The 72089-nt window shown below is 35.0% G+C and overlaps 4 protein-coding genes and 1 pseudogene across 14 annotated transcripts in view; 2 read left to right on the top strand and 3 right to left on the bottom strand.

Annotated features, from left to right (window-relative positions):
• The first annotated feature begins 4038 nt into the window (after positions 1-4038).
• LOC127151011 (ribosomal protein S7, mitochondrial-like) lies at positions 4039-18914 on the top strand (annotated as a pseudogene).
• Positions 18915-44080: 25166 nt separating this feature from the next.
• On the bottom strand, positions 44081-45958 carry LOC103498089 (glutaredoxin-C6). The gene is made up of 4 exons (XM_008460562.3): positions 45695-45958; positions 45513-45601; positions 44762-44860; positions 44081-44361 (listed from the first exon to the last, which is right to left on the bottom strand). The coding sequence occupies exons 1-4, from the start codon at positions 45748-45750 to the stop codon at positions 44282-44284; spliced, it is 324 nt and encodes a 107-aa protein (XP_008458784.1). The 5' UTR covers positions 45751-45958; the 3' UTR covers positions 44081-44281.
• Positions 45959-47827: 1869 nt separating this feature from the next.
• LOC103498090 (isocitrate dehydrogenase [NADP]) lies at positions 47828-55546 on the bottom strand. 2 transcript variants are annotated; one of them, XM_008460563.3, is made up of 16 exons: positions 55183-55545; positions 54910-54953; positions 54712-54821; positions 52578-52615; positions 52389-52466; positions 51477-51530; positions 51179-51280; positions 50973-51061; positions 50777-50880; positions 50599-50667; positions 50400-50515; positions 50111-50145; positions 49882-50024; positions 49448-49570; positions 49235-49370; positions 47828-48178 (listed from the first exon to the last, which is right to left on the bottom strand). In XM_008460563.3, the coding sequence occupies exons 1-15, from the start codon at positions 55415-55417 to the stop codon at positions 49271-49273; spliced, it is 1440 nt and encodes a 479-aa protein (XP_008458785.1). In that variant the 5' UTR covers positions 55418-55545; the 3' UTR covers positions 47828-48178; positions 49235-49270. The 2 variants fall into 2 exon arrangements, with proteins under 2 accessions (XP_008458785.1, XP_050945599.1); XM_051089642.1 differs by lacking the exon at positions 47828-48178 and having other exon boundaries at positions 49049-49370; positions 55183-55546.
• Positions 55547-59351: 3805 nt separating this feature from the next.
• Positions 59352-68677, bottom strand: LOC103498091 (DExH-box ATP-dependent RNA helicase DExH17). Of its 8 annotated transcripts, none has more exons than XM_051089644.1 (29): positions 68465-68677; positions 68225-68360; positions 67694-67792; positions 66837-67017; positions 66309-66470; positions 65732-65969; positions 65590-65626; positions 65444-65490; positions 65213-65250; positions 65081-65102; positions 64755-64967; positions 64468-64624; positions 64302-64353; positions 63997-64068; positions 63843-63892; positions 63531-63648; positions 63365-63428; positions 63168-63251; positions 62960-63088; positions 62675-62871; positions 62407-62595; positions 62054-62305; positions 61940-61989; positions 61720-61737; positions 61352-61434; positions 61059-61269; positions 60551-60588; positions 60113-60448; positions 59352-59886 (listed from the first exon to the last, which is right to left on the bottom strand). In XM_051089644.1, the coding sequence occupies exons 3-29, from the start codon at positions 67759-67761 to the stop codon at positions 59480-59482; spliced, it is 3513 nt and encodes a 1170-aa protein (XP_050945601.1). In that variant the 5' UTR covers positions 67762-67792; positions 68225-68360; positions 68465-68677; the 3' UTR covers positions 59352-59479. The 8 variants fall into 8 exon arrangements, with proteins under 8 accessions (XP_050945601.1, XP_050945602.1, XP_050945603.1 ...); XM_051089645.1 differs by adding an exon at positions 67887-67947 and having other exon boundaries at positions 68225-68677; XM_051089646.1 differs by having other exon boundaries at positions 62960-63085; positions 68225-68676.
• An 867-nt stretch (positions 68678-69544) lies between these two features.
• LOC103498094 (chaperone protein dnaJ C76, chloroplastic-like) overlaps positions 69545-72089 on the top strand; it is a 5158-nt gene continuing 2613 nt past the window's right edge. The window contains exons 1-4 of one of the 3 annotated variants that reach the window (XM_008460570.3): positions 69545-69814; positions 69923-70054; positions 70373-70529; positions 70605-70797. In XM_008460570.3, coding sequence (XP_008458792.1) covers positions 69714-69814; positions 69923-70054; positions 70373-70529; positions 70605-70797 — 583 coding nt within the window. In that variant the 5' untranslated portion in view covers positions 69545-69713. Of the gene's footprint in view, positions 69815-69916; positions 70055-70357; positions 70530-70604; positions 70798-72089 lie in introns of those variants that run through there. The other 2 variants (XM_008460569.3, XM_008460572.3) reach the window with 2 other exon arrangements.

Raw genomic sequence — 72089 nt, forward strand, 5'->3', positions numbered from 1 at the left:
AAATCTCTTTTATTTCCTTCTTTCTCTCCCACTTTCTCTTCCTTTAATTCTTTTCTTTATTTCCTTTTTTTTTAATTTCTCTTTTTCTTAACTTAAGAAATCTTTCTTCTTTCTTTTTTCTTTTTCTTTTAGTAGGTAAAATCCAAAATGAAATAGGAAAGACTTGAGTTTAAAAAGGCTAGAAATTGTCGATGAAGATCTTTTTGTCCTTTCCTTTTTCGCTGAATATCTTGCCTTTTTTATGGTAATCTACCACGACGGCCCTTCTAAAATCGGGATCATCGTCTAGCCAATCCTCATCTTTTTGTAAGGGTATCTACCCGCTCCAAGTCACTTGTAATGGTTGTGATCTTCTTGTCTTTGAAAGGTGAACAGGCTTCCTGGTTGAACTAGAGAAAGGGGTGACGTCTTCTCATCTTTGGTTATGTGTCGACAGAGGGGTTTTCACACTTTCCTAAATCTTGTCTTCCCTCGTATTCTCTTAAGACCTTTATAATCAGTTTACTGGCAGTATATCTGAAGGCCTTCTCCTTTTGTATAGAAAGAAAGCCTACCGTAATCTGGAATGTTTAGACCATAAAAAGATAGAGGTTACTAGTAATCCTTCAGTTTCTTTTCTCTCAAACTCTCTCTTATGTTTTGAGACCTACTCAAATCAATCCTATCCTAATCTCTGATTTATGGTCCTACTACGCCTCCTACGTCTTAGGTCCTACTAAATTTTTAATATGGATTTCTCAAATTCTTTGAGTCTTAACAGAATAAGGGATAAGCACTTCGATTTCAACTCCTAATGAAGCCTCTCCTTTTATTCTGGAGTCGAATTATTTCTAATTTTAAGGGCTATAATGAAGGAGTTTCACTTCTCCCCTCTCCTTGCAGTCGAGTTATTTCATAACCTCTGGAAAGATTCATATGGATTCTGACTCCTTCTATGCCTTCGAACTGCTCTTCTTTACATATTAGTTATTCTGAATATCTAATTATTCACCTTGCATTTTTGGAATTTTAGCTAATATGGAAACTCGTCTGGAGTAGCTTAATTAAGACCTCGATCATTCTTTGAGCCTTCGGATTTCTCAAATTCTTTGATCCTCTTTCCTTCGATCATTCTTTGAACCCGTAGTTAGAAGTCATGAAATGGAATGAACCTAGAGATCAAACAAGAATGAAAGAATTCCTAATTGGAGGAGCAAAGAATTTACGAATAAAGTGAAAGTAGAAAGGGGAAAAGAAAAAAGCTAGGGATAGAGAAAGTGGAAGTGGTTATTAGTCTGCTAGTCAGTGGGAGCCCACTGAGTGGTATAAGTCAGTGATGGCTTTCTCTTTCTTTTTACTCCTATAGTGAAAATGGAGTAGTTTGGCATTCTTCCGAGTTCTCTTGTTATGACTGGCTCATTATCAAAATCAAAGAAGTAATGGAATGAAGAATATGGATCCCTCTTGTCTACCTCCGACACTTTGAGTGACACTAAGAATTCTCCTTCTTCCACCTTTTCATACTAATCTAGGGAAAGAGACCTCTTTCGATTCTATACGTTGTTAGGATAGTCGAACTCAGTGGATAGGTCAGATCATGAATTCCACTCAAAATTCCACCTTCTTCTTGCTTCCTTTCCTTGGAGGCCTTATAGATCCAATGTGTCGGGAGGAGTTTGTCCCTAATCTAGATAAGGAATTTCCTTGCATATTCATTCTTTCATTCTCAATCATTCATTTCTTTGAATTTCTTTGAATAAAAGCTAGTTTCCACAAAAAGGGCTACTACTTACTGATTTTTCTGAAACAATAAAGAAGATTTCATTGATCCTCGCCCACAACAGAGATCTTTTAACGAACCACCCTGATCCTGTAGCTCTATATCCTTAATGGTTAGTGGAGAACAAGTCAAATCACATTATTGAAGAGAAGATTAGTAAATCAATGTAACCTACAAACAAGAAAAGAAAGCTTCTATTATTATGCCTCCATCTAACCTTTCTTCTGATCTTCTCTCTCTCCCTATCAGTCTTTTATCTTAGATAAACTTATACAACTCCATATAATTTGCCTTTACACCTCCCCAACTCAGAAATCCCTTTCTTCAAGAAAAGATGCGCATCAACTAAGACGAGTAGATAAACAATGGGATAAATAAAGAAGTTGCCACTTGCCTTGGTCAAGAGAGATTGATCATTCCTAAGCGTAACTAAAATTGGGACAAAAGGATTCGAACCTCCTTTGATAGTGCCCTCACCACCAGGCCACGCCCCATGACTAATATTTAGAAGGTAGGCATTTCTCTCTTCATCCTGGTTTGAACATCGATAAATGGTTTCAAAGCTTGAGATAACAGGAAAGTCATAGATCTACAAACAAGAAGAAGTGAATATATCCTTACCAATGAAATAGAGTGAAGTTGATTTATTGTAGAGTTTACGAGGTTAGTCCTACCCTCAAGAGCATACTCATCCTATCACTCATCATCTGACTTGGTGTAGGAAATGAGAAGAATCTAGCTCGACTCGATATCGATTAGGAAGCTCCCCCGAGTAGAAGAGTGATCAGTGGAATAAAATATATAAGAGGAAAGAGATTAATTAACAAGTCAATAAACGAGGCTCAAATATCAGAGAGAAAGTTGGCCTCGATAAACAAGCCTCAAAGAATGTTCGTCCAAAATCACATTCAAAGTAGGGCCTTTACCTTCGTCACCACTAAAAGAGGCAAATTTCTAGGTCTTGAAAAGGGAAAACAGAGAGAGTTTCCTAAAATAAAAAGAAAGCCTACTGTATTTTTTTCCCTTCCTAAAAAAGTGTTGTGATGTAACTCCTACTGAACCTCTGTTTGAGGACTGAATCCCTCTCCCTCTGGTCTAAACTTCTCTCAACTCCTACGAAGCCTCTCCCTGGCTTTCTTTTTGCTTCGCACAGTCACTTTCTAATAATATAGTTTTTCAGTGAAATAGAATCAAAGCACCCAACTCTCATGCAAAAACCTCAAAAGGCTGACAAAGGGATAAGTTCTTCACAATATCGGGCAAATACCCTTCTTGCATGCCCTGTCAATTCCATTCTATGAGTATCTAAACTCACTCCATGATCAAATACGAGTAGAACCTATTCTTTTTCTACGGGATAATCTTTCTTATATTGCTACCTCTTTCGAGATATGTAAGAGGATAGAAATAGGCTAAGGCTCATTTAAGTTTGTGGGATTTCCTTCTTGTACAATCACGAGGTTAAGCGAGGGTCAACTCTGCATCCTTAAGTTAATAGGTAGGACCATTCCAAAGGACTCTGAAATCCATATTCACTTTCTTTCTTTTAAGGCTTCTTTCTGTTTCTCTTGGTATTCAGAGTACACCCCTTAAGAAATTCCCACTGTGTTCCAAGTCTGATGATTGATGTTGTACGGATTCTTAAAAGACCTTCCCACTTGGTCAAGCCACAATCCTTCTTCAACATCAAATTCCTTTAGACTGATGACTTCACTTATCAAGGGAATTCCTCTTTCAGTGACGGATACTCATACTTAGGGAAAGAGATGCTTGTCATACTGATGACATTCAACAATAGGCAAGACTTCAAAGAGAATGAGAACTACTCTTGAATTGAAAGAATAAGATATAAATCCTTGCATTAATGTTCTTTGAATCGAAAGACTCGCCGTCGGCTAAGTCAACCTTTTAAGTATGTAATCTTCTGGTTCTTTAGCCTTGAGGAAAAGGGAGTACGAAAGGGAAAGATTGAACGAGTCTACTATAAGCCCAAACAACTTTGACTTAGCTAGATTGTGAGAAGGAAATCCAAGGACAGCAATTTATAGAAGAAGCTTGGAAAGTCCAAGCAAGGCTTAGAGGCAAAGTTTAAGCTGAGAGCAGATGGAGCCATTGTCAGAACTCTAAAGAAGACTTATTAGTGGCCTGGGATGAAGCAAGAGATAGCCAAATATGTTGATAAATGTTTGGTTTGTTAACAAGTTAAACCAATGAAACAGAGGCTAGGAGGACTTTTTAATCCTTTGCTAGTGCCGAAATGGAAATGAAAGCACATTACTATGGATTTTCTATTTGGATTACCCCGTACTTCTTGTGGACATGATGGTATATGGGTGATAGTAGACAAACTCACCAAGACTCCGCGATTTATACCTGTTAGAGTGACGTCTACATTGGATCAGTTAGCCAGATTATACGTCGACAAGATTGTAAGTCAATATGGAGTGTCGATATGCATAGTTTTAGATAGAGATCCGAAGTTTACTTCTAAGTTTTTGCCTAGTATGTAGAAAGCATTATGCACAAAATTAAGGTTTAGCACAACTTTTCATCCTCAGATAGATGGTCAGTCAAAGAGGACCATCCAAACCTCAGAAGACATGTTGAGAGCATGTGTCCTTCAGTTAAAAGGAAGTTGGGATACCCACTTATCACTTATGGAATTTGCTTACAACAATAGCTATCAGTCTAGAACTCTTGTGTGCTGGAACAAAGTACGTGAACGGAAGTTAGTTGGTCTTGAGCTGGTGCAAATCACGACAAACAGTATTAAATTAATTAAAGAGAACTTAAAAGTAGTGCAAGATCGAGAGACTTGGAATTCTAGGTTCAAGATCAAGTTTTCTTAAAGTTGTCTCCGTGGAGAGGTGCCCTTCGTTTTGGAAGGAAGGGTAAGCTGAGACCTAGATATATCGGACCTTACCAGATAATAGAATGAGTTGGGCCAGTAGCTTATCGACTTGAATTTCTAGCAGAACTCGCTCGAATACATGATGTTTTTCATGTGTCCATGTTAAGGAAATATATACCAGATCCATCACATGTGTTGCAAAGGCAACTAGTTAAGTTGAGGGAAGATTTGAATTACAATGAAGAAGCAATTCAGATCCTCGACAGAAAAGAACAAGTTTTAAGGAATAAGGAGATTCCACTCGTAAAGGTTTTATGGAGACATCAGGGAGTGGAGGAGGCAACTTGGAAACTAGAAGATCAGATGAAGAAGAGATACTCGACACTTTTCAATTAGGGACTTCTAAATTTTGAGGATAAAATTTTCTAAAGGGGAGGTAAGTTGTAAACTCCAGTCTTTCCTATTTCATTTTAGATTTTAGCTAATGAAAAAAATATTTATTAAGTTAAGAAAAAGGAAAATTAAAAAAATTAAATAAAAAAATTAAAGGAAGAGAAAGAAAAAAATAAAAAAGAAGTTTTTTTTCTTAAAATTATTCATTTCTCCAACTTCATCATTTCTTTTCCCATTTTCATCGTCTCCTCTCAAGGGAAAGTAAAACACATGCACCAACAGTTGAGCAAGGAAGAAGAAGGAAGGTTTTTGTGAAATTAAGGTTAAAAAGGAAGAAGAGAACCTTGGAAAACTGAATGCTATGGCAAAAGTATGATAAACACAGACCACCTCTAGTGTTCTGATTGGTTTGAGCTACACAAAAAGAATTAAGAGGTGAGGTTTAAATTTACTAAAAGCTAATTTATTTTTTAACAAATTTTATGAAGAAAGCTTGAGCAAATTCTGATGTTCATTAGGTGAATTTTGACAAAGAAGATAATGCAGGTTGTTTTCACGCGACATCAAGAGATCTCTGTTTCTTTTAGTATTTCACGGTGTACCGCTGGAGTTAGGATCTCTACTTTGTATGGTTAGAAAGCTTATTTAATTTACTACAACTGCACTTTCTATCTTATTTGGTATGGTGTAACTCAGGTGTGGTTGTGGGTTAGTTATTTCAGAGCTACACTTAATGTATGTTATGTGTTATCTAGGTTTTGTTGTCATGTGTTGCATGTAAAGTAATTGTGTATGAGATTAGCTTTTTTATCAAAATCAAGAGTTCAGCAGAGTCAACAGATATTGTTTTATGATGAACGACCTCAGTCTACATCACGCTGTCTTCCGGACTAAGCTAGCAAGTGATTCAAGAAGGGTTGTGACATTTCAATTGGCACATCAAGGGGGACAGAGGAAGGTAAGGAGAGTAGTCACAACTTAGCCTCTAGTTGATTATTCCTTAAACTTCTACATGAACCAAAAAGTCATTTAGTTTCTAGATGCACCCGATTGGGGAAGAAGTCGCTAGTCTACTAGATTAAAGAGGTTATAGAATATCTCGACAGAGAGGTTCAAGGCACGAGAGGCATCCGCTTAGTCTTTTGCTCTTGCATTATTTATTGCAATAAGAATGGGAGGCTTTTTCTAGTCTTTCAGTTGCATAGGTCCCACCCATCTGAATGGTGAGGTATTCATAACTTATGGAAGCACCCGATACCATTTACCGAATTTCATCTGAAAAGCATAGGCTAACTGAACCTTATCATCCTTAGAGCTAAACCATTAAGAAAATGGAGATTCAACCTCTCCAAAGGAGTCTCATTCCTTTAATGAACTCCACAGTTCACACTTCCAAACGAAACCAAGATGCAACCGAGTAAATGAATCTGTTTTCAGCAGTTCGGGTTGAATAAGAAAATTATTTGCCGTTGAAGAAGGAAATTCGGTAAGCTCTTTCATGCGATCTAGAAAAGTGGAAAGTTGGACAACTTGAAATTTGATTTACATGAGATCATAAGATAAATGGAATCAACAACGAGTTCATAAGTTAACTCGTCGAATTGCTTATAGAACTAAATACTTATTCTTAAGGCTAAAATAGTAGGTTCAATGAAGATTTCAAAGCCTAGGCGTCAAAGTTCTTTGATATAGAGATAAATCGCATTGCCTAATGTCTTCTTATTAACTTTCTTATAGAAAGAGCCAGAAAGAGAAAGCTATTTATTGTCTGAGTTTCAAGTTCAATTTCTCATTCCACTTATTCGCCAACCGCATAGTGCTTTCTTGACTTTCTTTCTTTCTCCCTGCTTCTGATTATTAGAATATCTAAGGGCTTTCTCATTCAACTCTTTTCAACTCTCATATTACATTGAGCCTTGTTCGAAAATTCTTTGCTCCTCTTCTCTTTTGATAAGGAGACCTCTCAACTCATCTGAAGCTTTCTTTTTTTGAAATCAGATTCTTTGAGCCTCGCACAAAAGAGAGAGAAATTTTAGAGAAGAAGGGAGATTTAAAGTGAAAAGCCTTGTGCTCATCACATGCTGACTCATATTCTTTTTGTGAGAGATGATAGGTAATTGAATTTATTCTATATATAAGCTAATAGCTTTCCTTAGAAAAGTGGAAGGGTCAAAGAATTTGAGAGGGGTAAGGACCGCTACATGGGAAACTAGGGTGGAATAAAAGATATTCTTTTTATCTGATATCATCAAGCCCTAATTCACTAGTGGGTCAAATCTCGATGAGATTTGTTGAAGGCAAAGTTTTTGGAAGACAGATCATTAGAAGTAAAGGAGGAGGCCCCTTGTTCCATTTCTTCCAAGTGACTCAGCCTCATACCTTCGAAAGAAGAGCAGCAACCCAGTGCAGTTAGATTTAAACTCATAAGCCACTCAATATAATTCATTTTATTCTTTTTTCCATAAGTGTAGTTAGAATGATCAGGATCAAAGGCTCCATTTCGATATCATAGCCCACATAGCGATTATCAGCAGCTTGACTCTGTAGAAAAGGAAGAAGTACGAATCGGCATTAGTATATCCCGTAATTAGGTTTTTGTGTCTAACTCCAAAATGAGTGAAGGAGTTCATCGATCGAAAAAACTTTTTTAGCCTCTTCTTCTTTAAAGAAGCCTAGTAGCAGTAGTAGGTGTAAGAGCATGAGTTAAATTTCCCTATCCATAAGGTTATGAGCTAAGAAGAAGAGGAAGGCGGAATAGTGGAGGACTACTGAACTCAAAAGTTCTACCAGTTTCAATCGGAGACCGCGTAGTGGGCCTGGCCGTCTAGGATGAGAGTGAATATGAGAGATAGGATATCTTATTTGAGGGTGCACGGTATGAGATCATTCCTTTCCATCTTCTATCGGATAGAATGGGATCAACTGGAGAGGTCGAGTGGCCCTATAAAGAGGAATTTCGACTCTACTCCTCGGACTGAAGGAAGGAAGGGAGGATGATTTCAGGTTTTTTGATGTCTTTATACTTTATCTTTCATATTTTTACCGCTCCGTAGGCCTCAGAATCTTTCTTTACATGAGGCTGATCAGCCATCCAAGGACTGATACCTTTTCATTAGAGAAGAGTTTTGGTATAGAAAGTCTCAAATTCAGGATCTTACATGGATTTCAATCAAAAGGAAGTCGCACGTTCAGGGCCAGACCAATCTAAAAGCACTTATAAGGTACAAATAAGATCAAGAAATGTAAGCAGATAACTCGAGAACCTAACCATTGAATAAGTTTAGGTTAAAAGGACAGAATCTATTTGCACCATCTCTATCCCCATCCTTAACCTACCGGTATTTTCTAAGTCGGTAATCATAGGGCATAGCTGAGCAACGGTCAATACACCTACAACTCACATCATATTCAATGCGTTCAATGTCCAATTATTCAATGGTTTCAGAGGATGAATCAAAAAGACCAAAAGCGAAGGCGTAAAGAATTTTCGATGAATAGATAAAGAGAAAAAGCAATTGGTCTCAAGAATTCGATTGCATTATCAAGTCACAATGAAGGGATGAAAACCCTTTACAGCGGAAAAAATACAAAAACTCAATTTTAATTGGAACCTTAAAAATACCAATACATTGGCACTTTGAAAAAAATACAGAGAAAAAAAAACTTACGCTCGTTGACGACTCTGAATCTACCAATCACCAAATTTTGGGGCACCACCACTTGGAAACCTTCCTATTCTCTGATTGAGATGGTTTGTGGGAACCAAAATTGGAATAAGGGAATGAAGAGACTTTTTTTTTTCAGAGAGAATGGATAGACTTCTTCGCATAACTCACTCCTGTAATTTTTTTTGTTATGCAAAAAAAAGTTCCCTCTGAAGAAGAGGGAAGTTAAAGAGAATAACTGGGAACGTAGGAAAACCACCCACGTTCCTTATTAATTTAATAAATTAATATTAAATTAATATATATTAAAGTAATTAATTACTTAATTATATAAATTAATTAATTAATTAATTAAATCATATTTAATTAATATTTCATTTAAATCATATTTAAATGAATATCTCTCACATAACCTATAGTTTTAATTTAATTAATTTAATTAAATCAAATTTAATTAAATCAAATTAAACTAAACTATTAATTAATTCTCCAATTAATTAATTTCTAAATTAAATATCTTATATTTAATTTAATCCATAATTTGAATCATATTCAAATATAAATTTCTCTCATAACTTATAGTTTTAATATGTATCATATACACATTAAATTTTAGCTTATAGTTTTAATATGAATCTAATTCACATTAAACTAATATTTGAACTTATTCAAATATTTTATTCTCTCATAATTTAATTTTGAATCATATCCAAAATTAAATTTATATAATAAAGTCTAATTAAAATATAAACTTTATATTATAATGTATCAATATACATTATATTAATTCCCAAAGTAAATTTGAACAATTCAAATTACAACCAATATAAATAAATCTCATTACTCTTTATGAGCTAGGAAGAGGACCTAATGGACCTACAGATCAGAAGCTACAACGATATGAGATTAATTGGCTAAACTCATTAACCACATTAATCAATATTCGTTAACTGTGTGTATACTCCACTAAAGACTCACAGTTGAACTCTTCTCATTGTAAATATATTTCTGTGTCCACGAATATAGACCAATACCAGTAAGTTAGTCCTTCACAAGTGTTCGTAACTCCAGCTGGGTCAAATTACCGTTTTACCCCTAGGTTACCTCTAGTCCTTAAATACATGTGCTCCTCTAATGAACAACCTGTTTATGGTCCAACCACTAAACAGAAACCCCTCTCGTGCCATAGAGAGGGTAGGGCCCTTTGTTCAAGTCCCGGAGACACCATTTAAGGGAACACTTATCTACTTACCCTAAAGGTGGGAAAGAGTGAATTTCATCTTGTGTGATTATGTTCCAGCTCTCAACTCGGTCTTGTCCCCAAAATGATAAGAATATTGAGTCGACAATCTGGCCACTCTCACTCGTGCAAATCAAAGGACAATCCTCGCAAACAGGAGTTCATAATACACTCAGGATTAAGACTAAGTTACCTAGGTCATCCTAATGAAATAGCAATCCAACTAGTTAACGGAGTTACATCTAATGATTACTATTTCGTGGTCCAGTCTTATGCAAACTCATTGCATAGGATACCCTCACTCGCATGTCACATACATGAACGCATTTGATCAATGTGTCTGTATCAAATACAAAGTGAGCCGTATCCATAGTGTTAACAGGATAAGGTACCCAACCTTAACCCTATACTATAGACCCTTTAAGCTGATCTTGAACATTGATCCCTGTATGTCTCTACATACTGTTCAAGACTCATCAAACAGCTTAGGATGTTAGTTTATTGGATTTAGGTTATTAAGACAAAACTAATAAAATAATCAATAACACTTATTGAAATTAAATAATAAAACACTTTATTAATGACGGTCAATTGATTATATTTACTATCTACGAGTTTTAGGACATAAAACCCAACACACAATTGAAGAGATCGATGAAAATGAAACCTATTAGTGGAGAGCAAGAAAATTCCATAGACCATTAAGACTAAGGAGTCAAATCTCGGGACTAAATGAAAGACGTTCGAACTCCACTTATTAGATCCTTCCAGAACTCGTGGTGGGTATACCATGAAGTTAGAAAGGGTGTACTCATAAACCAAGACAAATAGGCTTTCACAAGGACATCGGACCAAGCGGTCCCTCCGTATCATCAAGAATATAGAATCAAGAATTTCAGTCTTTGGTAAAGGCTTCATACCTCTTATTCAACTCAATTTTTGAAGACCTCATAGCATTTTTGGGACAGGCTATCATTTCTTTATTCTTTTTTCTTTGGAGAGGTCTCAGCCTCCTCCGAATCTCGAAGTGACCTCTCATTCTCATATTCATTCTTCCTCACATTCAGAAAAATGGAATACTTATCCATATGCTTTGGTACACCGTGATCTGATATATATAGAATCTCTCTTTTCTATATAGATATAAATAGATATGATCCTTTGGAATGAAATCAAAATATTTGGAAAGGAATGAGAGTTGCAGATCTTCAAGGTCTACAAAGAAGAGGATTAAATCGAAAAGAGAGAAGAAAAGAATGAAGAAAAGGAAAGAAATTTTCATTATCTACATAGAACTCAAAAATCTAATCAATTCAGAAAGAAATATTCCCAAACTATAAGGGTTCTGACTTGCACTGCTTTGAAGGATAAGGAGCAAAGAATCAATCTCCTATAGAGCCTTCCAAACCTCACTCAAGTTCAATGAGCTTTGAACCTTTCTTTATCAATGAGTTTCTCAATTCCTTGCCTTTCAGTCGAGCCTCTCCTTCTTAGTCGAGCTACTTCGCACCTTTTAGGTTTATATGGATTTTAGACTCCTTCTACACATCTGGACCCTTAATAATTGCCTAAATGACCAAGGCTTTTTACGTAAATTAATCAATAAGGCTATTGACAAAGATTCAACTCCTCAAAGCTAAGCAAGAAGGAAGAAGAACTTCTCCAGTCGATGTGGTCAGAGGCCTCGTGGCAACTCCTCTCCCGAATTCTTTGAATTACTACTTCTTATAAAGGTCTTCAAGGTAAAGTGCTGATCTACACCATCAACCCGAGGACATATTTTGATTTGAGACCTTTTCTTGATCTATCCTTGCTTAAGGGGTTAGCCACCTCTACCCAACCCACTCTTAAACTAAAAGAACAAAGGGAAAAAGTCCTCTTCCAATAAGGAATAGAGAGAGAATACTTATTTCAAATGATAAGCATAGACCTTCCCGATCCGTGTGCGATCAGATATCTTCGAAAACTCTCTATCCAGGCTTCCTTTTCCTTATACTTTATCAAAATCAATCGTTTATTCGTGCCTCTCCTTTACAGTCTAAATATGATAACCTCTTCTACCTCAATGAACAAGGAGGGAAGGGTCTTCCAGTTACGAGCCCTTGTTCATTGATCTCTTTCTAAAAGATATGAACAAAGATAGAAACAAGAAAATAGACGTTACTTTGCTCCTCTTTTTAGTGGTGATGTGTAAGCACCCTATTTGGGAATCAAGCATCTAATTTCTACTTTTGCAAGAACTGACTCAACTACTTCTTCTTCCAATACTACTGCTACTTCTGCAACTACCAAAAGAACTCAATCCGGGTGAGCTTCCTCACCATCGACTTAATTTACAAAGCAACTTCTAACCTCGCACCTCGAAAGTATGAGATCTCACATCAATCGGAATCCAATCCATCGGGGAAGTTAGTCTTGAGCAAGAGTCATCACAAGGATCGGCAGTCGGAGCAAAGAATGCAATTTGCTTATAGTGGGCTAAGATTGAATAAGATCAGTTAGCATCTCGAATTCAAGTCCACTGCCCAAGGTACCTCTAACGAAAAAGAGGGACTTAGATTGAAAATGGAAGAAGATCAGCGAACTCTTTTAGGAATGATAGGATCATCATCAGACTGAGGGAGAGGAAGATATCTCTTTTTCAATATGTTTCAGAAGAGGTTATAAGTAGTTGTTCAAGGCTCAAATCAAAAAATAAAGAATTGAGCTTTCTTCTTCTTGAATAAGAGTTATTGTAGTTGTAGTAGCGAGACAGCTATGTCAAAGTAAGCTAGAATAGAGAAGATGAAGATCAAGTCGAGTTCGGGTCGACTAGCGAGACCACATTGAAAATTAGTAGTAGGAAGAGGCATTCTCTCTTGAATAAGTGACTAGTGTAGAGAGATTAGTCTCGACCAAATAACCCGTTGAGGAAGAAGGAAGAGATTCTCTTTCAAGCTAGGGAAAAGACAAATGGGAATTGTTATTAACACAGTTAGAATGAAAGGAGTCTGTCTGCTTCAAGCTCCCAAGGGGAATGAGAAAACCGTTTTCTAGTGTTTCCAGAATTCATTCTTTTTTCTACGATAAGGAAAACTTTCCAGCTAGAGTCGACGACCGAAGTCATCCCATATAGCAGGGGATCTCATTCATTTTCCGTTCCAAGATCCTTGGAAGTTCTTATTATTCCAGTTGCTTCGCTTCTATCCTTTCCAATACTTTCGATATCACGCGAGTCTGACGGTTAAGGAGTGGGACAATGGTTTAGGTTGAAATCAGTCAAGGAATCTATATATCAGAATAGAAGTCTCAGTGAAGGTTGGGAGAGGTGGGACCTGTCTGAGAAAGCAAAATGAACCATAATCGTGGAAGAAGCAGTTCTTCGTTTTCCTTTATCCAAACCGTATAAGGTTGAAGTTGTTGGGGAAAGAAGGAAGAAAAGCGATTATGAATAGAATCTATGAACGAGAAGGAAAAATTGAAAGAGATCAAAGGAAAGCAGACTGCCATCTCTCCATCTCTTATCCAATAGAATCCATCCTAAAAGAAAAGTGTGATCCCAAAGAGTATGAGTCAGCTCCACCTCCTAAGATTAAGTCTCGACCCTAGCAAAGGGAGAAGAAGAGAAAGGGTTTGGGGGCTCAGTCCCAGTTATGGCAAAGGGGCATTTCATTCATTCCCTCGGTTGGTTGGAGCCAGGGGCACATTCAGAGTAATTACCTCTTTCAAACATTATTCTATGGAAATTCAGGCATTCTATCTTTTGAGGTGTGGAAAATGAGATGGATAGTCACGGGCACGAGGTTCGAAAGCTACGATTTATGCTTGTGACGGATGGGGTTCATTCCAAACCTTCTTTCGAAATCCTAGCAAAAAGAGAGGGGAAGAACTAATCCTATCAAAGCACTCTCTGCACAGAGTGGACAATACTATTGAAGGTGTCTTTAGAAAAAAAGAAAGCTCCATATGAGTTGACAGCTTCGACAATAAGACAAAATTGTATGATGGTTGGATCAATCCTTGGCTCTTATTCGTAGTGGAGAGAGGAGGGGAGGGTGGTAGTACGATCCTACCTCTTTTTTCGTAAAGAAGATCGAGTGATTCTTTGCAAGTCAACGGCGAGGGCATTAGAGATCTTCCCTTGAGAAAGAGAGAATTCAGAGTTCGTCCTATCTCTCTCCCTTGTAAAGACGATCAAGCCTATGAATATCATACCTTTTCCCATTCGGTTAGGAATATCATAGCAAAGCAGCCCATCCTAATCAGACTATGAAACTTTCAAGAGAGAGAGATTCCACTGACCCTAGCTTCCGAGAATCCAATCCTTTTATATCCCCAAATAAGCCATTGATTGGGTAGAATCTCTTCAGAATGCACTTTTGACTACTTTCTTCAGTTTCTTTTCCCTTGGACAAAGTGGATAGTCGGACCTCTGAACTCCACTCTCCCTATGACTATATTGTTATTCATTCGAAACTCATGAAAGAACCTCTGATGTAGGAAAGGATAATATCTCTTTTTGCGGACTCTAAGCCTCCATAGGACCAATTCAAGAAAACTCTACGGCCTATAATTAAAGACATAAGAAAACCTTTTCCTTGAACTTCTCACTTCCAAATAGTAGGTTTACTAAGCCTCAATGAACAAAAGTCTTGTCTGATTTTTTTGCCTTTTCTGTGCGTTCTAGCAAAGATGAAAAAATGCAAGTAACGGCGCGAAGTAAAGAGACAGTGAAGGATTCCTTAGATAGAATTTGAGAAAAATAAGGGGTTGATTTTGAAGTCAATAAACAACTTTAATCATGAAATCAGAAAAGTCTGAGAAATAGTCAAAACACTACTTCTTGAATGGAATAAAAAGCTGCTTAGTCCGGCTAGAAACTGAAAGCTTATCTTCTTTCATTGCTTAACACATGCATTCTTTCATTCTTAAATCAGTTCTCCCAGATGTAGGGGGTCAATTGAAATGAAGTTTAAGAATGAATAAGAGTGAGCATCAAGAAAGATAAAAAGATGGAAATCAAAGGTTTCAGAAAGGGCTAACAATACAAGAGTAGGGCGCATGGGTGCTGCTAGATCGTATCGGAGTGGCACATCAAGTAGGAGGAGCTGAGTTTACGAGAAAGAGTCAGAAAGTCAATGAACAAGGCTCGACTAAAAGAAGAGTGATAAGGGCTAAGTTAAAGATTCCACATATCCGAAGGTTATGAAATAACTCGACTGTAAGAAGAGGATTTGTCCGTTAGGAGTTGAAAGCAAAGTCATTATCCCTTATTCTTAGAATGAGCCCTTAAATTAGGATTCTGGAATGCTAGCTTTCTTTGACAGAGGACTCTCCAATCTACCTTATTCACTTTTCATACCAAAAAGAGAATTCAAACAACGCGAAGCGGTGGGAACTCATAAGCCAACAGCGGATGATGCTCATTCTCCCACTCCATTGCCTGGCCCTTTATCATAAAAGAATGCAGTTCCCTCCTTTCAATATGTCCCAAAAGTTTGAGATCTAGCGTTCGCTTACATATGATAAGAACTTCTCCATAAAATGCATGAACTGGCATGAATCATATTTCATTGATCCTTCGGCTACTTTCATCCTAACTATCAAAGAAGACTATTTATCTTATATATGTCTAGCCTCTTTTATCCATGAGTTCCAGAGGTCTCGACTTTAAGGAGATGAGGCTCAAAGAATGGTCGAGAGGTCTGTTAGGAGTCTGAAAGCGAAGGTTCGACTGAAAGGAGTCCAAGATTCAAGCTAAATCAATGAACAAAGGTTAGAGAAGCAACTGGAAAGGAGTGCAAAAAAAAATCATTAGATTTTGAAATCAAAAGGTCTCGACTAAAAGGAGAGTGAGGCTTGACTAAAAGAAGAGTGAGGGAGGAGGCTATGAAATAGCTCGACTGAATCAACGAACAAGGGTTGAGACAAGAGTGCAACTAAGGTTCAAAGAATTTGAGCTTTTCATTCCACTCAAAAAAGTATGAAGGAGGGACGGAAATAGCTCAACCATAGGAAGAGGGATGTAGAACCACTCAAACTTATGCTCTGCTTCATAAACACGTCCAGAGAATTCGAGCCTAGGTGGTTTAAGCAGCCTAGAAGTAGAAAGAAAGCATATCCAAATCTCTGCTCAAATTCTTTAAGCCTTTATCAATGAGCTTTGATCTTTCTCCTAAGAAAAAAGCCTAAACTCCTTTGGAGGGTTGGGTAAACTTGAACCCCATTCATCAGCCAGCCACCTATTTCATTCTTAGATTCCAAAGATGAATAACGAAGTCAGCTCTCTGAGTGCCAGAACGGGGTTGGCTGACGTCCCAGTTTCGAGGTATTTAGCGTAGGTTCACGAGTGGAAGGAAAAGTTTCTATTTACATCAAAGAGACGATGGGAATGCGGGTGCCCATGCATCCCGTGTGAAAGAAGAAGAAAGTAGCAAATTCTTTCCACATCAATCTCTAAACTCATTTCAGAGGTGCATGGTTAAAAGTCTAAAGCAATTAACCGTAAAGTAGTTCAAAGAAAATCACTCTTTCAGACTAAACTCCCGAATTTAGACAAAAGATCCCAGTAGAGAAGGGTCATAGCGGAAGTAGTAGCTCTTTTTGAGGTTGTTGTCGTTGGGGAAGTTTCAGTTACACTTCTTCTATCAATTCCTTTCCATACATCCATCTCTTTTGCATATGAGAACAAGGATTTCTCGTTCAAAGCCATGACCCATGGAGCGGTCACAAATCCCAACAGACCTTTCAACATCTTCCCAAGGCATCCTTATCTTCTTCTTGTGCATCTAATAGTTCACTCCCTTTAAGTTCTTATCAACAGTAGCGTACCAACTGCTTTCTCATTTCTCTTACATAGCTCGAGGTACTAGTCGAGAAGCGTGACCTTGAAATGTATTGGACTTCTGGCTCAAAATTGCATCCTCGCGATTTAAGGTCTATCCGTCGATCTCAGAATGTTGGCCTTTTTTGGACTTATTCCTTCTACTCGAGACATTCGTGCCTAAGCAAAATAGTCAATTCTTCTTCTACAACAAGGGCTACGACAGAACCTTCCACTACAACGACAGCAAGAAAAACTATGACTTGAGTTTCCTTCAATAAGACGGAATGAAGCCGTTTCACCTTCGAGAAGGGAATGAATAATGAGTAGTATAGGTTCTCATACAACCAATTATGTGTCAGAATCTTGAATGATTAAGCCCACGGAGTGGGAGTCAGAAAAGACGAGCCAAAAGTCTCCCTTTCAGAAGTAGCAGTGGCAGTTCTTGCTCTCCTTTCTCTTATTCTTTCTTTGCTATATCATCTTGATGACAGAAAGCTACATAAACTAGACGTGTAGTATACCATAAATCAATCCTTAGATCATTCTTTGAGCCTCATCAACAAAGAAATCTCAATACCTTCTTTGCTTCAAGATGAATGTGGATGCCCTAGGGAGAGAACTAGCTCGTACGGAGTGAGAGTGAGAATTTATGCCTTTGATCGAGAGTCATAGGCCCTTTCAATAAAGCACGCGTAGGGACACTCACCTTTATTTGTTCTTTCATTCTTTCGTTTACATTTTTTGAACACATGGATGTAGTTTGTGGTTAATAAGAAAAGAACCAAACTCAGACAACGACGATTCCCCTGATTGAGTGAGAGAGTCGAAATTCCTTATTCATTATCTGCTGAGGAACCCACCTAAAAGAGGCAGAGTTAGGTTATAAAATAACTCGACTCCCACGAGGCAGTTCAAAAAAGCTTGACCAAGAAGGAGAGGAGAGGGGCAAAGTGACTGTGAAGGAGAGTATTAATGAAATAACTCGACTCAAAATGGCCACAGAATGGTGCAAAGTAGCTCGACTAAGAAGGACAAGATCAAATGAGATGGATAAAATGAAGCTCCAGATGAGTTAAGAAGAATTTAAGACTGAAAGGTGCAAAGCAGCTCAACTAAGAAGGAGAGGGGGAGTAGGACAAGGTTTGTGACTGTAAAAAGAGGGGAGTAGGAGCAAAGAATTTTCAAAAGAGAGGCGGAGTAGGGGAAAAGAATTTGCGAAGGAAAGGCACAAAGAATCTGTGGAATGAAAGCGAAAGTCCTTATCCTTTTAATTGACAGGCTCAAATAATTCTCGAATTCCACTAGACTTGAAAGCGGAGGGGTCCAAGTGTCTTAATACTCCTAACGGAGGGGTTGAGACCCAATGAATAGACAAAGGATTAGTAGTGGCTATCATCTCAAGATTGAAGGATTGCATTACTATACTAAATTCTGGAAAGGAAACCTATACGCAAGGATTGAAACCCCAAGGATGCATAGAATCAAGGGAAAATCTAATTGGTTTACGAGGTCAAATCTTCATGGATTTTGAACTTGTGTATTGGTTTACAAGGTCAAATCTACAAGTTCTAAGAAGTTTTAGTCATAATTCCACTAGGAAATCCTCCATTTGAACCCTCTTCGGATCAGCCCCTCTATCATCTCTCATTATTCTAGACGGCCTACGGACTGGTAAGAGGTTCACTTAGAGTATACGGTAGAAGCTTTACCTAGTGACGAAAGCGGCTTCCATTTTCTCTTCAATTCTAAGTTATATGAGGGCTTGGATGGTGAGCAAAAAGAATCGATCAAGAAGTTAGGTAAACTTTCACATGAAAAAGGGTAAAAGAACGAGAGTTCGTGCTATTGTTTATCAAACTTTGAATTTCCCAACTCAAACTAAATGTGATGGAATCAAACTGATGGTTGAGGCCGTAGAGAATATAAAGCCCATATGCAAAGTTGAAAAAGTAGGAGTGGCAGGTACTATTTATGATGTCCTTGTGCTTATAGCCAGGGATCGTCAACAAACCTTAGCCATTCATTGAATCCATGAAGCAACTTTCAAACGATGTATAAGCTACTGGATAAGCTTAGAGAAATGTTCATTTGCTGAGATATTGGATGCTTACCGAAAGAGGGGAAATGCACATAAAAAAATGGAGAATCTTTATAGACTGGCTTCCACCAATCGAAGTTTCGCGCATTTCAGATGGTGGTAAAGTAGAGACCCAACCTCCGCCTTCTGATATTTTTTAGTCTGAATATAGAAAGCCAGCTTTCATCATACTCCTCCCTTCATTCATTGAGTTGGATGATAGGCTTTCTAAAGGAGGCTCGCCCCTTATACATTGCATGAAAGAACTGAACTTTGTATGACTTCTCTTTTGCCTCAAGTCGATTGAATACGAAAGGGAGAACAATCGAAAAAGAGGCCATGAATTCTGAAGTGATGGGCCTTTCACCTTCTTCCTAATGACTTAGGGAGCTGATCTGAGAAATGCACTTCAATAAAAAATCAAATGAAAGGGAGGGGATCTCTGAAATACTATGTTGGTATGGCCGGGCATAATCTGAAGTGAGGTCAAAAAGAAAGAAGAGGTCTTTGGCAGTAGAGGCGCAATAGCCCTCCCTTTTTATGTCAGAAAAGGCAAGAGAAAGAAAAGTCGAGACTCACTCAGTTGGGTACAAGGCTGTGAAGGTTTGCTCATTTCCTCACTCCACTAGGGATTTCTTTGGCTCAAGCTATCAATAGCAATAGCGAAACTCGTCCTTCATTAGCTTACGTGAAAATGGAAGAACTTCCTCACCTCACCACTAAACCGTAGTTTCTACCTTTTGATTTTGGTCATTTGTCTCCATCATACCAAGACCCGATCCACTTGAACCATAGGTGCAGCAACCATTTTTCTTGATTATGGAAGAAGGCGCTATAATATGCTTTTTTCAAGCTTTCCACCACTGAGTGAGGTCAATTCTCAGGACGGAGGCTTTCCCCACCACCCCTATCTAATCCATGCAGGTCTACCAATTTCGCTTTATCATGAAGAAATGGAATTGAGCAAACAATGTATAATAATCAGCGGCTTTGAAAGGAGAAATGGAGATTGGGATGTCATAAGTGAGAGGGGAGAGAGATGAAAGAAGAACTAGCCTCATAAGCAGTAGCTCGAGAAAAGAGAGGGAGATGAGCGTGTAAAGCCCTAGAAAGGAAAGAGGGCGCGAGCTGCAAGCTTAAAACTAGTATTTCCAAAAAGAACCTTTCACCGGATGATAAAATAAAAGGCAAACTTTCAGCTAGTAGAAGAAGGATTGAAGGATTTCCCTATAGGAAATTCAGTTGTGGATACATCAAGGCGCGTTCTTCTAATTCTGATGGTAATTCATTTCATAGATTTCTGTCATCTCCTGTAGCAAAAGTGCCCTTATTACAAGCTAAATAGCAGGTTATGCAATCGGCATCGATTAATTTTCAAAAGAGTTGGCACCTTAATGAAACTCCTAAAAAAGTTCAATCCAAGGAATTTTGAGTGGAACGAATGATCTATACTTTCATCCTACATATTCCCACTTAGTGGTCGGACCTCTTTTATCCACTAAATAAAAGATGGAACTCAAACTTCTATCCAACCATCTACTGAAGAGAGTCAAAGAAATTGAGTTCTTCTTTCATTCTCAATTCATTCACTATTTGTCCTCTATCCATGGGTTCCTTCTTCTAACCTTTCTTTTTCTCTGAAAAAAAGATCTGACCTTTTCTCAAATTCTTTGAGCCTCCCACGTAGTGGGATCGAGTGAGGTGCTTTGGCTTGCTGTCTGTGTCTACTATTGTAAGCTATAAGGCTTTTTCCTAGTTGGTTTTCAAGTCAACCTTTGGGTAGACGATATATCCAAGGTACGTAGCTCTCTAAAGAGCTTTGGGAGATTATCTTTTATAGGGCCCACAAGCTCAAGGATAGAGTCATAGTCTGACACAGAAGTTGATTGAGAAACAAATGTCGACGAATCTTAGTTTTTTATGTAGTTTATTTTCTTTTTCAAGAGTTTCCTTAAAGAATATATAACGTACTACATAGTTCAAGAGAGAGAATCAATCTTCAGTGAAGTAGTATGCCCAGCAATCGCTCCATAAGAGTCTACCACAGCAGGGCCCAATCATTCTCAAATAGAAAGATCCTGGCTCAGAAGGAAGGCGTGTTATATGCTTCAGACATGCAAGCAAGTCAAAGGTTGTTTAATCAAAACATGGGCCATAGGCTTTCTCTTTCTGAAACTCTGAATGGCTTACCAGAGAAAGCTTTTTCTCTAGAGAAAGAGTCAAGGGGGCTTCCACGGGCAATTATGTAACCGCAGGCAGCTCAGACCAAGTCTGATTCTTTTTATGCCTTCCATTATAGCCTTCTTTTGGCGCACTAGACCACTTCAATCTTTCATCGACAGGGTTTCTTCTTAAAGGAAAAAACTTCCATTTGGAGACCGTAAGGCGAACGATCATAGAGCACTTTCTCACTTTTTTAGTCAGATTAGTGTGAAATTCTCCTCTACAAAACTCTTTCTCTTTTTTTAGGGCTTGGGTACGAGAACATAATATTCATCAATCCGAGTCGAAGTTTAGACCGCACACAGTAGTTTGACCTATAGAAAAGACCATTTAAGAGAAGAGAACTCATTTATGATTCCAGCCGAAAAGACTAGTCAAAGGAAGGATAAAAAATGTTATATATTTCAAGAGCAAGATTAGTTGTCGATAAACAAGTCAGAATTGCCTCAACTCAAATTGATGGAATTGGACCTAAAAAACCATTTAGGTTCGTTATTGATTAGGTATCAATGGGAACATAAAGATCAAAGAGTTAACTAAGTACCAGATCGACCAAATTGAACAAATGATAGGTCAAGATCATATTGTTCATTGGGAATCGAAGAAGGAAGAACGAGCAGACATCAAACGATTCATTTCTCTTCCTTGTTATCGTGGATTTCGACATTAAGATAGATTACCCTTACATGGTCAACGAACTCATACTAATGTTAGAACTTGTCGTAAGTGAATTTGAAATGAAATCAGTCTATCGCTTGTTAGGAGTTTAAAATCGGAAGATAGGCTTTTCGCAAATTCTTTACACCTAGCAGAGGCTCCATAAGAGTTGAGGGTCCACCATATTAGCTTTCCATTTGATCCACGAGTTCCTTCGATCCATGAATATGGATAAAAGCAAGTCTAGGGGCGGAGTAAGCGTGAAGCAAAATGACTGTGAAGGAGTGCATTATGAAATAACTCAACTCCAAATGATAAGGATCAAAGAATTATCTCTGAATTTGAAAGCAAAGTCCTTATCCCTTATTCTGTGAAGGAGCCCTTTATTTTTTGAAATAACTCGACTCAAAAAAAAAAGATCAAAGAATTATCTCAAAATTTGAAAGTGAATCCCTTATTAAGGAGTGCAAGTTGAGCTACTAAATAAGGAGAGGGCGTCCGGAGTAGATTAATTAGACAAGAAGTCAATGAACAAGGGCTCGACTAAATCAATGAACAAGGTTGAGACAGGAGTACAACACTCCTTTCTATCGAGCCTTGTTTATTGAGGACCTTTTTTTTTTCTTATGCTCTGCTCCATCACTCTTGTTAAGTCGCTTTCCAATATTCACTAATTTTTTAATATGGATTTATCAAATTCTTTGAGCCTTAAAAGTCGTTTCGCTTCGCACCTTCGGATGGACCCTTATTTATTCCATATTAATATGTCCTTAATGAACCCCTCTATGGGATTCTTTGAGCATCCTCCAGACCACTAAAAGCCTAGGCCTTCGGACCACAGATGAAAGTCTAATCTTTTTTCCTTTGCACTCCTCTCCTCACAAATTATTTCTACCTCTCCTTCTTAGTCGAGCTGCTTTTCACCTTAGAAGTTGCTTCTCAACTCCTACGGAGCCTTGCTCTCCTTCGCACATTTCAGGTTCATATGGATTCTGATTCATCTTAAGCTTTCTTTTAGGAAGGATCAATCACAATGATAACTTCAATAGTTCACTTCCATTTTTTCTCTGGTATTTTAGCAGTTACTAATAGATGTATACGTATAGTATGCCTCCTTCACCACTCCATTAGTAGCTCGACTTCATCTGCAAAGCTAGAGCTTCTACCTCTGATGGCTTCACTTTCGCTCATGACTGGTATATGGATCTCTTTCTTTATGTAGTGGTTGGCCTTATGCTTGGCTAGAACTAGTTGCTTCCTGAATGCCTCTTAACTTTAATATGGTCCAATCTTCTTTCCCTCCCCTCCTTCCTTGTCTTCAATAGAGAGTAAGCAAGTGACCTTGCTTGCATTCATCAAAGGGTAGTTTTCGCGCCCTTTCTGCCTACTTCAACTGATGTGATGTGTCTTCAATATTGAGTCTTTTTCTCTCTTGAAAAGTTCTCTCTCTCTTTTCTTTTCAGATGGAGAGGATGAGCTGGTCAATCCTAAAATCATTTATAAGGAGCCGGATGATGAAGCCTCCTTTTCAGATAAAGAAGTTTCTGATGCGACTGGCAAGAACCAATCTATTGTGATTTTTAGGTTCGGTCAGGTAGTAGAGGCTAAGGAGAGATGCTTTCCATCAGTCAAAAGTAGATATCGCCCCCCATGCTCCTCATGTCCACTTACCAAGGAATAGGAAGGGAAGAATTGGAACCAGAGCTAGTTGGGGTAAAGAGTCATAAGCGTGGTACGGGTGAGAGAGGATGTGCTCGTACGGTTCACAGAAGGGTATGGTCAACTCATTCATTGTTGGGAACTTTCACTCCTCTATATTCGAAATATGCCTTTCTAAGAGCATTACGATCTGTAGCTCAAATGGTCCCTTATGAAGTCTCTATTGGTCTAATTCTTATTGTGCGCCTTGTAGGATGAAATAGACTAATCCATATAAGAAGACTTTGACTTGGACAAACTCCCAACAAAAGGATCATACAAAGGCCCACGGATGCATCGGCGCACACATAGCGAGTTAATGGAATTTCTAATCTTAGGACTCCTAATGGATAAGGACTTCGCTTTCAAATTCTTTAAACCTCTTCTACCTTAGTCAAGTTCAATAAGCCTTGAACCTCTCGTTTTAGTCTTGTCTCAAACTCTTTGAGCCTCCTTCAGAGTCGTCTTAGTGGAAAATCTATTTTTTAGCCTTTATTCATTGATTTAGTTGAGACGTCCTTCGTCCAAAGGCGCGAAGTGAAATGACTGTTAAAGGAGTGAAATGAAATAAATCCATATTGATCTAGGCAAGGAGCAAAGAATTTTCCATTGATAAGGAGATAACTAAGGGTCAAAACGACCATCAGGACCACTAATTTTCTCAAATTCTTTGTTTTAGTTTCATTTAATCTAAATGCTCCTTCTAATTTCCAAAATAAGGAATTCACTTTCAAATTCTTCCCATTTGATCCTCTCCTTCTTAGTCGAGCTTCTTCACACCTTTCAGTCTCATCTGAAATTATTTGAGCCTTCGCTTTCAGACTTCTAACTATGGGGTGGATGGAATCAAATTCCATGTTTGTGAAGGGAAATGCACAATGAACTAAGCCCCTAGCTGGCACTAACTTTTGTCGTCAAATTTGTGGTTTTGGATTGTATTTGAAATTCTTATTAGAATATATATTTGCAAAAGACCTCGAGTCTTATGATTCCAAAGATTATTATCAAAAAGAAAGGACTCAAATTCTTTGAGCCTAGGTTTTTTATGACTGAAATCTTATCATAACTAATCGCCTTCTCTTTCTCTTCTTTCAGTCGAGCCCTTGTTCATTTACTTTCATACTTAAGATCTAGTCTAACTAATTATGTAAGATCTCTCTTATAGATTAGATATATTGCAATCCCAAGCAAGACCATATCATCTCTCAAAAAAAAGGCAGAAGTTTTCTCCTTCTCCCAATAATAGCATGCCTAGCGAAGCCAGATGAATTAATTAAGTCAAATCAAATTTACATGATCATCAATCGCTCTAACGTTCTTCATCCTCTTGGATATTAGGCTAGACTTCCCCTCATAAAGGAATGAGAAAGATATAAATAAAAATTACCTTTCACGCGATTCCTTTTCTTCTTCTATGTTACCTGAAAGAGATTAATATGGATACAAACAAGTTCTTCGGACTAATTATGCTAGTCCTCATTAGTTTAATTTAAACAAAGACGTAAATAATTTGCAAATAAAGGCTCAAAGAATTTGAGACTGAATTTTGAATTTAAGATGAATAAGGAAGATTTCTAACGACTGAGGACGGACTCATGAATTCCACTAAAACGAGTTCATTGAGGCGGTAGAATGAAATCCCTTACAACACTTCTGTTGGTGGAGTATGTCTCCTTGACTCTATTGATACAAGGTAGAATGGAATCCCTTACAACACTCCTGTTGGTGCAGTCTGCCTCCACAACTCTACTGAAAGTGTAGTTGCCTCCCTAGGCAGGAGGTTCATCGATCAATTCCTCTCCTGTCCGGGTCTTTCTAACTCTTTCTTATTCCAAAACTGAGACAGATGAAAAGTGTCACTTCTTCCCCCTCTAATTCTGCCTTTTCATTCCTCACCTTGTTTTGATTCATTCATGTGAGTGGCAGCAAGAAAAAGAGGCAAATAACCATAATAATCGTTCGAAGGACTTGTTTATAACGATAACCTTGGTCTCTGGATCTGACAATCTTTCTTACCGAAGACATGACACATACTCAACTGAAAAAGCAAGAAAAAAACCTCAAATTCTTTGACCCTCCTTCAATTCCTTTGAAGCCGCCTAAAAAACTGCTACTGACCCCCACTCTGTGGGGCCTTGCTATTGCTGTAATCAGTTCCCTTTCTTATCGGGACTAGTATGCATCCCTGCCTTTTCACGAGTTGGTTACATATACCTTCCCAGTTCAACTGGTGGGAATTCCTATTCTCCTGATGCAAGTGACCGTAAAGACTTTCACAGGTTCGTGCTATAGGAAGATCTGAACCTCTCCCCCGATCCATAACCTGCATTGATGAGTTGAGCTTTCTTAATTGACGAAAGATTGAATTCAAACTTACAGAAAGATTTTTTTTAATTGAGTTGCAATGCATGAAAAAATTGAATCAAGAAAGAACTCCGCGGAGGTCCAGTAAGCAAATTCAAAAGAGGTGCAAAGAATTTTAGATATATGATAGAATACACAAGTTGCACTCCTTTTTTTAATAATGATAAGGACTTTCGCTTTCAACTCCTAACTCCCTCTCTCCTTTTGTTTTTAGTTGAGTTATTTCTAATTTGAAGGACTCCAGAATCCTAATAAGGAATAAGGACTTTCTCTCTCAAATTCTTAGATAATTCTTTGATCCTTATTGTTTTGAGTCGAGTTATTTCTAATTTGAAGGGCTCCTTCACAATCGTTTCACTTCTCCCATCTCCTCTATTTTTCAGTTGAGTTATTTCTAATCTTAAGGGCTCCTTCATAGAATAAGGGATAAGGACTTCCCTTTCAACTCCTAATGAAGCCTCTCCTTATGTTTTGAGTCGAGTTATTTCACTAATGTACTCCTTTTAAGAAGATAATAAGCTTCCCTTCACCCTTTTCCTTACAGATTCATATGGATTTCTAACTCATTCGAAGTAGCTTAATTAGGTCGGTTCAAAGAATATTGAATCGGCTATGCTACGCTTCCAGAAAAAGGTTGTCCACTACGCTGCGCTTCAAGAAAGTGGTTCCACCACTACGCTTTGGATACAGGATAGGAGAAAGTCAAAGTAGTTAACGCCTACACTTCAAGAAAGCAGGTTAACCACTACGGCTCTACCTCCGCTACGGATACAAGTAGTTGTTCCAGATAAGAGTTCCGAATAAATATATCAAGTATTTCTAGATAAAAATCTAAGTAGTTAGATAACTAAAGGAGAAAGTGGTTTCACCGCTACGCTACGGCTCCGCCTTCGCTGCTACTTGCTTGGATTTCCTTAGAGCGATATCGACCTCAGAGCGAAGCAACTTCATCATATATGGATAAATATCAAGTTGTTCCAAATAAATAGTAGTTAGATAAACAAAGGAGGTAAGAGGTAGTTGATTGTCCGCTATGCTACGGCTCCACCTTCGCTTTCGCTCAAGAAGTAGTTGAAGGCTATCCTGTCCGCGTAGCTAAAACCAAGTGGTTGACGGTTTCTATCAATCTCTGCCATCAATCAAGAATGTGCGTATTTTATACACGATTTTCCTACTTTCTTTTGGACATGTCTACTATTGCCTTGAGTCATTTTCCTCGCTAAGCTAAGAAAGAGGTCCGACCATACGTTCAACTTTTCATTGTCAGCAATATCTATATCGATCTGACTACCTAGTTGTGGCTTCACCCTGAAGTTTAGATTGGAAACGAAACTGAATAAATATCCAGAGGAGCGTAGCGACTGAATTGCTTGGAAAGCTAGCTACCCTGAAGTAAAGGCGGAGCCGTAGCGTAACGATGAAACCACTTTCTCCTTTATTCTCCTTTAATTATCCAGGGAACTACTTGATATTTATCCGTAGCATAGCAACTGAATCTGCTTGGCTTGGATAGATAGCTACCCCAGAGCGGACATCCTTAAACCACTTAATTTTGATCCAAAACTATGGAATATTTATCCCTTTTATTAGAGCGTAGCGGACACCCTTAAACTACTTTAGCAAGCGTAGCGACTGAATCTGCTTGGAAAGATACAAACCCATAAATAAATCTGCTTTTTGAGATAGCTACCCCGTAGTAGCGGACAGCCGCCAACTCTTTCAACGTAGCACGTAGCGGAGTGGTGGCTTCGTCATATAAGAATAGGATTTGGCCTGGCTGATTTGGACAAGCCCGACTCTCGGTTGGTGGCTTCTTCCTTTTATGGTGGCTTCGCCTGCTCTATAGATTTGTCCAGCAGTTAAAAAGGTTTGGGAACCGAGGAACTCGATTTTTCTCATCTATAATATAGCAGAAAAAGAATAAGAGAAACAACTGAAGAAACAATTGAAGATGAAGATGATCGCCTTGACTGCGATACATTGAAGATGAAGATGATAATCATCTAAGCTGCACCACATTAAAGATAAAGATGGAGATGATCATTCTACTGTGCGTCGCACTGAAGATGGAGATAATTGCCTCGACTGCATCGCATTGAAGATGAAGATGATGATCATCTAGGCTACGCCACATTGAAGATGAAGATGGAAATAATCATATATGTTGCGTGTCGTATTAAAAATGAAGCTTCTTGAGAGGAATTCTATCAAAGTTACCGACCGTCGAGGTCCGAGGAAGTCCTCATTTTTTTCTTTAAAAGGTTTATGCTTCCACATCTTCTTATTTCTTTTCACTTCTTTTTCAGGGAGATGCTTCCTTTTGCATGCGTTTAATGGAAGTGTGACTTTGTTTGAATGAAATTTTTTTGTCTCCCTTTTCGATGAGTCACAACTATTCATCCTTCACCATCATCCTTAACATGCTCTTCTTTGTTTTAGGAATCTATCATCACGATCCTTTTTTGGAATTGGAAAACTATAGGTTCAGAAGTCCCAAACTGAATTAAGATTTCCCTTTGATCATAAAACTGTGTTGATGGTGAAACACTTGAAGTCATTTTGACTGCAACATGATTCCTCTGAGCTACTTCATCAATATCCAGCTCGATCTTCTTTTCACGAGCCAACTTTAGAATCAACTTCTTTAACACGAAACACTTTTCAACAAGGTGACCAATGACCCGATGATACTTACAATAGTTAGGATCATCTACTTTTCCTGCTTATTCTGGTCGTTTGCATTCTAGCAACTAAATAAGTTAGTTCTCTAGCAGCTGCTCTAACATGTCTGCAACATTAGAGTCAGGAAATGGATAAACTTTTTCCTGTCTTTCTCTTAAAGTTGGTTGTCGCTTTTCGTCACCATCATGCTTTCTTTCGATTCTTGTTTCTTTTCTATTAGAGAAAGATTTCAAAGGAGTTGCATGAACAACCATAGACTCTTTTATGACACTATTTGTAATCTTTTTAGTGTCATCAATTTCACTCCTGTCACTTCTCATTTTTGGAATCAAGAAATCATTTGTTCCTCTATTGACGATACTTAATTCCATATCATGGGCACGAGTCGACAACTCTTCAAACGTGCGGGGTTTTATTCCTTGCAAAACATAAAGAAGTTCCCAATACATGCCTTGGGTGCAGCACATCTCTACTGCAGACAGTTCGATGAGTTGATCCTTACAATCAAGACTCAAAGCTCTCCATCAATTGATGTAGCCGATGACTGACTCTCCCTTTTTTTGTCTTGTGTTTGTCAACTCCATCATGTTGACGATACCCCGGGTGCTATAGAAGTGATTGAGAAAGTTCCTCTCAAGCTACTCTCAACTATCAATGATTCAGGCTCCAGGTTGGTGTACCAGTCGAAGGCATTTCCTTTGAGAGTTTGGACAAACTGTTTTACCAAAAAATCCTCTAGTGTACTAGCAATTTCACATGTTTTAATGAAATGAGCAACGTATTGTTTTGGGTTTCCCTTTCCATCAAACTATTGGAACTTGGGTGACTGGTATCCATTTGTCATTCTGAGATTGTCGATCCTCTTCGTATGTGGTTTGGAATACAAAGAGAAAGTTTGAGCAAGTTCACCATATTGCATGTTGATGGAGTTTGCAATCATCTCTTGCAACTGTTGAATAGACAACAATGCATTTGAGGTCGAATTTTGTGGTTGAATTTCTTACATAATTGTCTTTCCTTTGTCAACATTCATGACAGTGTGTGTGACTTGATTCAATAGTGTTACGCTTTTCAATGTGATTCTTCAAAGATGCAATCTTATAATCCTTTTTTTCAACCACCTTCATGAGCATGTTCATCTTCTTTTCAAGCTCTGTCATTCTATCTTCACTTGTATCCACGTTAGTTACCATAACTGACATTATATTTGGTTGTGGCATCTCCTTACTTGAGTGGTCAGAGGGAAAATTATGTTCGTCAATCACAGAATTTTCTTTGATTATAATTCCACTTTTTGGTGGCTTTGACAATTGTTCCCAAATATTCTTTGCTGCGTCAAAGGGTGGCATATCCTCATATGATTGAGTTTCACTTGAGCAGCTGCGAATATTTGGTCGCATGTTGATGTCACTTAGAGCTTTAAAAGTGTTGCCTTTAGATGTCATGATTTCTTCAGATGTTCTTCAAAAAGAGAAATAGATAAAAGGTAGAGACTGTCCCACCGGGCGTGCCAAATTGTTCACATGAGATTTCAGGAGAAATGTATTTTGTAGAATTGAACTTTGTATTGATTGATATAGTTGATACAATAGTCTCTAATGTTTACTCCTTTGATGTTTACTCCTTTGATGCTTTCTCTCGAATATAAAAGAAAACTTAGATTTCTTGGTCTTCGATCTTCAGGAAGTGTTGGTCACAAGTCAATTCAAGCTTCAATCTTCTAGAATTCAAGGAAAGTTTAATCTTCCAAGTCTTTGATCTTTCAGAAGATGATGATCTCGAGATTGATAAGAACTTGCACGTCTTGAGAGCTTTTAGAAATTTGAGTCTTCAATTCTTTAGACCTTCAGTTCTTCTTTCAATCCAAAGAACTCTAAAATGAATGGGAGGGTCTCTATTTATAGAGAATTTTCATGGGCTTTAAGTGAGCTTGGGCCCTTTTGTTTGTTGGGCTTGAGTCATTTGCTTGTTAGGCTTGGGCTTGGGCATATTTGCTTGTTGGGTTTGAGCTCGGGCCCACTTACTTGTTTGGTTTGGGCTCATTATTTCTTTAGCCTAAATTGTCATCAGGTGCTTGAACTGGGTTGGATATGAAAAAACTAGACTACCCAAATCCAATCAAATTATAATCATCACAATTTTGCTGTGTTGACATGGCACGATTTAATTAACCAAAATTTCTTGTTCAATAATGATTTTTCAAAAAACTTTTTTCTAAGTCATTTCAAATACGATCTTAATTTAAATATAATGATATGTTTTAAAATGGATCTTTTCAAAAATAGAAAAAATTGACAAACTATTTATACTCCATAAAACAAAGAAAAATTTTCAAAAATATAACAAACCGGTAAAACATTTGTGGCCCATGTAACCAAGTCCATGAAATTAGTTATTTTTTAAATATTCCAGGTTTTCCCTTCCCTTTTATCGTCTTTCTTGTTCATCTTTTTTCTCCTCTTCGTTTGCGAATTTTTTTCTTTCTTTCCATCGTCTTTCTTCTTTTCCTCTTCTTTTTTTTTCAAACTGTTATTTAGTTCAAGATCGTGTATCAAATATAAAAGATCTATTTTTTTCCAAACTTTTATTTAGTTCAAAATTGTGTACAACTTGAACAAAACATACTTAGATTTTGGTAGTCAAATCTAAACAATCGTGTACAAAAGAAATAAACGATCATCTAGACAAATCAAAACGATCGTGTATCAAAAGAATCTTAAAAAAATTGTTTAGTCAAATCTAAGCTATGTACCAAATAATCTTAAAAATTAAACAATCATGTAAACAAATCTAAAAATATTTGAACAGTTTCTCAAGATTTGATACACGATCGTTTAGATTTGATTATCAAAATCTAAACGATTGTGTAACCAAATTAAACGATCGTATAAAAAAATTGAAAAAATAAATCGTTTAGATTTGGCTATCTCAATCTAAACGATCGTGTATAAAACAATAGCCAAATCTAAACGATCATGTACCAAATATATTACACACATTGTTGACGACGCATTTTTTGTATTTTCCATTATGGGCCTATGAACTTTTTTCATTTTCGAAATTGTTTTATACAAAGTAAATATTTTGCCGCTTTGTTATATTTTTTAAAATACCCTAAAACAAAACCACTAAAAGACAAATTATTACACTTGATTTTTCTATGAAATGTAAATATTTTGTCAAATATTATATTTTTGACAATTTTCATTTCATTTTCTCATTTTTCTTTTTCGAAGTTTTTTTTCTAAATTATTATTATTAGGTTATCTTTCTAAAATTATATATCTTCCCCTTTTTTTTTAATTAATGTTTCCTTCATTTTACAAGATAATGCTAGTCTATACAAGTCTATACATGGTGTTGTATATATATCAAATAAAATTCACATACATGTTTTTTCCCTTCTTTTGTATGTGTGTATGTGGATATATATATACATATATACATATACATATACATACATATACATATATATACACACACATATACATACATATACATATATATATACATATACATCTATGTACATATACATACATATATATACATATACATCTATGTACATATACATACATATATACATGTATATACATCTACATATATATATATATACATATATATAATTAATTAAATATATTTATTTAGGTTATATGTGTAGAAATCGCTTAGGAGATATATAGTTAGCGATAAAGTCAAGAAGTTTAGTTGAATTGAGTTGGTAATAATTAATAGGAGAGTTGATAAGAATAAGGAAGTGGGAAATGTGAGTTGATGCAAGTTGGTTTTTTTTACTCACTCAACCTGAATCTTCCAAATTACCCCAGTTGCCACAGTACCCTCTTATTTAGTTCAATGATGCTTTTTGTTTTTCTTTCGTTTGTTGGAAAAATTACAATTCTGAAAAAATCTTAGAAGCCAAATAACAATAAACTTCAAAACTTTATGATTTTTTATTCCGAAAGTATCATTTGATTAAAAAAAATTATAATTTTCTATTAATTGGATTCAAAATTAAAATACTAGTTTATTTCAATTTGAGTTAGCATGTTATGATAAAAAAAGCCATGATATTTTTCAAATTAGTTAAAGTGAGAAGTCTATAAAATTTTATTTCAAGACCTAGTAAAATCTAAATATCATATATATAGTTTATATTAAATTTATTAAATTAACAACATAATTAACAAGACTTAATAAAATCACATGTCAATTTCTGTAAAAACAATGTATATTATAAATTTTATAACACGAGCATTTCAAGTAGTAATAAACGACTAGTTTGTATAAACTGGTGGAAGGTATAATTTGAACTAAGTTTCTGAAAATGGTATTTCATGTATCTAAATATATGTATGACAAAAATTAATAAGGCAAAAAATAAAAAACATGATCTAAGATAACCAATATTCATTTTATAGATTACTTTATTTGGACTATAATAATTTGCATTCTAACCACATACTACAATAACTCATAATATAATATTATGTACCTAAATATATACTATATTAATATACAATTTATTATAACTCTTACTCTTAAACCATAGTAACCGCAGCACTCAAAACGTCTCCATAGTTTTTAAGAACTTTTTTTATTATTATTATTGTTGGAAAGATTTGGCTTGATTTTTGAAAACATCAAAACAAAAATTAATTAACAAATTAAGAAATTTTTAAATCAACAATTGACCCAAAAACTTAAGGTGAAAACAAAATTAATATTATATCGCTTAACACTTCCCTCACTTGTGAACTTTATATATGAAGACCCAACCAGTGGAAATAATTTTTTATTTGAGAGGAAATAACATTACAAAGGCTTGAAACACATGCCCTCCCTAGACCACCTACTCTGATATCCTCTCAAATCACAAATTTCAAATTCAATATTAGATTACCCAACAAGATATTAAAGGTTGTTGAGAATCCCACCTTGAAAAGATCAAGGAACGTATACTTCTTATAAGATAAATGTTTTACTCCTCCCATATTAAACTGGTTGTGAATTGGAATCTCATGCTATCAAATAGAGTGTTAAATGATATGATATTCATTTGTACTTATTGGACCTTTCACATATTTCAAACTCATAAGTGACAAAGAGCATTGAATTATATAATATTAAATTTGTCTTCACCAATCGGCTTAATGAAATATGTTAATCTTCAATGACAAAAAACAAAAAGTCAAATGAAGCCTTAGATTATGCAAAATGAAACCTTATATATGTTTTTCTAAAACTAAATCTACTTCTTTCTCAAATTCTAACCAATAGGTTTCATATTTATTAAGTAAAATAGTTGAGTTTATAGAAAAATGAAAACAATTGTTTAAAAAATATATTTTAATTGGGATCTTTAAAAAATATAAGGCAAAATATTTAGAGTAATCCGTGAAAATGACAAATATAAGAATGAAAATTCTCAAAATAACAAACTGTTATTTTATTTTTATTTATGGCAAAACTAACTGCCTGGAATAATTTTCAACTTTTTTCGACCAAAAATGCCCTCAACGGATGAGAACTGTCCATAATCAAATACAATATATTTAAGGAACCCGGGAAATCAAACAAAACATTATCACATAGCCGATTACAGTGTATCTGTAAACATACCCACTTATGATAATTATTAACCAAATCAAATAATTATTATATTATTTCAAAGATCCCTAACCATATTCAATTGATTTCAATATCCCCTAATTATTCTCATTTTTCCCTTCAATAATTATATATTCAAACTTTAGCTACCGATTTTTTCCTTCAATAGCTATTAACGCAATGAATAAGTTCTAAAATTTTAATGCAATGAATTCTTCCTTCCTAAAATAATGATAAACATGATGCAATAATTAACCATATACAAAAACATTAAAAAAAAAAGTAACGGAAAAGCATTTAAAACATTCAAAATTCAAATTTAAATTCCAATCATTCCCTAAGATTATGACAAATATAATGGGAATACTTAAGTTTAGATTCAAATCCCAACTATCCCTAAAATCATGCCAAATAAATTGTGATCTATCTTTAAGGTTGCCAACAAACCGGAATTAATGGAAATCAAAACACAAGATTCACCGAAAGACAATCTCAAATTTGAATATATTAGGAAAATACAAAATTCACCGGAACGTTCACGGCCATTAAAACATAAATTTCAACGAAGAACGGAGCAAAGCATATTCTTTTTGAAATTTTAACATCTTTATATTCTAAACTACTTTAGAAAAATAACTAATATTGTCTTCCCAACATTATATTCATAAGATTATGCTATATACATTTTATTTCTTTGTCCTTGTCTACCATTTTTTCGTAATATCCGACCGTTACATCAAATTAAAACGTGATCCCTACAAATGAAACAGGTACCAGTATAATATATGAAACAATAATTTAATTTAATATTCATCCCTCCTATATACAATCTACCAGTGAATACTTTATTCGATAAACGTATTCCCTTTGAATTTTTTACATGGCTTTACAACGAGTGAAGATCGTATTCGATGGTAGATGGATTGAGTCCAGTCGATATATTGACTATCGCCTCCTTGATGTATATGTTCCAGTTTCATCCTCGTTTCAAGAATTTGCAAATGGGCGGTGCAAATCGATTAAAAAACGAAGGGCGTGCAGACGGCGGATAAACGACGGTGGAAGACAAACGAAGGGTGTTATTATTTTTTATTTATGGCAAAACTAACTGCCTAAAATAGTTTTCCACTTTTTTGGTCCGAAATTACCTCTCGACAGATGAAAACTATCCAGATTCAAATGTAGTATATTTAAGGAGATCCAAAAATCAAATAAAATATCACATATTCGATTACAGTGTATTTGTGAACACACCCACTTATGATAATTATTAACTAAATCAAAAAATTATTATATTCTTTCAAAGATCCCTAAATATATTCAATTGGTTTAAATATCCCCTAATTATTCTAATTTTTACCTTCAATAATTATATATTCAAACTTTAGCTATTAAGTTTAGAATCAAATCTCAACCCTCCCTAAAATCATGCCAAATAAAATGTGATTTAATTATGGCAAATATAATGAAAATAGAATCAAATCCCAACCCTCCCTAAAATCATGACAAATAAAATGTGATATATCTTTCATTTTGCCAACCAATCGGAATTAAGAGAAACAAAAATAGAAGATTCAGCGGAAGACAATCGACCGGAATTAAGGGAAACGAAAATTTGTACTAAAAGAAGAAGGTGGAAAGCGACGGTGCGGGTGGAAAAAACAATGCAGGTGGAAAGGCATTTGAAAATTTGAAGAATGTTAGAACCGGAGAAATTTTGAAGAAAATTTTGAGAACTCGGTATTTTTTACCAATACATGTAGAAAACAGAGGAAAAATCCAAAGGTTGAAGAAGGAACAGAAGCGCGAAACGAAACAACTCACCCATACTTTGGGTGGTGCAAACCGATTAGAAAGGAAGGGCGTGCAAACGGTGGAAAAGCGACGGAAGAGGAACCGATGGCGGAAAAGCGACGAAAGAGAAACCGATGGTGGAAAAGCGACGGAAGAGAAAGCGACGGTGGAAAAATGGAAGAGAAAGCTACGGTGGAAATGCGTCGGAAAGCCTTTACAGAAGATGGTTTATTTTTTTGAGAGGAAAAATTAGAAAATTGAAGGGAGTGCATAATATGTATTAATTACAGGCTATTTGTGGTTTTTCTTACTATTGTATTTAGGAGTCTATATTATAAAGTAGGTAGGGGCATTTAAGGCATAGTTATCTCATTTATTGTGTGGAAATTAACTGTTTTGCTATTTTGACAATTTAAAAATAAATTTGTCATTTATCCAAAGTAAAACTTAGATTTTGCTATTCTTCTTGTCGCCCCAAATATTTACACTATATAGAACAATTCTAAAAACGAAAAAAAAAAACCCACAGGCCCACAATGAAAAATACCAAAAATGTTTCATCAACAACGTGCGTAATATATTTGGTAATGCACATAATATATTTCATAACCGGTAAAATATATTTGGTACACGATCGTTTAGATTTGGCTATTGTTTAGTACACGATCGTTTGGATAGCCAAATCTAAACGATTTATTTTGTCAATTTTATCGTTTAATTTGGTTACACAATCATTTAATTAATTGGGTTACACGATTGTTTAGATTTGGTTACACAATCGTTTAGATTTGGTCGTTTAGATTTGGCTACACGACGTTTAGATTTGGCTACACGACGTTTAAATTTAGCTACACGACGTTTAGAATTGCTACACGATCGTTTATATTTGACTACCCTAAATCTAAACAATTTCTTTTTCAAAATTTGGTACAAGATCGTCTAGATTTGGCTAAACGATTTCTTTAGATTGGGTTACCCTAATCTAAACAACATAAAAAAAAAAAAAAAAAAAAAAAGGAGGAAAAGAAGAAAGACGATGCACGCAGCGAAAAAAGAAAGAGAAAAAGAAGAAAGACGATAGAAAGAAATCAACAACGTAAAAAAAGAGAGAAAAAGAAGAAAGACGATGCATGCAGAGAAAAAAAAGACAGATATAAAGAAATCAGATTTGGTTACCCAAAATCTAAGAAGAGGAAAATAAGAAAGATGGAAAGAAATCGCAATAGAAAAAAAATTATAGGAAGAAAGACGATAAAAAAATCGCAGAAGAAAAATGGAAGGGCAAACCTGGAATATTTAAAAAATGGCTAATTTTATGGGCTTTGTTATCGAGTCATAAATATTTTGGTAATTTATTATATTTATGAAAAAATTTCATTTTAATTCAGTTTTTTTAAACTTGACTTGATTTTTTAAAATATTGGAAGAAAGTATATGAAATACAACAAATTTATTGGAAAAATATGTGTTTATAGGCTTAAATTTCAAAAATAAAAAATAATGATCAAATAGATACTAAACAAACTCTTGGTTTTTAATTTTATTGTTTTTTAAAATCGACTTAATTTGCTCTCAAAATCTTATCATATTCCTCGTAAATATAAAAGGTTGAATTTTTAGCCAAAATATAAATTTTAAAAAATTATGAAGTTACTTTTTGATAGAAAGTAGATAAAAGAATATTTAATTTAAGCATTGTTGGTATTTATTAATGTATATATATTCTACTGTAATTAATAAGATAATATCTTTACACCAAGGAGAAGGGGAGATAAATACAAATTCTATGAGGTAAGAAAGGCAACAAATAATACAAAATAAGATAATATCTTCTCAATTACAGTAGAATATATATACATTAATACCCTCCCTCAAACTCAAGGTGATAGAGTAGCTGTCAGCTTGAGTTTTGTACGCAATTGATTGAAGCGAGTAAATGGTAAGGCTTTGGTGAAGATATCATCTGGTTGCTCAGTGGTGGAGACAGGTTGCAAAAGAAGTGTGTTACTCAAGAGATGATGAAAAATGAAGTGACAATCATTTTCGATGTGCTTTGTACGCTCATGGAAAATATCATTGTGGGCAATTTGGATGGCACTACGATTATCACAATGGAGGAGAGTGGAACCCTGCTGGGGAACACCCATATCAGCAAGAAGCCAACGAAGCCATAACAGTTCAGCGGTAGTATCAGCAAGAGCACGATATTCTGATTCAGTACTAGAACGAGAGACAACACTTTGTTTATTACTACGCCAAGAAATGAGAGAATCGCCTAAGTAGAAGCAGTAGCCTGTTGTAGAACGCCGATCAGTGGGATCCTCAGCCCAATCTGCATCAGAATAGCCAAATAATACAAGAGAGGATTGAGAAGAAAACTGAAGTTCATGCCCCAAAGTCCCCTTGATATAGCGAAGGATACGTAGTACGGCAGTAAAATGGATGGTTTGAGGAGCAGCCATAAATTGGCTAACAATGTGAACAGCATATGCCGCGAGTCACTGTTAGATAGATGAGACTGCCAACTAGTTGCCGATACAGACTGACATCTTCAAGAGGAACACCATCATAAGGGGTCAAATGAACATTGGGATCTAACGGCGTTGAAGCGGTGTTAGAGTCAGTGATTCCTGAGTGAGCTAAAAGATCAGAGGCATATTTAGCTTGGGACAATAAATACCCGTCCAAGTGTCGAGAGACTTCAAGGCCAAGAAATTAGTTAAGAGATCCAAGGTCTTTCATTTCAAAATGTTGACCAAGGTAATGTTGGAGATCGGATATGGCCTCTGGATCATTACCAGTGATAATCATGTCATCAACATAGAGAAGAAGGAGAACAATTCCCTGGGGTGTTTGGCGAGTAAAGAGCGCAGTGTCATGAGGACTAGAAGTAAAACAAAGTTGAGTAATGGTAGAGCTAAATGTGGCAAACCAAGCTCGTGGAGCCTGTTTGAGGCCATATAGTGCGCGACGCAAGAGACACACCTTGTGAGGAGAAGAAGAAGTACCAAGAGGTGGCTTCATATACACTTCTTCAAAAAGAGTCCCATTAAGAAAAGCATTTTTAACATCCATCTGAGAAGAGGCCACTGCTTGGCAGCAGCAACAGCTAATAAACTGTGAACAGACGTCATTCGAGCCATAGGAGCAAATGTTTCTTCAATAGTCAATACCATATTCTTGGGAATACCCTTTTGCTACAAGACGAGCCTTATAATGCTCAATAGTACCATCAGAGTGAGTCTTGATTTTGTAGATCTATTTACAGCCAATGGGTCTTTTACCAGGAGGTAAGTCAACATAGTCCCAAGTATGCGTCTTTTCAAAAGCCTGTAATTCATCATTCATCCTTTTCTACCATAAAAGGTCAGTACTAGCCTCTTGATAAGAGGTAGGTTCAACAAGGAAAATAACAGTGGAAAAACAATGATAATCTTGGAGATGAATAGGAGGTTCCCTTACCCGAGTAGAACGACGAGGAGGGGTGTTTGGAGTAGGTTCAGGACTACCATCAGAGATGGACAATTGGTCCGAGGTTGCCGAAGTAGGTGCAGATTGAGCAAGATCATTACCAAGAGGGGACTCAGAGGGAGGAAAAAGGTCAATAGTTATGTCAGTGAAGAAAGGTTGAGGACTAGAGAAGGAGGTGTGGAAGGAGGACAAACGAGAGAACATAGTGTGCTCCCAAAATGTGACATGGCGAGATATATGAAGTCTATTGGAAAGGGGATCCCAACAATGAAAACCTTTATGTTCTGCGCCATAGCCAAGAAAACAACAGAGGCGGACACGTGGTTCAAGTTTAGTGTGTTCATGAGGATGCAGAAGAACAAAGCAGGCACAACCGAAGGTTTTAAGATTAGAATAGTTGGGAGGAGTACCATATAATTTTTGAATGGAGAGATGTTCTGAAGAATGGAGGAAGGAAGACGATTGATAGTATAGACGAATGTAAGAGCTGCTTCACCCCAAAATTTCTCAGGGCATGAGTCAGAAAGAAGGAGGGCACGTACTGAGTCAAGAATGTGGCGATGTTTGCGTTTAGCACGTCCATTTTGTTGAGAAGTGTGGGGGCAGGAGCGCTGAACAAGAGTGTCCTGTTGGGAGAGAAAAGATAGAAGAGTGGAGTCTTTATACTCCAAGGCATTATCGGTGCGAAGGGTTTTGATGGGACAAGAGAATTGGGTGCGAATCATATTAGCAAACTCAATATAAGTGCGAGATAATTCAGAGCGATGTTTGAGAAAGTAAATCCATGTAAATCGAGAGAAGTCATAAATAAATAAAACATAATAGCGATAACCATGGACAGTGGAGGTAGGGGCAGGGCCCTAAATGTCAGAATGGATTAAATCAAAAGGTTTATCAGATGTAGAAATGGATGTAGAAAAAGACAAAGCAGATTGCTTAGCAAGTTTGCAATTTAAACAATTAAAAGGGACAAACTTGGTAGTACTATTTAAATGGTTAATAGAAATTAAATGACGCAACTTTTCTGAAGAGGCATGACCAAGACGAAGATGCCACTGATATGTATCAGAGTCAGTGACAGGGGCAGAGATGGAGGAAGGAGAAGGGACCTGAAGTGATAGGAGCTCAAACAATCTTCCCACTTTGCGACCCGTCCCAATCGTCTGTCCCGTCTGCGGATCCTGAACCTGGCAACCATTGAGAGAAAAAGAGACAGTTAAGCCAAGGTCGCACAATTGACCAACAGATACTAGATTAAAGGTTAAGTTTGGGACACAGTAAGTATGAGGAAGATTCACACTGGGAGTATGAACGGTGCTAATGTGGGTGATATTCATACAATTGCCATCAGCAGCATAAATGGGAGGTAAAGATTTAGTAGGACTAGGAGTGTTCATAAGAGAATAATTAGATGTCATATGATTGCAACAGGCAGAGTCAAGAAGCCATCAATTACCTAGTGAGATGGCAAATGCAGAGGAAGATGATGAAATTAACTGATTTAACAAACTTTGGAGATCACTTATCTAAAACTGGGGGTGGTAGGATATCTGAAGTAGCAGCAACAACAGAGGAGTTCCTGGGTTTAGTGAAGTTCTTGCTCTTGTAGAATAGCTTCGAGGTCGATATGGTTTTATGGGACTTATCCAGAATATGACCTGGTTTATGGCAGTACCTGCATTCTATTTTAGGACAATCAATAAATTTATGACCAGTGAGCTTACAATTCTTACAAAAGCTCCAGGTGGTGAATAAGTGCTGGCAAGAACAACATCAGAATGTTTAGAGAGATTGATGCCAAGACGTTTTTCTTCAAATAATATTTCTTGGATAGCAGCATCCAATGAGGGCAAGGGACTGCGATGTAACAAGGCAGCCCTAACAGCTTCATATTCTGGACGAAGTCCCATAAGGACTTTAATAAGACGAAGATGATCTTTACTGATTTTAGCTTGATCAAGTTGAGTCCAGATAGGTTGAAGCACGGCTAGATATTCATTAACTGATTGTCCAGCTTCTTGATTAAGATTAACAAGATTATTGTGCAACTGATAGTATACGCTAATCCGACGAACTTAAATCGTATAGACAGAAAATCCCATAACTCCTTAGCACTTTCAAAAGCATCAAATTGTGTATGGATAGCAGGAGTTGATGTGTTACTAAGCCAGGTGATAATCTGATGATTTTTGTTGTCCCATTCTTCAAGGCGTTCGATAAATTTTCCATCATCTTCCTTGTCTTGTTTGGTCGGTTTGGCAATATCACCCGTGACAGTACGCCATAATTTTCGTCCAATTAAGAAGCTTTTTATTTAATTTGCCCATGTAATATAATTAGAGCCATCAAGAATTGTGCTAATTGGACAAGCAATTTCACTTTTCTCCATCTACTTACAAGAAGAAACCAAGTCAGCGAGCAATAATAATTAAATAAATATATAAATAAAAGGAGGGGGTTTTCGGGTCGGGTTTCAGGCTAGGGGCTGGACACGGGTTTGGGTCGGGTTTTGGTGTGAGGAAACAGAAGATGAGCGGGTTTCGGATTCGGGTTTCAGGCTAGGGCTGGGCGCGGTTTCGGGTCGGTTTTTGGCGTAAGGAAACAGGAGACGGAGCGGGTTTCGGATTCAGGTCTCACGGAGATGGAGATGCACGCTCAGATTTCGACTTCGGGTCTGTGAGGAGACGGCGTCGAATCTAATAGAGACGCACGCTCGGCTTTCGGGTCGGATAGGCACGCGAAGACGAAACACGAAGAGATCTGACGGAGCGATTTTCGACTTTCGGCTTCGGACGGCTGGAGACCGATTTCACGGAGATCGAAGCGTCGAAGGAGGTCGGAGACTGGAGCGTGATGCGACTAAGCTTCGACTGATGCAGTGGCTCGGGTTCGACTAGGTTTCACGGAGACCGGCTCGCACGCGCACAAACTGGCGCGACTTCGAAGATCTGAAAGGCACAGAGAAGACGCGGGCGTCGGATGGGTATCGACGGCATCGGATGGGCTGCAGCGGCGGCGGATGGGTTGCAGCGGCGGCGGATGGAACAGTAACCTAGGTTAAAGATGGCTCTGATACCATGTAAAGTTATTATTGAATATTTTTCTTGTATATTTACACCAAGGAGAAGGGGAGATAAATACAAATTCTATGAGATAAGAAAGGAAACAAATAATACAAAATAAGATAATATCTTCTTAATTACAGTAGAATGTATCATTTTGTTAAGCCTATAAATATTACTTTTATTTTCAATTTTCTCCCATTGTTACCAACCTTTATCAATTATTTAAAAAATCAAACCAAATTGAAAAAAAATATAATAAAAGAATTAAATAAAATGTATTCAATTTTAACAAACAAAAACAAAAAGTGAAATAAGCGAAATGCTTACGGACGAGGCTTAGAACCGAGTCTTTGGCTTTAATTTTAAAGAATCAAAACCTATTAATCAAAGGATTACCCAAACTACGCTGAAATAATTTTAAAATATAAAAGTGATAATCATGTACAGATTGGTATATCAATCAAAATTTCAAACAAATACGTGTGTGGATTTATATAAAATTTACATTCCAATTACTGTTGTTGAGTTGTAACAATAAAAAGATTTCGGTCAACATTTTGAGACTTCGACCGATAATTTCTCAAAATTTTGGTTTGATTTTTCTTTTTTTACCAATTAAGTGTATATGGCCTTATTTTAATTACAATGACTTGGTGTACATGTCAAAGTATTGTTGACGTGGGGTTGAACTTTTAGATCATTTCCACCTCTCTTGATAAATATCAATTTATAATAATTAATTGTCTAATTATCAGGGGTTGAAAAGGAGACTTTTTAAGAATATAAAAAAACGAAATATTTACATTTATGAACAATTTCAAAAATAAAAAATAAAAAATATCTTTATCAACAATGCACGTAAACACGATCGTTTCGTTTAATTAATTGAATTTAGTATCGTTTAGATTTTTGACTACACAATCGTTTAGATTTTTTAAAATTTTGGTATACATAGAAAGGACAAACTTGAAATGTTTAAAAAATGACTAATTTTGTGTAACAAAATTTTGGTATACATAAGAAGGACAAACTTGAAAGGTTTAAAAAATGACTAATTTTAAAAATGACTAATTTGTTATATTTCAGAAAAGTTTCCATAAATTTAACCAAACACCAAAGAATTTCCATAAAGTTTGATTACAATCACCCGGCTAATTATTTATAATAATAAAGTGATATTGACGTTTAGGAAAAAGCACGAATATATGGTAAAATCCTTACAACTCTAAGGAAAAATTGGTTATTTTGTTTCTTTTCATAAAGAATAAAAAAAAGTTTTTCTTTTACAAATATACAGATCAAAATATTTAATAATAAAAAAAGACATTTTCGGATACAACAGAATAAACCATATTTACAAAATCAGTGCAACTCCAAATTGAGACTCGGGACTCCGAATTGATCTAGATTCAGAACTAATTCAGACCAACTTAAAAGAAAATGTTTTTCAAAAACCCCTTTGCGTAAAAATTGTTTAAAATACAATTTAAAAAAAATTGAAATACAATTTTAAAAAAATTTTGAAATAATATTTTTTAAATAAAAAACTTGAAAATGTAATTTAAATTTAGATTAAACTTCAAATAATCCAAACACACCGTGATAGAGATTGTAGCTATACCCACATGCATACATTAATATCTCTAGACATTTAAATATCGAATATTCAATATACATACATGAAACAAAACCAACTAAACAACCGATGTGATCCAAACAGGTCAAAAGATTAGAGTGTAGGAAACCCCAAAAATATATCATTAGATGCAAAGGAAGCATAGATTCCTTCCAGTTATTTCTACAATCCACTATGGAAACACTTTTTTTTCATTAGAAATGCCAACAACAGAGCAAGAAAAGCACAAGTAGAAAGGTAGGTTTATTATTCATCTATATGTACCCAAAGTAATAACATACTCACACTCCTTCTCTAAGCAGCAACTTTGGCAATTGCTCCTGCTTCAGCCAACAGAGGAACCAATCTTCCGCTGCTGTTCAGTGCCATCGTATCTACAAAGCAACACCAAAAAAAAAAAAAAGAAAAAACTTAGGTCGATAAATTATGGTATTTTAACCCTTGATTTCTCTCAAACGTGGGTTTGTCTCTTCAGAACTCACTCCTACATGGATTTGAGTAGTAATTTGATTTCACAAAACTTTGCATGTGATGTACTGATAATATCAATTAACAAATAATAGGAGTTCAAATTTGCAGCTAAAATCACAGTTTAGGCGGATGGGAGAAGACAAATTTGTGAATAAAATAAGTTCAAAAGTTTCTGTGAATAAAATAAGTTTGAACACAGATATCTTAAATCGTCTGTTGACCCATGAGGCAAATTTAACTCTATATTCACCACTAAATTCAACCTTTAGATAAAGGCATTGTCAGAGGGTAGAGAGCATTTACCATCACAGCCACCAATGTGCTTCCCACCTATGAAAACATTGGGCACGGTCCGTTGCCCAGTAAACTGAGCAAGTGCTGCTTGTACCTCCCTTCCATCACCTTTAAAACACAATTCAATACAATTAATCAGCAGAAGACAAAATTTTATACTATGCTATGCGAGATTAGGAAGAAAATTTATGGTCGTCAAAGAAAAGTCAATAAAATTTGCTTCGAGAATCCAATTTTGCAATCAGATAAAAGTTCTACCGAAGATGCCAAAAGAATATCATGGGCCCAGTCGAATATATTGACCAAAGGTCCAAAAAAATCGATGTTTCACAGCCAAAAAAAAAAAGGAATAATAAAGAATAAACAAATTCTCAATACAAGTAAACAAACATTCACCGATGTCCCTACTTATCTTTTCACTAGATTCCTTCCAATACCCATCATTCAAACGGAATCCATTTGAACACTTTGAAACATGAAAAGACGTTCCAAAATCAACAACAGTTGATTCATAATAACAAATGAATAGTTGAAAAACGCTTTTAGTTGTCCTTTTGAAAGTTTTCCTTACCTTAAAGAATCAGAACAAGAACATGCATCGAAAAATAAATCTCTCCGTAAACATCAACAAACAAGTTCAATAAAAAAAAATCCGAAAACCACAAAGTAATCAACATTTCATTAATCGGCAAAAAAAAAACGAAATTGTTACGAAACCAAAATCCGCAAGCAACAGAACACAGAAACATATTATACATACTCTCAGTATCCAATTCAATAGCCTTGAAACTGACTCCTAGTTTAGTCAACAATCTCTTCACCTGGACGCAGAATGGGCAGTAACTCTTGCTGTAAAGAACACACAAAAATATCATCCATTCTTGAAATCAGGAAAAATCCTTACGAGAAAAATATTCATAAGACAAAGAAGGAGAGAGAAACCTGAAGACGGTGACGGGATTAGAAGCCACGATCTCTTTAGCCTTCTCCAACGCCATGATCGATTTAATTTTTTTTTTTTTCTCTCGATTCGAAAACCCTAATGATGATGAGAGCTCCGAAAGAAATGAGAAACACAGATCAAAGGAAGAAACCCAAATTCGAAATGAAAAATAATGAGGGTGTATGTGTATATATAGAAATAAGAGACGGCACGTGTCGATGGTGTGAGAACTCTTTTAATTTGTCACATGAACCGTTGGATGTATTGGTTGAGAAGTCTATTTTTTCTTCTCCTTTTTATATTCCATGGAAATCATTTTTCTTAATTAAAAAATAAATAATGTTTTTAGATTTTCTTTTGTTTTAAAAGACGGCATGAATGTGAAATGAATATACGATTGTTTATACATAATTCTAATTCAATTATCTTAGTTTGTAAATTTTTACAATAAAAGTTCCTTTGAGTTAAATTTCTTTTGGTTTGTTTATTCGAATTATTTAATATTTATTTAAATTTTTGTTTTAGAAAGAAATAAAATAATTCATAATAAAAATTTTGATTTAATTATGTTCATATAATTTAAATCTAACAGTGAGGTATAAAATTTAAACCAAATTCAACCTAAATGAGTCGATAACCCAATCAAAATTGCATGAATTTGAATTTGACTCGATTTACTGGATGTTCTTTTCTTATGATTGTCTTCTTTAAAACAAATTTAATTTTCAAATAATAGAAAAGTTTTAGAAAAGAAAATCACATTTCTCTTCTAAACTCAACGTCTCACCCCTCACAAAATTAAATGAAATAGAGAAAAGATAGAGACAAAAAAACCATCCCAAAAACTCAAAAGTCAAGAGCGTTTTGTTTGTTACACATTGTAGACTAGGTCCACAAATAATGCGAAGACCATAAAATGAACGACTAACGGACAAAGATCACGAGAGAAGAGATGTTATCCATATGTGTATCAATATAAGGATGTTTGTTATTCGAGAGTCTATACGGATTAATTTATACCGTATCCATTAATCTCAAGTCAATCCTTACATCATATCAATTAATCTCACAATCGAGTAATATTATAAAGTCGACGAAGTTGTGATTATAATAATTGTATATTCAAAAAATAGCTTCAATTATTACTGTTAACCTCAATTTTTATAAGTAAAATAATAAACATCTCAATATCGATTTATTAATTGTATACTTTTAATGATATATACTAATATTCTCTTAGGGAAAAATAATATGCGACAAGCACACCCAACTAGAACACTTCAAATTAATTTGACTTTTGTCGTTCATTTTCTATTTTCTTCAAAGTTCAAAATTCAAACAATAAAAAATATTAAACTATACAATAGGATCTTATTATTTAATTGAATTCATTGGCTCCAATCACATTTTTCTTATTTAAAACAATCTAAGCGTAATTTCTAGAAAAGTTATAATAATATAAGAAAATCTCAATGCAATATTCGACTCATAAACCCCTTCATATTAAATTCAATTATTTCATCTTATTTTATTATTTCTGTCTAGGTTCAAACATCGGAATAGTAATTACATTCACTATTACATTTTAATTCTAAAACATTAGTTAAGACAAAAAGAAATCTTCACACGTTATTGAATATAAAATTGGTAATGAAATCAATATTTTTTTTAAATAGAAACTTATGAGGTATGAGACTAATCCACCTCATATCCCAATTTTATTAAAAACAAAGTAGTTATAAAGTAAGGCTAGAGATAAGACCGAAAGATTCCTAACAAAATCAACATGCAGCTAATTGATATATCGTCATTACTTATTTGTTCATTTTTATTTAAATGGAGGTCTAAGTTATTGATATAATTACTAAGTAGATATTTAAACTTATTTGTTCATTTTTATTTAAATGGAGGTCTAAGTTATTGATATAATTACTAAGTATATATTAAGTTTAAATATCGTCAAAATAAGCATAGCTCATCAAATATGTACAATAATTTTGAGGTTCGAAATTCGATTTTCCCATCCATATTATAAAAAAAAAAAAAAAAAGTTTGGTTTCAAATATCAATATAACTCAATAAAGTATCATACACGAATTTACTGGAACCTTGGACATGAAAAAGTCGAACAATGCAGATTGAAATGTCATAAGACTTCATCAATTTTATTCTATATAAATATGGCTGTTAATACATTACATCAATTTCCTTAAAATGATTATCGAGTATAAAAATGAGAGTTGACATGACCAAAATTGATGCAAGAGAGTATTGGAGAAAAAGAAATCCAACCAAACATGTGGTTTGTAGCCATATTTGAAACACAGGTATTCAAAATCGAGCACAAATCAAATGCTCCTTCTTGTATGGACATTAGATGCCTATAAGACGATGTGAGAAACTAGTTAGACACTCACCTCGTGATATTGAGCATTCCTATGAAATAAACGTTGCGTTTGCGTGTTGACAAATAGGAAAAAACCCTGCAAGAAGAGAGTAGGCTCTTGAGGAGGGTCTCACAGATACAAGATTCAATGGCCCCTGTATGTATGCATCTTATGTTTAGCTTATTTTCCTCCTAGTTTGGGATTTGATCAAATTATTTCAAAACATGCTCGTGACTTTTATCCTTTTTTTCTAAAATAGAAAAACACATCCATCGATTGATGAAGTAAAAACTTCAAACCTACTGGTGGATTACTATTGATGGTGGATTACTATTGATGATAATGAAAAAATAAAAAAAAATATTTTTAAATACAACAAAATGAACCAAAATATTTATAAAACTTAACAAATTATCACAATCTATCTACGATAAACCACAATAGTCACTAATAGTGTCTACCAAGATAGTCTCTATAGTCTATCTTGATCTATCACAGATAGATTGTAATATTTTGTTATATTTGTAAATATTCTAAAAAATGTTATCATTTAAAACAATTTCCCTCAAAGAAATACTAAATTTAGTTGATCAAATATTTTAGGACAAATTGCAAAAACCGCTTAAAAGTATGATGAGTAGTTGCAATTATTCCATCAAACTTAAATAATAAAAATTGATCCCTTACACTTATACAAAGTTAAAATTGGACTCTCAAGCTTTCATAGTTTTAACAATCGTAACAATGATAAAAATTTGAGGGTTCAATTTTTATCATTTGAAGATCTACCATTTCTACGATCACTATAACGCGTAAGTGTAAGTGTCCAATTTTTGCATTTGTATTAGTTTGAAAGCTCAATTTGTCCATTGGCAATTTGAAGGTGTAATTGCAACTACCAACACGCGTGGAAGTTTTTTGCAATTTGCCCAACATTTTAATCTAATAACACCATGAACTATCACATTATCAAACCACCAACGAATTCACAGCTAAATTTAACTAGTAATTTTCTACATTCAGTAATAAGTATTTTGGCAAAACTGATTTGTTCGGAGTAAACTATAAAGACAACAATTTTGCTAAAGTGTACCCGGCAATCACAAAACCAACTTTTGCTTCTGTAAAAGAGGAAGTAAAGAATCATCTCACCTGGAAACCAAATCTCCATCTCCAATAACAAGCCATTTAGTTAACCGTTACAGGAGGAAGTTGGAGTTTCACCACCAGATTCTGTGCTACGGCATCAATAAACTCCTCAGTGTTCAAGTAAAACTCCCTTGACACCCTGCATGAATCACATCTAAATAATTCTGAACTTGAAATGTCAAAGTAGTTAATGAGATGAAATGCTTGAACTTTTACTTCGGTCCATGTATCAGCAGGGCAAGATCCTTTGTCATTTTCCCGGATTCCACCGTCTCAATGCATGAAGCCTCCAATTTCTGAACAAAATCCAGTAGCCTGTGGTTTTTATCTAATTTGGCCCTGAAGAAATTTAAGTACATCAAAAAATTGTCAGTTTCTACTTGGTTCACTACTTACAAAGCCCCATTACAATATCTGAATACGAACAAACCATAAAGTTGCAGCAGTTTAGTTTTTAGTGAACAGATGGTTGGTTTTGGTGCCTATAGTGAAGGCAGAACTTCATTCTTTACATCAAGAACTTTAGACCCGGAAGTGAACTACATTGAAGTATCATATAATCTAAAGACACTGAAAGGCAAACATTACATAACAGTACAACTATGACGCCTTAAGAATCATCAGGCCAGAGATAGAGCTTAGTACGATACCTATGCTCAAGGCCCCGTGTCCATGCAAAAATAGAAGCAATACTATTTGTACTCGTTTCTTGTCCCTTTTGATGTAATCGGTAATGTCGTGTGACAGTGCCATGAGCCGCCTCAGCTTCCAACGTCTTCCCATCAGATGACAACTGCAATAAATCTCAATTTCTAAGACACTTGTTAAGGAATGGATCCATGGAAATGGTACATGCAGTTCATATTGTCAAGTACTGACCAGCACAGAAGTCATTAGCCCCAAAGAACCAAATCCTGCCAATGGAAAATACACATTCAGATTCGATGCAACCAATACAAAAAACAACAGAGATCATTTGTATCAACAACAACTATGAGATGTTAATAACTTGCATTCTCTGATCAATGCAAGACATTAAGAATGAAAATGAGGAATAATACATAATACAGAAGATAAAAGTGACTTAATAAACGTGGTTAATGTTAAAAATTATAAATGCACGTAATATTAATGAAATCCGGGCAATTAGAAAAGTTGATAGCATCACCCTGTGCAAGTAAATCACTCTGAACATCCCCATCATAATTTTTGCAAGCCCAAACGTATCCACCTTCACTTTTTACAGCATAGGCTACCATGTCATCAATAAGCCGATGTTCGTACCTAAATACCAAATATAAATATATTCAGCTAGAGGCAATAGTTAGGCAAAACTATAGAGAACCAAATATTTAAATATAATGAACCATATCGAATTTTCTTCAAACTTCTGCTTCCACTTCTCCTCATACACTTTTTGAAATATATCCTTAAACCTGCAGCCAAGTATTAAAATAAACTATCACTTAGTCAATTTCTAGGATACTGAAAGCAGGCTCAACACCACAAGCAACTAATAATCACAAGGAACGAAGTAAGGATTACCTGCCATCATATTTCTTGAGAATTGTATTTTTTGTGCTCAAATACAGGGGCCACTTCTTCTCAAATGCCAGTGACATCGAGGACTCTGCAAATGCTTGAATAGACTGCCGATTGCAAAGGAACGTGTTAAAATACAAAGGGTCATATATGTGATTCAAAAACTGAACAAGTTAGAATAAATAAATAAATAACCAACCTTGTCAACATTATACATTGTAAGTGCTATGCCTGATCCTTTGAAGTCATAAACCTCGAGCTCTCTTGGTGTCTCCCCATTTTCTGGAACTGAATAGAAACAGAAAAGTAAAATAGATAAGAGTAGAAAATAAAAGGTTTGGGGATGAAAAAACAGTTGCTCAGAGCAATACATGAGAATGAGTGAAGAAAAGAAAATTATCTCACCGAACACCATTTTAAGCTTTCCAGGCCCTGGGATGACAGTATCAGTGGCACGGTATTGATCACCAAAAGCATGCCTACCAATGCATATGGGCTTCTTCCAACCTGTATTAACCAAGTATTATATTATGTTCTATTGAGATGTTAATAGTCCCACGTTGGAAAAACCAAGGGACTCACACTCCTTATAAGGTAGATAGGCTACTCCTCTCATTGCCAATTGGTTTTGAGATGGAACCCCATACTATCAAACATATTCCATAGTGGAATACAAGACAAAATCATAGACAATGAAAATTACCAGGAACAATTCTTGGGATGTTTTCACATAAGATAGGTTCTCGGAAAACAGTGCCTGTACGAAAAAGTAATTATAAATATGAAGCTCGAAGTCTTTTTTATAGGACATTAAAAAGATATTCCCAATTACAAAACCTTAACCACGTTAGAATATAAGTTTTTCCTTTTTTTTTTCTCCCCCTTCTTTCTAGTTAGTGTCGAGTCCAACAATACTTGCACTTAATCATCTGTAATACTTTAGGGGAAACAAAATCATCTCAGAATAATGAAAGCACCAAACACTTGTGTCCAACACTTAGAAGAGTTGTATCCTTCATTGCTTTTTTCACATAACACATACGAGTTAGGACAGAGCCTGGGGGAAACCTTTTCTAAGCTTTTGGAAGATCTTGCAGCAAAGTCCACATAAAGAGCTTGATCTTCTTAAGACTATTTAGAGGTGAAATGCCCCCTAAGGATTTAGGAATCAAATTGCATTTCATAATTGATTTAGAGGTGATATCATAATCAAATTGCATACGATAATTAATTGATTGAAATGCCCCCTAACAGAGGCAAATTCATACTCTAGTTCTGCTCAAATTTTCAGTGATTGGGAGGCAGTTCTCACTAGTTTTTCTTTGGGGAAGGGAGTCTTTCACCCCTCAGCCTCTAGGTTGCATTGCTTTTGTGATTAATCAACACACTTGCATTGTTTCTTATTCAAAATTAGAAAGGAAAAAAACTGAAGCAAATTGAGGAAGCCAGCAATTCCTTAAGCTTCAAAAACCAAGATTCTTCTTTGATAAAGTGGAATACCTAATTTTATCAATAAACCTCCGCATAATGTGTAAGTTTTACTATCTTTAATTTCCTAAAAGATTGCACAGCTTTCCCTTGAAAATAAGAGAGAGAATGTATTTTCCAAACAAACCATTAAGAATGTTCCTAATTGTGCCATTGGGACTTCTCCACATAGTTTTAAGTCCAAACTCTTTGACTCTGGCCTCATCTGAAAAATGAGAGAGATCAAGAGATATCAATTAAATTGTTAAAGCGGATAATTATTTCCATCATTTGGTGATTGTAAAATATGAGAATAAAATGAACACAAATGACAAACCTGGGGTGATCGTAGCACATTTTACAGCAACATTGTACCTGCATTCAAAAGGTTAGAAGGACCAAAAGAAATAAAATAATGCATAACTGTAATTTACGCATACAAACTGAACATTCATAGAGAATAAATAAAAGAATACAGAAGGAGCCTATAAAGACAACACCCAATAATTGGATCCAAAGCAACACCTAAAAACCTAACAAGACTAAAAATAATAATGATAAATAAATAAATAAATAAAGGGCTCCAATCCAAAATAATGTGACCGAGAGAATAATTAGAAAAGTATTTTCAAGTAGATGTTTGAAGAGAGGCATTAAACTTGGCAAGAGCCGACACCTTTTCCCATGACCTCTTAATCCTCTAAAAATTCCTTCATTTCTCTCTGGACAAATGTCCCATAAAAATTAAAATAAAATAAAACACAAAGCACACAACCCTTATCTCAAAAGAATGGATGTAGTAAGACCACCTCCACCTCCATCATGAGAAAACAATCATTGTAACTGATCACATTCAGACCAAATATCTTCAAAAAAGAATCCCAAATTGAGAACGCAATCTTGCATCTCCAGAGAATACAACTCAAATTCTCAATACCCTCCCTATAAAGAATACACTACTACAACCCAAGCCAAAAGAGGGAGAAAAGTGTATCTGAATGCAATCCATAATGTTGACTCTCCCATGTAATGCTTACTGGACAAAGAACTTAACCTTCCCAGAAATTCTGACCTTCCACAACAAGGATAATAAACGGTTTCTAGGTGTGTTATGGGTACCCAAAAGGAGGAGAAAAGAGCAACAAGGAAAACCTTTGGAGGGATTGGGAGACCAATAAAAAAAATATTTCCCCTACTTGGTCAAAGATGGACCTCACCCAAAAGAGAAAGGAGAGCCAACACATCCAAATCTTTCCCCATCCAAGAGAGAGGGCAGAAAACCAAAGTTAAACAAATACGAATTTGAATAAAAGGCCATGGAGGGATGCACACCAACAAAAAAAAACAATCTGACTGACCAAAATCAACCAAACTGACATCAACTGGCCAAATAGTCTTTGCAATATGAAAAACAATTTTGAGAAATCATCAGTATTGATTAGATTTTTTAAAATATATAACATCTAACTTGTTTCAGGTTCTCTCTAGCTTTCCTTTTTTTTCTCCTCACTTTCTCTATCTTTTCTTCTCTCTTTCTCTCTTCTCCCTTTATCTTATTCTCTCTCAGCACTATCTATCTACGCATCTGACCTCCTCCATGCAATTATACTTTGTCCATCTACTCATTCTCATGTTATTCATCTCCATCTCCATCGATAGCCAGGATGACTCAACTCGCTCCATCTTCATCAATTTCATAAAGCATTTCAAAACAGCCAACTTAAATCTAACCAAAATTGATAGGTCAGTTTTCAGTGTTAGTTTGTCCAACTGATTATCATCCTTAGGGCTAGAAAAAACAATTGTTTGAGCCATCCCTAACAAAGCAATAAACAAAATTAGCGGGGAAAATGAGCACCAACAAAGATGGCTTTCTAGGGCTTCTGAATGTGCCTCTTAAATCCCTAAGGGAGACCCATTTGAAAAGTCAGGCCCATATAATCTTGTGCCAAAGAATATTCAGCTCCAAGGGAAAACACCACAACCATATAGCCAAAACAGCCCTATTGCAAAGTCTAAGATTGTCTATGCCCAAATAACCAAATTCCACTGGTCTCGTTACCACCTCCCACCAAACCAACTCGACACCCTCCCATGGAAAAAATGTCAACCCCATTGATTGACCAGAGGTTTAGTGGTATTTTCTTTTCTAGACTTGACATCAATGATACTTTCTTTGCTAAGCTTACTAATTCTTCTCCTTCCTCGTTTTAAAAAAAATACATCAACAAGTTATAAAGTATAACAACCAAGCAAAAACCAGTAGCCATGTTCCTAATGCAATCTTACAAGCTATTTTGTTTACTTCCTCATCTCAGATTTCCACCCACAAATACATGATTCACAGTTTGAACAGCTTCCTGCCACTTTTGAACGACCATGCCATTTAGCACAAACGAATAAATAATGTTGAATCCAAAATAAGGAAATCGCCAAAATATAATAGCTGAAAATCTAACAGCTTAACATACTTAAGAGTGGCTTCTGCACTCTCAACGGTAACTCTGTCATCAGTGGCGTCCCGATTCAATATCCCCAAGTCATAATATTTTATATCCAAATCCAAGAACGGGAAAATAAGCTACAATGTTATGAAAACAAAATCAGCATCAGACCAACTCACTAAAAAATTAAAATAGGAAGGGAAAAAAAAACAAATGTAACCATACTTTTTCTTTTATCATAGTCCATATGATCCTCGTCATTTCATCACCTAAATTGTAAGAAAAAGAAAACAAAAAAGCGAAGCTGTAACAAGCACCCAAATGGAAGACAACAAGTTTACAACACAAAAATCCGAATAATCAATATTCATAACAATAAAATTAAAGCTTTCAACAGAGTTCAGCTCCCTAACTTAGAAACAAAAACCCAAAATCATAGTCAATTAAATTTGATTTAAAATAAGGGGGGATTGAGAGACTAGAAACACGATACCATACCGTCCATTTCGACAACAGGATTCAAGACAGGAACTCGATCAAAAGCAGAAGGAGAAGAAGCGTAGCATCGGAGGGAAACAGCATGGGAGCGAAGGGGAGAAGTGAGAAAGCGTGTTCCATTGAAGAGAGTGGAGGTGGAGGTGGAGGAGAAACGGGAGGAAGGATTTTTAAGAGCAAAAGGCGAAGAGAAGAGAGTAGTAGTTGACATGGTGGTTCGTATTAGTCTGGGCATCATCTCATCCCAGAGGTTTCGGCATTTGGGAAATGAGAGGGAGAATTTATAGTTGGAGTTTTCACAGACGGGGTTTATGCCGTCCTGCCGCTTCTTCTTTCCATTGATTTCATGATCGGTGTGGTAAGTAAAAATCCATACTCAATTAGCTATTTTCAAATATATACCACTATCAAACAAAAATAAATAAATACATACATACATCTACATATATATATATATATATATATATATATATATATATATATATATATATATATATAAATGTAAGAAAAGTTTTAGATTATATAAAATATTTTAATTAGAAAAAAAAGTAGGAAAACTTTCCTAAATATAAGCCAATAAACAACATTTTTTAAATATTCCAAGTTTTTCTTCCATCTTTTCTTCTGTACCATATTTTTGTTCTTCTTCGGTTTTTAGATTTGGTAACCAAATCTATTTCTTTGTTTTTAGGTGCGAGCATGTCTTTCTTCTTTTTCTTTTTTTTTCTTCATTGCATCCTATGGTCACGTTGTTTAGAATTGTGTATAAAAAAAATTGAAAAAAATCGTTTATACCAAATTTTGAAAAAAAATGGTTTAAACGATCGTGTAACCCAATTAATTATCGTATAACCAAATTAATAGATAGAATTGAAAGAACAAATCTAAACGAGTACCAAACAATAGTCAAATCTAAACGATTCCAAATCGCATTACCAAATATATTGCGTGCATTGTTGAGTGGATATTTTTGGTATTTTACATGTGGGCCTCTAGCTTTTTCCACTTTCAAAATTATTGTAAAGATAGTGTAGATAATAATAAAAAGCAATAAATATAAAAATCAAACAAATTAGATACTTGACCTAATTTTAAGGTAGTTGATTAAAGACTTTTTTTAATAGTATTTAATGGATAAGAGAGGGTTATTTATAACCTTACACAATTCTTGCGTCAAATTTTTCCAAAATTTAAAATTTTGTTGTATTTTGTAAAAAAAGTTTCACGAGTTTGACTTTTACAATAATTTATACTAAAATATAACAATCTATTAAAATATTAAAATATTTAGGTTGGGTGTAACACAACCTAAACTATTTTTTAAATATTTCAGTTTGTTCTTCCATATTTTTATTCTTATTCCAATTTTTTATATAGTCTTTTTTTTCCTTTCCTCTTTTTATTTTTCGTTGCGATTTCTTTCCGTTTTTCTCTTTTCCTCTCCTTTTTTTAAGTCGTTTAGATTTGGTTGATTTCTTTTCTTTCTTCTTTTTCTCTTCTTTTTTTTACTACGATTTATTTCATCTTCTCTCTTTTCCTCCATATCTTCTCTCTTTTCCTCCATTTTTTGCCTTGTTTAGATTAGAATAACCAAATATAAAAAATCGTCTATAAACAATCTTTAAAAAAAATGAAGTAGCCAAACCTAAACCTAAAAAAGATAAACGATCGTAGCCAAATCTAAATGATCATATACCAAAGAATATTGAAAAAATAAAAAATCATGTTAGCAGAATAATCTTTAAATTTTTCGTTGTCAAATCTAGATGATCGTGTACCTCGAAAATTTTCATTTAGCCAAATATAACCAATCCTGTAACCAAATTAAAGGTGTAACCAAATATAAATGACCAAATCTAAATGATCGTGTAATAAAAATATATCAAATATATCACGTGCGTTGTTGATGGCGTGGTTGACGATATATTTTTGGTATTTTTCATTCTGGGCATGTAAGCTTTTTTTCGTTTTCAGAATTGTTATATGGAATGTAAATATTTTTCCTCTTTGTTATTTTTTTTTTTTTTGAAAAGACCCCATAATTTCTTGTAAATTTATTTAAAACTATTGAAATTTTAGAATTTTTTAATAGATGTTTGATGAATTTGATTTTTGGTATAACTTTAATGATAGCTTGAAACTCAATATAAATTTATTTTTATATCAAAACTAAAAATAATGAAATATTTATCGCATATCAATGAACTAAACTGCTTTTAAATTTTAAAAGTTTAATTTATTTATCAAGTTATTTTTTTTAAATTAGAATTTCAATATGTTTTATTGAAACAGTAGAAAATAGTTAAATAGACAAACTATTCGCACCTTATAATAAAATTAGGTATAACGAGTTTTTGTCCTCTTAGTAATTTTTTATCATAAAGTGTCAATAATTTGTATTTCTTGTATTATTCTTGAAAAAATTCCTAATTTCTTTTTCAAAAAGTCTAACTAGTACTATCTCAATTAAACTCAATTGTGATTTGTTTTTTTTTTTTTGACAATATATACGTAAGTAGAGGGATCAACCTCAAATTTTGAGACCAATAAAACAATGTCCATGTCTGTCGTACTATGTTCATACTCGTAGTTATTAATTTTTTTTAGATTGGCTTAATTTAAATGGACTACGTTATTAACAATAATGCATAACAAAAGTTAATTTTTCAAACATTTTAATATCTTTTCGAACTTAACAGTTATATTTAAAAACACTAGAAAAAATGGTGAAAAGAGTGATTAAATAATTAATATATCTGAGCTAATCTTTAGTTTAATTGTTAATTTATATTAATTTGTTCCAATAGTATTTATTAAAAAGGTTAATTTTCATAAATATAACCGAACAATAAAATACTTACGGCTAGTAAAAAAGTCATGAAGCTCGTTATTAAATATTCAAGATTTGTCCTTCATTTCTTTTTAAATATTCAAAAGTTGCTCAACCCTTTCCATTTCTTTCTTCTCTTCTCAATATTTCTTTCTAGGGTTTTCAATCAATCATAAATCACCAATATTAATTGGTACACCATTTAAACAAAAATTGAACAACTTAAAAAAAATCATCCTTAGGATATCTGCGTCTACCAAGAATCATCTTAAATCATTTAGCCAAATTTAAATTATCTTGTACCAAGATCGTGTATCAAATGTATTACATACGCAATTGCCAATTAGTGGTTTGTTAACTAGATAGTTTTTGTATTTTTCATTGTAAACTGAGCTTTTTTCATTTTTAAAAGAGCTAAGCTTTTTTGTTTTTGAAATTGTTAAATATTTTGACATTTTATTATATTTTTTAAACAACCCTTATTAGAAATGTGTAATATAGAATATTGTTTTTCGAAGGAGTTTTCCCATTTGAAAATTTTCCCTTATTTAGCCCTTAATTTGGCTTGTCTAATACGCCCTTAATTTGGCTTGTCTAATACCTTCTCCCTAGAAAAAAAACATTAGGTACAACTTACGTTGCACTTACATTTTTCCTTTTTCTTTCTTAAGTTTTAAGCGGAAAAAAAATATATAAAATGTTCATAAACTGTCAAACGTGTTCTTAAAATTTCAAAAATACTCATGAACTTACATGGTGAGACAAAAATGGTTGTAAAGTCTTTAAAATACTCTTAAATATTCTTAAAATTTAAGAATATTTTTTAAACTTAAAAAATCCAAAAGTATTTTTTGAATAGAACTTTAATACTTTTCATACGATAAAAATATTTTTTTTAACTCATGTTAGAAGATTAAGGTTATTTTTGAAACTTTAAAGTTATTTTTGACAGTGTAATCTAGCCAAAATATAAAAAGCAATATAATTTTTCTTTTAAAAGATTGTCATATGGTAGAATTTTATTGGAGAATCGTCAAGATAGGTACAACCAGAGGAGCACAAATGGGTTAGGCTAGTGGTGTGTTTGGAATAAAATTTCAAGTGTTTAATTTAAAAAATAAGTTATTTCGAAGAAAAGAAGAAAATATTATTTAACTTTAACGACCATTTGAAGTAGGTTTTGAAGTTATTTTCAACCATTTTTATCAAAACAATTTTAAATGAAAATGGAACTTTTTAGAAAATATATTTTCTTAAGTGAATCCAAACCAACCTACATCTAACCTCATCCTACTTTCCCATCTGCAATGGTCCTTTTTTAAAAGAAAAAAAAAAGTCGTGGTTTGACAAATTTTATTGGACGGCTGCCTTGTGCTGCCAGCCGAGCCGGGACTAATTATATTATTCCAAAGTACGGCATAGCCTCCGAGAGAGAAAAAGAAAAACATATTAAGATTGAGAAAGGAGGAGTCAAAGGAATGAAAAAACGCTCTTAAACGCAACAAAAGGATCGACTTCACTGGTTTCCGTGGCAGTTTGTAAGGAGCACCAATTCTTTCTGTTTCCTACAGATGGACTCTGCTGCTGCTTCTTCCACTTGCTGCTATTCATATCACTGCTGCTCTCTGGCCCTGCTCGTGCCCTCTTGTTTTCCTTCATCATCGATATATCAAAACACACCATTCCCATGGATTCCACTGAACAACCCTCATTCAATTTCCTGTATCCATCTCCTCCTCCTCCTCCTCCTCCTGTCCTTTCATTTTCACAATTTTTGTGTATCACTGGAAAACTGTTGCTCTTTCTTTTAATATGATCGAATATGGTTTCCTCAGTTACAATTATTTTACTTCCTTCTCTCTGGACACCAGATTCCCCTATTGTTGTTTATTATTAACAATTGTTAGTTCTTCTTATAAAATAAAAACTTGTTATGTCTATAATAAAACATAATGATCAAAAATTCAAACGTGAAAACTATTGTAAAGATTTGAAAGGAAACAAGTATAAATCGAAAAAATACACAAACTAATTAGATTTTTAAGAAAAAATGATTCTAATATCAATTTTCCATTCTAAGACTAAAAGCAAATAGATACATACCTTTATCATCATCAATGAAACGTGGTCCAGAGGTGATGTGGCTTTGTTGAGTCACATATTCATTATTCTGTACTTCGTCTCTGAATCCTGAAAATGAATCCAATTTGGCATGAGGGGAAAGTTCAATTCTATGTTTCTCTTCCAATGCTTCAACCTGGAGTTCTAGCGGCTGCTTATTTTTAGTTAGACTATATGTCACTGCTGCTGGTGAATGAGCATTATTTTTTGATGCAGCCAACATAGGAAAGTTTTTGGCTTTCTCACGTATGTGGTCAAATACAGTTCTTTCAGTGATGATTTTGCATTCATCTTCATCGTTGCCAGTTGCAGGATCGGCTGCCATAGCTTAAAGTTACTTTTTTTTTTTTTTATCAAGGAAATCGAGAGAAATATAGTACGAGGACGAGTTTCGGTCTTCACTTTCAAAATTTTACGTACCTTCCTCCAAGTCTTCGTCTAAGAGGTTGAAACTCGGCCTGGAAATTTTTTAAATGAAAGGAGAAAAATTATTTCTCAGCCTCAAATATCATAATAAAGGTTTTGGTCAGTGCAAAGGTGTTCTAAAATCGACAAACTGAAATGCGTAGAAACGAAAAAAAGTAAAGAAGAGGTTGACTATCAGTGTGCTTAGTTACGTCCACTAAGTAGATAAGAACAATTATTCAGAGTATAAAATAGTGATCCCCTTAAAGAGATATATAGCTTACTTCTCTAAACTAGTAGAAATCATAAATAATACAAATATATCAAATACCTAAATTACTTAGGTTTAGGGGCATTGTCCCCCCCCCCCCCCTCACACCCCCACCCCAACTAGGTGTGTCACCCCTAGACCTAGACCTCGACCAGCAGCAAAACCTTGTATTTGAGATTTTAATGCATTCCAACAAAATGGTACTATTTTTTACTCTAAATGAAAAGTTTCGGGATATATAAAACTACTCACATGGAGTCAAGTAATGGGTTCAAGTCGCCAGAAATGGGCAACTCATTCGTTGCAGCTTGTGGTAGAGGTTCACCGTCGTCATCAATGACATATACTTCCTCAGGTGGATGGGAGGATGGTGGCATTCTTCCCCATTTGTTTCTCACGTTTAAATTTTGTTCCATTAGTTGCAGTTTTCGGTGGAGATCAATGCCAACTGTACGAAGAAACACTTAAAAATGTATATAGGGGCGCTAGAGTATTTGATAATCCAAGTGGGTTTGCAGAACTTCCGGAACAGTGTTGATTCTTACTGTATTCATCAAAAATAAGATCAGCTTTGATAGTCAACTTTCCTTGTTGAGGATGTGAGAGAAGAACAACTGTGCTGTATGGGCTGCAGAAAGAGCAACATAGTAGCATTAAAATGTTATACTGATACGATAATTACTATTTTTTCGTCAAATTATCGATAGGCAACATAAGTTGACTTTTCCACAAAAAAAAAGTCAAAATGGTTAAAATGTTTACTCCCTCAAAAACGTCATGGAATTGGAAAGAAATAACAACTCTCCGAAATAAGACCATAATGTTTACTTACCCATAATCGAAATGATAACTAATATGGCGTTTAAGAAAATTTTGTTGGTTAATGAGCTACAGAAGGATAAGGCTTGAGTACCTGGAGAATTCATCTACTCTGCAGCACCAAACAAATAGAGTTAAACTAAGTAGGCTACATTTGGAACAAGCGAAATTCACACGAGAAGTTTAAAGCATTCTTACCCAAAAAGCATTTAAACTTATAAATATCTAAACCTTAACCTTTGTACCTTTTCTTGATAAAATACAGGCTTAGTCTCTTGCTGAAATTTATACGTCAAAGTTTCAAATATAATCACCTTATTTTCTCATGAAAGAGGATCTGGTTATCTTCTTCTGAGCCAACAATCTGCGAGATAGAGTTCTCTTCAGTTCTGGTTGAAAAATAGAAATGATATTTAAAGTCAACATACCATTTCAGCATAATGTCGTTTATTTGGTCGGTAAGACTGGGGCATTCTAGTTAATGTTACTATGAGCTTGGCCTTCCCTTGCTTAGGGCATTCAGCTTCCTCAAGCTTCAGGTCCACTTTCGGTGGTAAAGATGATAATGACTCCTTGATATGATTCCCAAATGGGTATTTTCTGCCAGTGACTATCTCTATTTTCCTTGGATCAGCTTCAGCAAGTGCCTCAAATGATTTGATTCCCATGGAATGCAACGCCTTAAAAGAATTATATGAAAGGATTCAGAGAAAACACAAGGGAGTTTCATCAAGAACCTAACAGACATTATTTAGACAGCAATAAGAGGTTAAATAGAAACCTTGGCAGTCACCATTCCAATGCCAGGTAGTTGTTTGAGTAAAAAGGGACTGTCATCCCAGAGTTTCTGATACAAAGATTTTGCAAGAAGCATTGAGTTGTATGTTCCTTTGTAGTTCTTTCTGTATACAAAATATTCTTTCATGCATTTGGCAATTCTGCATCCATTTGAGCAAATAGAATTCATGTCCTGTGCAAGAATACCGGTTGTAATGACTTCTTTCGAGCATGATGTGATTTAAAAACCACTTTCTTTCGAGAAAATGAACCTGACTGAGGGATAAATCATGAATCAAAGGGTCACCGGTCAAGCAATCATTTGCTAAAATAAATATTTTTTCCTCTCTTGTCTGAATGCGCTTTTTCTTCTTCCCCTTTTCACCAAGAATGTGAAAACGCAACCTCCCATCTTTATCATTATTTACATCATTTAGAAGCTTCTTCTCATTGCGCCTAAGCTGGATCCCTTCAGTTCCCCAAATTCTTCATATTCTCTTCATTTGAATTCTGAAAAAACCAGTAATATTCACAAGGTAAAGGGTAGAGGCACATACAAGAAATTTCCTCAGCATGGCAGATGATACGTAGAGCCTCCTCTAGACTGCAATTTTCAGGAGCATGCATAATGTGTTTCATGGTATCAAACTTCAAATAGTATTTTGTCATCAACCTCCCGGGATCTGCTGACCAAAATGAAAGGAAATCAGGAAGCCCTATTTCATTCAATCATAAAAATAGTTGTTGCCATTGTCTAAAGCTTACCTAGTGGCTTCAAGAGGAAGCCATCTTCATCCATCCAAATCATCTGATGTCGAGATAATTCATTTACTTTCTCAATGCAGATGTCTGATAGTAAAATACCGTCAATTACAGTTTTCAAGAAGAGCATATGAAAGGTTGAGTGAAGAGAATGACCTAAACAATTCAATAAAATTACGCGACAGAGCAAGTGATGGTACCTTCCATGTGCTTATCCATATTATGATTAGGAATTCCGTTTTTTATAGCATATTTTTGCGGATTCTAGCTTGCAAAAAGAAAATTGTAAGAAATAATTCGTTTAACATGAAATTAAAAATATCTGGAATATTTACACAAAAGAATGGCATGGGAAAATGTACATACCTTTTTCATTCTTACAAACAAATACGAACACTTCATCCATTCAATTGCCTTTATTATATCTGGGATGGTCATTTGGACTATCTCCGCAGTTAAATGCTCCGTCACACAAGACAGTAATCTAAAGGTGGAAGAGCAAGCGTAAAATAAAACAGTTGAAGTGTTCCATGCAACAAGTGTGTTAGGTACTTAAGGACCTTGGAGAACCACACCCCAAAGGCCAGCTGTTGGGATGGGAGAGCAAGCCACTTAAGTACCAAATTGGTTATCTCATGCGAATCAATGTTGGACAAGTATGCTTAATTAAATACATACTGCGATTCCACAATTTCACATCCATTCAGGAGATTCTCATACAAATGGACCTAGTATAGTAATAAGAAAAATCAATGCTTAAACTAATTAACTTTGTAACCTTCCAAGTGAAGAAAGAAAATTCAAGAAAAGAAGCTAGATATCGTGTCATTACAGTGTCTCTTCTTGTCATGATTATGACAATTCCTGTGTCGTCGAATGGAGGCCGACCTGCCCTCCCACACATCTGCATAGAACAAAGTAGATCAGATTTCTGAGACCACAACCAATTTCCTAAAAGATGGAAATAATAAAATATCCAGTCTTATTTCTCTAGCGTGTGGGTGTGAAATAAGATTGTGGGTCTTTTCTACTCATTACACCGCATTGCAGAAACACATCCAACTAACATGTTGGATCACAAAAAAAAAAAGGTGAAAAACGGTTCCAGGAAAAAGACATATCGTTACAATGAAGAACCTGTAGTATGGTGGATCTGTCATATTCCATGTAAAGCCCCTTCTCCTTGTTACTACGTGATTAAGGTGAAAATTAGATGTGTGGGATAGAAGCTTCAGTTAACTTTCTAGCATTTGTTCATTCAGAATCCCCAAACGAGTTGAATAGAAAGAGGTGCTAAACATACAAGTGCTGTGTTGATTTTATTATGACTGTATGTGCCGGCAAGTTAATTCCGTGCGCAAGAGTATTTGTAGTGCAAATAACTTGAATATCACCCTTGAGAAAAAGACTTTCAATGAGGTTGCGATCCTTTAAGCAAAGCCCACCATTGTGATAGCCAACTGTAAATATGAGGTGTTTAGTTTCACACCTTCAAGTAGCCGGGGAATAACTCAACAACACGAGTTTTGCAATAAATTCAGGATGATATGAGTGCATTAAGAAAATGAGAAGAAGAAGTGAGCCCTCTACCACCATAAAGAATGTTAGATTGCATTTGTTTATCACTGCATGATAGTGAAGCTTCTCGTAACCTTTCCAGCTGTTCCTTGCTTTTAATAAATGGATTTGAATACCCATAGGTCATTGCTGCTTGTGAGAGCCGCTGAGCTGCTTCTTGCGCTCCTTTTCTGGTTGAACAAAACACTAACGCAGATTTTCCTCTTGAATATTGCATGAGAACATCTGTGAACTCATTTGAAAATCTCCATTGCTTAGTATAACAATATTACTAGTGCAAAAACAAAAGCAAATAAAATAACATTGTTTAAGAGAGAAAATTTCATGGTCCCACTTACCAAAAATGTAGTTCTGAAGGCGCTGTAATACGCATAAAACGAAGTTGGAACTGTTAGATAATTCCAAACATATTTGTACTGGTTGTGACTACTTGAAAGCAAACTATTCTATGCAGAATTTCGATCAAATACCTTCTCAAACATGAAATCATTTTTAGCAGGGGCATAGCCTGCAGAAAATTACATACTTAAGTATGCAACAGGAGGAAAAACAAACATAACGAAATACATCATGTACTGCACTTATTGGTATTCCCATTTATTCTAAGCAATGAACCATCTCGTACTTGAACTCTACATTTATAGTAGACTCACCTGACAAAGAAGCAAACTAGAGAACTGGTCATTTAAGAAATCAATTACCGAAAACTTTGCTGGTTAACTTTACAGGCCTCATTTCCTCTCCAAACCTGATGGAACATTGGAAACCCAATGAAATATGCTGGTTTGATGCTTGATCCAGCAACGAAGACACTAGATATGGCTGCTATATAATACCAAAAGCATACCTTTTAACTCCTTGAACAGGGACATTAAGCCATTCGGCTGCAATGGTTTAAATAAAATCTTAAGATGCAACAAAAATTTAAGCACTTTCACAAATTTGGAGATGCAACTTAAACTAACAATAAAAACCTAATGTAAACTTACCGAGATCTCCAATATTTGGGATTGTAGCAGATACAGCCAAGAAGCGAACATGTGAGAGAGGACTGGATTTCATTTCGGGGTTGCGAGCAATCATTTTAATTCTACTAACTATGGCTTCCAACACTGCTCCCCGTGGATCATTCAAAAGATGAACTTCATCAATAAGTACAAGAGCTATGTCACTGAAGAAGCCCAAACCACCATCCTTTATGCGATAGCGAGTCACTGCATCAAATTTCTTCAATGCAAAAAATGAAGGGAAAAGGTAATTTAGCCATCCAAAAAATAGAGCTAAAAATGAAACCAATGAAAACCAGCTCTTACATTTACTGTAAGAGATCACTGCATCAAATATATGGAAGTCACATTCAAGTAACAAGAAGTGCCTTAACATCTTATTAGAAAAGACGAGTGGCTCATTGGAAAAGAATGATTGACTTGAAAATAAACTTAAGTGAGTTCTGTGGCTAATAGTTTTATTAGCATTCAGTTGCACGTGAACTTGATTTTGTACAAGCATTAATACATGAAACAAGGATTCTGTATCCTTATTAGAATCCTGTGTTCAAGTGCTGACCTCTGGCGTTGTTAGAATAATGTCAGCTTCTTGTATATATTTCACGTTGTAAGTTTCATTGTCTCCTGTTAGCTCCAAACAGCTGACCCCCCAAGACCCGAATTTCTGATTCCAATCACGGACCTTCTCCTGTACTAAAGCCTTAGATGGAGCAATATATATCTGCATAAATATAAAAAGAAGACAGAAAGCATAGTCATCTAATACTAGATGCACGAAAATTTTCAAGTTCAAGGTATTTGTTCAATGCAAGAATTATATCCCTTCAAAATTGTAATTTTCCCTCTAAATTATGTTTTTAGAAAAATGATGCCAAAAATAGTTGCATCTTTATGTATGTGGACAAACACACCCACAATAAAAGAGAGAGAAAAAGAAATGAAACATGGAAATTTGTTGAGGAGAAATAATGCATGGATGATTATGAATTGTATAAAAAATACTGCAATTCTTGTCCTATATTATGACAGGAATGAATTTAGCATTTTTTTACACTTGTCCAACGGCATAATTGCATATGGGACTTACGCTTTTTAGAGTTCCCTTTACATGGATGAACTTCCCTTCGACAATAAAATTTGAAAGAAGCCTCAAAATGCAAAGCTCAAACAGTACAGTTTTACCACTCCCAGTAGGTGCTGAAATCACCATGTTTATATCGGAGTTGAAACAAACAGGGAAACATTCACTCTGCAGTGAATTAAAATACCTGTTTGTAGTGCGGTTAATTAGAATGGATTAGCTTAGTTCACAACTTGAGTAGGAGAGAACACATCATATATAAGAGGAAACAGTCATGTGAGAATATTCACTTACATTTTAACATCCAATATTATTTGTTCACTTAAATTTTAACATCCAATATTATCTCACATCTTTAGGAATTAGAAAACAGCAATAATACATCAGTTAAAAGGTTAAGATGGTCGATTTCTATTTCAACTTTGAACTTGCTTGCAACTAGTTTGAAACAAGCTCTCGCACTATTCTCCTTGAGAAATAATGATGAAGTAACTACAAACTCAATGCAGAACTGATGCTGCTAAGCACATTGATAAAGCGATGATCAGTTTATTATATTGCAAGAAGTAGACAACCGAAGTTGATATGCAATAAGCAACATAGAATAAGCTAACAACTAGATTTTTTTTACAATAAACAAATTTCATTTCAGTGTTAAATATGAAATTTCAACTAAAAAGCTTTGCTTGTTGCATAACATGTAATAACTTAATGATCAATCAATATTGCATAATATATGAACAAATTTCATTCAGTTTTCCTGAAACCAATCAACGAAATTTTTTATTTCTTAACTTCATAATCGACCTAGTGTAGTTTCTAAGAAGACTAGAGCTCAAAGTTCAACAGAATTGACATGTTACCTGAAACTAAAAGTCGACCGAAATGGTGCGGGTAAATCTGACACAGATTTCAGTGAATACGATTCCATTGTCGAGTTAGAATAATTGAGTTTATTGATACTGATGCAAGGAAAACATTACCGTCAATAGTAAGATATTCTATACAGTTAACAAGCAGAAAATAGAATAAAAACATTACGAAGAAGAAATGGACATTTGCAAGTTCGTTAGCCTCAATCATGACCATAAACATCCAGAGACTCGGACGGAAAAGTCTGTAAAGAAAATACAATGTAAAAGAACCAAATATATAGAGAAGCACCAAGAATTGAAAGGCTCAACCAAGAATGGGCGCCACAAATTCTTTAAGCGAAAAAAAAAAAAAAATCAATCCAAGCAATGAAATCATGCAGAGGCAAGCTCATATTCAGAACAATCCTGAACAAAGTCCGTCGAGAATATCGCAACGGGAGCATTCAATGCAGGTATATGTAATATAGGCAAAACGAAAATGGAAGAAGGCGATAATACCGGAATCCTTCTGAACCCTACCTTATCGGAAATGATTCACAACAGTTTGTTCAGGCACGATCAATAATGAAACTAGTATTCCATTGTCTGTGCACTTCTTAATGGACAAATTCCGGAATTTCAGTCTCGAAGGTCGTATCGTAAGCGGGAGTGAAGCCTTTTGAAAAGCGACAAGAAGAAGAATGAAAATGAAAACCGAAGAGCGCAGTGGGAGTATGTTCAAAATGAAAACGGAAGATGGAATTTAAATGTCCATAGTACCCCTACGGTTATCCCATTGAAATGGCGGGAACCATAAGCGCACGCTATGCTCGTCTGGAGCCATAAGCATAAATCAGATCATAAATATATTCCCAACTCTTCATACCCCTAAAACTTCTCCCTTTCAATATAACCATTTCAATTTTCTGTCACTCTCTCTGCAAATCCTTCTCAAACTCTTCCAAACTCTCTCAGATTTCTAACCATAGATCATATAGTTATTTTTATCTTAGTTCAAGCTTGCTTGATTGTTAATAATTAAGATAAGCCAGAAAATACTTTAACTTGTGGAGACTACTTTACAGCTATCAAACAAAAAATAAGTGTCTTGTGAGCTTTAAAGAGTTAAATATGCCACACATCTATTAAACATAGAATTAAAAACTGATAAATTATATGATTCAAACTTCTAACTATTTTCATTTTGGTAATTTGAAAACTAAAACTCCATTGGATAACTATTTTTCTTATGTTTTATCATACAATAGCTAAATTTATAGTCAAATTTTAAAAACAAAAATTGGACGTGAAAGTTATGTTTATAAGTTTAATTTTTAAAATAAAATATATAAATTATTATAAATATTAATATAACATATAGATGTCTATTATGCATCAGTGTGTTTAGTGTCATAGCTACATGTCAATCCATTTATCGTTCAAACACTCATGTCACATCATATTTGCTAAATTGCTTATAAATAGTGACATTTGGTGAAGTTGTAAGTTGTATATATGTTGAAAGGAATCGTAGGAATTCCATACAAGAGGGAGAAAGTAGGGAAATTTTAAGATTTTTTAAATTTTCTTAATGTCTTTGATTTCTTATTTATTTATTTATTTATTTATTATATTTTATTATTTTAATGTTTCAGTTGCGCCTCATTTTCACGGCATAAACCAATTTCACCCATTTTAAAAAGAATTACAAGTATTTGTACAAAACTTTTTAAATTTAAAAAATAGTAAAACTTGTAATTGTTTATTTCTTTTTACAACCGGAGAGTAAAACAAAAATAGCGATACTTCTGAGTCCCAAGTAAGAATAAATATATACTACAAAAGTCAGTAGAACACAAGTTTCCACAGCAAAAGCAACTCATGGGCCCTTCCGAAATATCACGAATCTCAACAAATATCTAATCCATTTCAGCCTCTTCCTTCCCCAACTGAACTGCCGATTAGCACCGCCAACTTACTCCTCCAGAAAACCTCCATAAAACAATTTGAAGATTCACTCTTCTAGCTCATGGCTATCTCTATTGTTCCATGTGTCCATAACTCAATGCCGCCAATTGCTTCTTCTCCATCTCTTCCGCATCCTAAGGGTCATAGCAAGCACATCTTGAGGTAATTCTCTTTACAGAGATCGATCGTAAAGAGTTCTATATTTTGAATCTTAATTCCTCCAGTTTTACTGCTAAATAATACTTGTGATGGACGAATGTCGATCGGAAGGAGGCAGAGATGGACAGCGATTAGATGCAGCACAAGTGAAAGAGCAAACGAAATGAATTATTACGCAATGCCGTTAATGACTTCTACTCCATCTCTTGCGCATCATAATGATCATAACAAGTACATCTCAAGGTAATTTCCTCTACAGTGATCGATATTAAAGAGTTTTATACTGTTTGTCCTTTTCATTCGTATACTTAGAAGCAGAAGAGATCTTTAATTTGACAAGCTTATATATAACTTTGAATCTTGATTCCTCCAATTTTACTGCTAAATTATACTTCTGATGGAAGAATTTCGGTCGGAAGGAGGCAGAGATGGACGGCGATTAACGAAACAAACTATTACGAACTTCTTTTTAATTTGACGAGCTTATATATAATTTTGAGTCTTCATTCCTCCAATTTTACTGCTAAATATAATACTTCTGACCAGAATCTTGGTTGGAAGGAAGCAGACGGCGATTAGATGCAGCGCAGGTGAAAGAGCAAACGAAATGAACTATTACGAGCTTCTTGGAGTTTCTGCAGATTCAAATGCTCAAGAAATCAAAGCAGCATACAGAATGTTGCAGAAGAAATTTCATCCGGATATTGCAGGCCAAGAGGTTTGTTTATTAATTTCCTTCCTTGATCGTAAAACACATTGATTGCTGTTTGATGATTTTTTTTAACTTTGTTAGGGCCACGAGTATACGCTGAGGCTGAATGAGGCTTATCGGGTTCTGATGAGAGAGGATCGAAGGAAGCAATATGACACATACTCGGGTGGGATGAGGGTAAGATTTGGGAATTTTGGCACCGGATTAGGTTACAGTTCGTGGAATGGACCTCTGAGACCTCAGGCTTTGTTTGTCGATGGGAATGCATGCATAGGTATGTGGTATGGTTGTGCTCATTCTTCAATATTCGCTATCTAAACGAACTTGGTTAAAAGTCATCTTAACCTTCTAAACTTTTGAAGCAACCATTTAACTCCTAAATTTTAGTTTCCAGGTATTTAAGGTATTTAATGTTTAGTTTATGAACTTTACTGTCTAATATTTTAGTCCTTATAATTTAAATTTGGTTACGATTTAGTTGTTGGAGTAGAAATTAGTATTAAGATTTAGTGAGATTCTAGAATAATCAGGTTGAGAAACTCATTTATTTTTATGAACATTATGGATTAAATTTTTACAAATTTGAAAATATAAAGATTAGATTAGATCGTTATATAGATAAGTTATCATAAAATTGAAAGCACATAAACTAAGTTAATGCACATCAAGGTTCACGGACTAAATTGTTATTTTCATGAAAGATAACAAAAAATGTTTTTAAGGTTTTTTTTTTTGGTAAAACCAATCGATAAACAAAATTGTAGGGATACTTATATCTTTAGGTTTACAACATAAACTTTTAAAATGTATATTTAGCTTCTAAACTTTCTTAAAAATTACATTTTGATTTTGATTTTTAGTTTGTTTTAACAAAATAGTGATGTAATTTTGGGTGTGTACCAGTACATTAACATGACTGTAGCTTCAAATCACAAAGATTAGAGAGAAGTATTAAACAAGTGAAAGTTAGATACACAAATAATACAACAATGACTAAAATAGTTGTTTTTAGAAGTTTTAAGTCCTAAAATAAACATATGAATATTTCATAACCAAAATAGGACAAACATAAAAGTAAATATTTTAAAGTGTCATCGGAACAAGGACTTAAGTTATTATAGATCTAAGTTATATTTGAGTTAATTTATAATAGTTTATGTTTGAGGTGTAGATTATTTTAGTTTAAATTATAATAGTACGTGTTTTTAACCATTCTACCTTAAAATGAAAATAGTAAACATCATAACGAAAAATAGAAAAAATGATGATCGTAAAATAATAAAGATCCTAGCAGTTTTTGAAATAGTGTAATTAAAGAATAAAAAATAATATTTGTTGTAGTAAGAGATATTTTTTTATTGTTCGGATAACTCTTGACACAAACACCCTCACAAGGATTAAAGTTAAACAAGCTATTAATTTGCTCCCACATTTTTACTAGTCGAGTAAGTATTTGAGATTCATAACGAGTGTGAGAAGATATATTGTAACTTCAAAATTTAAATTCAGCTTCAAGGAAGTTATTAATTTCATCTTATTAGACTCAACTCATCTTGTCGCATGGAT

Source organism: Cucumis melo, chromosome 9, assembly GCF_025177605.1.
Source record: "Cucumis melo cultivar AY chromosome 9, USDA_Cmelo_AY_1.0, whole genome shotgun sequence".
In the NCBI taxonomy this organism is placed as follows: Eukaryota; Viridiplantae; Streptophyta; class Magnoliopsida; order Cucurbitales; family Cucurbitaceae; genus Cucumis; species Cucumis melo.

Coding starts and splice junctions, on each gene's coding strand:
- LOC103498090 (XM_008460563.3), bottom strand. CDS start 55,417: ATGATGCCCAGACTAATACGAACCACCATGTCAACTACTACTCTCTTC. Junction 51,531..52,388: donor AATTAGGAACATTCTTAATG/GTTTGTTTGGAA, acceptor TTTTTCGTACAG/GCACTGTTTTCCGAGAACCT. Junction 50,881..50,972: donor CAATGTATAATGTTGACAAG/GTTGGTTATTTA, acceptor TGCAATCGGCAG/TCTATTCAAGCATTTGCAGA.
- LOC103498089 (XM_008460562.3), bottom strand. CDS start 45,750: ATGGCGTTGGAGAAGGCTAAAGAGATCGTGGCTTCTAATCCCGTCACC. Junction 45,602..45,694: donor AATCCCGTCACCGTCTTCAG/GTTTCTCTCTCC, acceptor TGTTCTTTACAG/CAAGAGTTACTGCCCATTCT. Junction 44,362..44,761: donor GCACATTGGTGGCTGTGATG/GTAAATGCTCTC, acceptor GTTGCTTTGTAG/ATACGATGGCACTGAACAGC.
- LOC103498091 (XM_051089644.1), bottom strand. CDS start 67,761: ATGGAATCGTATTCACTGAAATCTGTGTCAGATTTACCCGCACCATTT. Junction 65,970..66,308: donor TTATTCTAACAACGCCAGAG/GTCAGCACTTGA, acceptor TTTGCATTGAAG/AAATTTGATGCAGTGACTCG. Junction 65,627..65,731: donor CCCAAATATTGGAGATCTCG/GTAAGTTTACAT, acceptor AAACCATTGCAG/CCGAATGGCTTAATGTCCCT.